The following is a 72,089-nucleotide window of genomic DNA, read 5'->3' as shown; positions in this document are numbered from 1 at the left end:
GGAGAAGCAAAGTTCTACAGGACTGGAGCAGGAGGGAGAGATCAAATGGGGGATGCTACACACTTCTATTTATTTATCATGTTTTTTTTTTTTTTTTTTTAAGACAGAGTCTTGCTCTGTCACCCAGGCTGGAGTGCAGTGGCATGATCTCGGCTCACTGCAACCTCCACCTCCCAGGTTCAAGCAATTCTCCTGCCTCCGCCTCCCAAGTGGCTGGGATTACAGGTGTGTGCTATCACGCCTACCTAATTTTTGTATTTTTAGTAGAGATGGGGTTTCACCATATTGGTGAGGCTGGTCTCGAACTCCTGACCTCAACTAATCTGTCTGCCTTGGCCTCCCAAAGTGCCGGGATTACAGGTGTGAGCCACCATGCCCTACCCTACGCACTTTTAAACAACCAGATCTCTTGAGAACTCACAAGAACAGCAAGGAGGAACTCCATCCTCATGAACCAATCACCTCCCACCAAGTCTCTACTCCAACATTGGGGATTACAATTCGACATGAGATTTGGGTGAGGACACAAATCCAAACTATATCAGTAGCAGAACTGAGACTGCCTTCATGCCCTCTGCCCACTCTACAGTAATAGTGGGAATTATGCCTTTACTGGAAGCATCTTTACCTAGAAGGGAAAATAGGCAGAGTGAGATACCATAGGAAGTGGTAGTCACTGTTTTATTCTATAAAAAATATAAGTATATTAAAGGAGTTATTAAAAATACTGTGACATCTAAATATTTATGACACCTTGGACCAAAGTTTCTAGCACTAGCTGTGAATATTTGAGTATTTTATTAATAATTATATGTTTGTGCTTAAGGATAGGCACTGAATCTTAAGTCATTTTTGTATTCCTAGTTCTTTTTACAGAACCTGACACTTGACACACATTCAATAAATGGTGACTAAATTAAAGCACCATAAAGACTAATATTTGTACATGCACTACTTCCCAGTTGACAATTCAATTGCTTTCATATTTATTATCGTCTTACTTGATCATGAAGATAATCCTCATAGGAGGGCATCTTATTATCCCACTTTAAAGATAAGATGGCTGAGGCTCAGAGAGGATAGGCAGCTGTCCAAAGTATATAATTAAAAGCAACAAAACTGGGACACAAGCACTAAATCACATTATCTCTCGCCATGATTCTAAACCACATTGCCCACAAATGTCTTTCCTATGGTTAGCTCCTGAGCTAACCCTGAACTCTGTCAGTCTGTATCTTAGGATTGATTCCAGCTAGAATCTATCTACCACCACCTCATGCACATGAAATGGCTGAAAGTCAATGCATATAAGAAACATCCTCTGGGTCTAGAAACAACTGTGTGGAATAAAAGCCTGGGTAAATTTTCAGATGTTAGCAATGCATATTTTTCACCTTTAATATGTTAAAACAAGGATCGTTCAGCATTAACTGAGCACAGTAGGCACTGAATACAACAGACTGCTAGCTACCCAGGGTATTTATATATGTATGCAATAACCTAGAATTGTGGAAAGGCTTCTGAATTTAATGGCAAGTAAGAGACTTAATTACTTGTCGGTTTCTTGACTATTCATTCTACTATGGTAAAACTATTTTTTTTTTCCTTTATGGCTTTTGTCACTCTACCAGACACCAATTGTTGACCAACTTTCATTCAAAGAGAACGTGTTAGTTTCTCTCAATGTAAACTTATACCCTGCCTCTTAATAGATTTTGCAAAGTGACAAACTTGCTTTCAGTTCACAGTTGAGACCCTGGGAAGTCAGACTCATTATGGAATGAAGGTTTAAGCAGCTTTTTAACTACTGGAAGTCTCTTGAGGCAGAGCCATCACTCCATCTAATCTCCTCTCCTCATCAGTGACTCATGGGGTCTCATTATCTTATTTAGTATTTCAAATCTGAAGCAATTGCACTCATACCAAGGAAGGACATTGCTCTTTGCCACCAAATAAAAAAGGATAGCAAAAAAATGTGCTAGTGTTAGCAGGCAATGAGGTTGTACAAAGAAAACTGACATACAAATCATTTATCATCATCAATAGGACCTGCCAAAATGGAGTGAAAGGGAAAATCTTCAGAAATTTCCTCCAATGTGCTAATGATACTGCTGTCCAAGATTGAAGGGGAGAATAATGCTCCTAATATTAATTCGATTTTGAAATTTGATGCAATTCGGTTAACCACTCAGCTCAGAGGTTCAGAGAAGGTGAGGTTTTACATATTTACTAAGCACACACAGCGCATTTACTATGTGCCCTACCCTACACTATGGAATTTAGAAAAATTTAAGGTATTTAAATTCAGAAATTCTTGGTCACTTTCTTTTCTGTAATATTTCTTCACCTTCTCTTTCTCCTTTCTCTTCTTTATATTTTTTTACATAACATTTATATAAATTTCCAATATTCAGTTTTTAGTATAAATAGTAGTTGACAACCCTACCTTTACTGTAGGGGATGTTTAGGGAAAAAATTCAAAATATATTTATGTTTTATCAAAACTTTAACAAAATCAATTATAAACATGCTGCTATAAAATATTATTCATTGAAATATATTAATTTCTGCTGAGAGGCAATTATTTCAACTTTCAATCAATTTTAGAGTTCTTCCTTTATGTGTGACAGATCCTTATTGACATGTTTTCTGTACTATCAATGAGAGGGAAAATAGTTGCTGAAACAACCATTATAAAAATAGTTTAACGGACTCTATTTATTTGAAGGAGTCCTGCTTATTAGAAGAAGAATATGGCATTAAATACCCTTTTCCTCCAATAAGTGATTCTTCCAGGCACCTGCGAGGAGATAAAGAAAATGATTTGTGTTTTTCCTTTTCATCTATTGAAATCATCTTTTTTTTCTGACTGGTAAATATAAACAAGTTGGAAAGCAAGGATGAATTATAAGAAGGCTTGTCTAAGCCTGCTCCCCAAACTGTAGAAAAAGAGGTTGATACTGAAATGAAACTATAAATCAAGGAGCGACAGTGTTCGCTTTTTTGGAAGACTTAGCTTCTCAGCTAATATGTCCTATTGTGCTGAAATTTGAATATGACAAAGTGACTGTTATTCCTGCTATTTCTAAGGGAAGATGTCAAAGTGGAGGGGAAAGGGTGAGAGTTTGTAACGCTGTACCACTGTAGCGGATACTCCTGTCTTCTTGTACGTGGATGTATTGAATCGTAGTGACACGGCTGACAAAAAGAGTTATGTCTTTTCATGAGCTTGTATTTTTTATTGCTCACATTGCTCTTGAAGAAGAAAAAAATACAGGTGAATTCAATAAGCTATAAATTTTCCCTAGCATACAGTATGATACTGTCTCCTGGTGGAAGAGAAGGCAAAGGGGGCACAAAGTGCTTCCCTACCATGAATGGAACATGTATCTGGGAGAGAAAGCGAGCGTTACAGTACCTAGACTTCTGTCTGTCCTCCCCAAAATGAGACTCTCCCTTTACAGTTCCAAAACATTCCAGCAATCTAGAGAAATAATGATGGCCACCAATATCACTGAACTAATAACTCCTTGTTCCTAAGATGTCTATTTTGTGTCCAAGTAAGCTGGCCACACTAGGAAAAGTATGCAATGCCATGTTTACATTATTTTTAAAGAAGACAAAAACAGCATCCAAAAGGATTGGAAAAATAAATCTAGTTTAATATAGAAGCACACATATTTCTCAATACACCCTCCTATAAATTGCCTTTAATATACTCACAAAGATATTTTAAAAGGGCAAAAGCTAACAACTGGACTATAAATGAAAAAATAAGACCATAAAGCAAGGTGTAGGGGGAAATTTCAAATAACATAATCAATAAAGATGAATTTAGAAGAATACTTTAAAATTATACATGCAAAAACTATGTGTGTATATGCGTGTGTATATATATGTGTGTGTGTGTGTGTGTGTGTATACATATATATATATGAGTTTTGAGCCAGAATAGCCCAGATGGCCATAAGAAGCTCTAAAAGTAGTTTGATTCACTGTCCTCCTCCACAATTCTGCTCTTCCCTAAAACAAATTTATATATCTACATCTATATCTATAATATATGTACCTACATACCTACCTATCTACACACACACACACTGCACACACGTCTATACACAGATACACATATATGCCTATATATATCCATATATATTTATTTTTCTGTTGTGTGGAAAATAATTTCTGAACAGCCAAGTGTATTTCATTCTGTCACTTGTTCCAGACTACCCTTCCTAATTTTCATAGGATCCTGTCTTACTATGTACATCTACTAAGAGACTATGTATTTATAAACTTTACTTTAGTAACAAATGGCCACAAAATCCCACTGGCCTAGAACAACAAAGATTTATTTCTCACACATGTTACATGTCAGCTGCAAGTTGATGATGGCTCAGCTGCAGCTCTTTTCAACTCAGCTGTATTCCAAAGATTTTCTTTATAATAGGATCTTGCTGAAGAAGCAGCTTCGGTATGGAGGATAATATTCTTTTGGCACAGGAAAAGGGTGAGAGTTGAGTAGGAGTAGATTTAGCACTGACCCTCAATTGACATATTGCAATATGAAGATTGCATATTTTTTCACTTCTAAACCCCTGAGATTTTGAAATCACTTGTCAATATTTTAAAAATTGACTAAATAAAAGTTTATTCTTAGATATGGGAAACTGTTAAAAAAATAATTCCCAAAATATGTAACATTGGCTTCAGGGCTGGATGTTGAACAGGGAGGAAACTGTTAATGAAGATTAGCAAAATTATTTGTGCTGGGCTCTATTCCTTTCTGTCCCCAACTTAGAGTGTTATGCAGTGAAAAAATATTTTACACGATTTCCTAAGATATTTGGGAAGGTAAATAGCATCTCATGGCTTTAGGCAAAGGAATAGCAAAACTGAATTTTTCCAGTTTGCCTTAATTTTTATTAGGTGCACTTGTTATTCAGCACTAGAAGACTAACAGTAACAGAAGGCATTATAAAATATATATAATTTTTAAAATATAGTGAGCTTGGGAAAAAAAAATCTGTGTGAGCAAAGGACAGATTCAGAGTACTTAAGGAATAACGTATGAAAACAGATTCATTCCCTGAACATAATGTCAAAAAGACTAACTATCATTTCTTTGAAACTCCTTTACACACAGGAGGCTGTATTTTGCAGCCTCCCTTGCATTTAGATGTGGCCATGTGACTGACTTTAAGCCAATGGGATTTTGAAGGAAATGATTTATACCACTTTAATGCTTGGCCTCTAAAGCCTCCCCATGGATGACCTGTGTCATCCATGAATGACTGGTCTTGAATGACTACAGAGAGCAGCATCCCTTGTCAATGCCTACTGATCAAATTTCATTTCAAGATAGATAGACTTTTATTAAATGAAATTATGGAGACTAAGAGTCATAACACATAGCAATACCTTATCTAATGTTCATACTGGAAACATAATCGCCTAAGTACTTCACAAGTAACTGGGAAGTTGACTATTTTTAACTAAAAACAAAATTAAAGTGTGGGTGGTTCTTAAAGGAGCAAGGAGTATTAAACTTAGATTTTTGTTCAATGCTAAACAAGAGTAAAAAGGAACAAAGTGTACATTAATTTTATGTGACTCTCTACAAAAAAAGATCCTGAAGCCAAGAAATTTGTAAAAGATGGCCTCTCTGTGAGCTATCTTAAAGATTAAACACTCTGAGAATCCAGGCATTCAAAACAAAACCAGGTATCTGCAAACTACAGCACAGGAACCAAGTCTGGCCCACTGCCTGTTTCTGTAAACACAGCTTTATTAGAACACAATCATACTTAGTTATTTATGTACTTGCCTATGATTGCTTTCACACTACAACAACAGAGGTAAAGAAGTTGCAACAATCTGCATACCTTGGAAAGCCAAAAATATTTACTCTCTGGCCATTTATGGAAAAGTTTGCTGATTCCCAAATAAAACCAAACCAACAATCTGATTAATATCCTACCTTATTTGTCCATGAAATACATTATTTTATGTTAAATGCTTGTTTTGACAAGAAGTGCACTATTTTAAAATCACTATCTTTTGAGGGGGAAAAAGTTTTGGTTTAAGAAATGTAAACCCAAGTAAGTTTCTTTCTACTTCTTTGCAAAGGTAAGAAAAATTCGTCATCTGTTATTTTACGTGTCCGATAATTGCAAAAAGTCCTGAGGAAAAAAAAAATGGATGTATTACAGGAAATAAATAATGCAGTATTTGGGTTATATACATAGGATTTAGAGATAGCCTGACTTTGTAGTACAGATTACTCCATCAACTCTATAGTTCCTCGATGTCTTCATGTCCAAAATAGGTTTAATAATAAAGAAACCATGTGTATTAAAGTAGATAATTCATAAAAGGTACTTAGAACAGTACATATCAAAGAAGAAATGATCAATGTATTTGTTATTTTTTAAGAGAGCAAGAAAAAATAATGCACATCAAAATTTGAAAGCCACAAATCATAACATGAAAATTTTTTAAGAGCAGTGAAACACTCAATATGCAGTTTATCATTAATAACCTAGGTAACTTTGGGTAGAAGACTGAATGCAAAAACAGTTCTAAATCAGAAGTGTTTGATGTATAATATAAATAATAAAATTATCCCATAAGCTTTAAAACAATTAAATTGTAATATAATGTGATAATAGAAAACAGAGAAAGGAAAAATGCCTGAAACTACTTTCTAAAGTCTGTGTCTTTCTCTTTCTCTCTCTCACTATCTATCTGTCCATCTATCTATCTTAAGCAAATACTTTTTTAAAAAAAAATACTCAGTGCTGATAACATGTTGATAAAGACATATTAATATATCTTTATTAATTTATTAACAATTACATTTAAGTCTCTAATCCATCCTGAGTTAAGTTTTGTATAACATGTAAAGAAGGGATTCAGCTTCACTTTTCTGCACATGGCTAGTCAATTTTCCCAGCACTATTTATTAAATAGAGAGTCCTTTCCCCATTGTTTGCTTTTGTCAGGCTTGTGAAAGATCAGATGATTGTTGATGTGTGGTGTTATTTCTGAGGTCTCTGTTCTGTTCCATTGGTCTATATGTCTGTTTTAGTACCAGTACCATGCTGTTTTGGTTACTGTAGCCTTGTAGTATAGTTTGAAATCAGGTAGTGTGATGCCTCCAGCCTTGTTCTTTTTGCTTAGGATTGTCGTGGCTCTATAGGGTCTTCTTTGATTCCATATGAAATTTAAAGTAGTTTTTTTGAATTCTGTGAAGAAAGTCAATGGTAGTTTGATGGGAATAGCATTGAATCTATAAATTACTTTGGGCAGTGTGGCCATTCCATGACAACAGTGATATAAATATTTATATATTTTTAATTCTTACATATATAAGATATATATACATTCAATTGAATACATATATTCAATTTTTACATATATATGTGTATATATATGCACACTATATATATATGTGGGTGTGTGTATATATGTATAGAAAATACATAAATATTTGTATTTTCTGGTGCTGCTCTGAAGAAATTATTTTTCAATTATCATGGCAATGGCCTGCTAACTTTATAACTGGGTATGAGATTATTTTGAGAATGGTTGCACTGATATTTATCTTCAGCTGAATAGCTGAATAATTGGAATATGCAGTTTTGAGTAGTTCAAGCCAGCTAACTGCAACCTCTCTTCTTATTTTTCACTAAAAGTCTTGGGTATTCCATCCTATCATTGTTATTTTACTTTTAAACCAAATAATTTTGCAAAATGTCTGGCACATCTCTTCTCCCATCTGGAACCGAGAGACACTCAAAGGTTAAAAGTTAATCCTACTTGAGCAAAAGATGGGTTTTTTATTCTGGTTTGCTCAATCTTCCTGATGAATATTTTTTTTCTGGACAGCTAGATCATAAGATAAAAATAGCCATGAGATACTATTGACTAGACTTTTTTCTCTCCTTTGAGAAAAAAGTTGATTTTACTTTTAGAAGAAGCCTATTCGGGGACTCTACAACTGGGTTGATTTTCTAATTCAGTACCCTTTTTTGTTACTCTGATGTAAAATTTTTCCACAAGAGGATTATCCGTAATTTAATTATTATTATTTTCTTCTTACATCTAATTACATGCAGCAGGAAGGAATCTGCTGGCAGAAATAAGCATACTAAGCTTCTCATCTGAGCTGAGAATTGGGAGTATTGGGAAACATACTCTAAACATACTTTCTTTCATAGATTCCTCAGCCTCCACAGTATGCAGCTACTACATTTATATTTTATGCATATATAGATATATGTTGTTTAATAATGTATAGAGGTGGATACACTTGCAACAAGGCAATGTGATGTTTTCATTTGATCTACTTTGGTAGAATCACTCTCTGTCAGGAAATTTACTGTGATGATGTGCACAATAAATATTTAATAGCATTGGAGACATCAGAGTCTATTTTTCTTTGAAGAGTGCTTAATTATGTCAATTTCCTGTGATGAGATGCTAAAGTCAGTATTATTTGAATTTGAAGTAACTGGCTGGAGATGACGAAATCCTTGCTTGTGACTCCCCTTCCACAAAAAGTCAATGTGCGTGAGTTTAAGCAGGCAATGTAGCAGAACCTCAATCTCATTAATTTGGGTCACACTAATTAAATGTTTGTGATACTTCAGCTGTGTTTGAGCTAAAGTTTGCCTAGTACTATCAATGAAGAGAGGATTGGTTAAGCTAAACATGAGAATAAACAACACGGAATTTTAAAAGTTACATCTATTTTTACTGTGTCCTCTCTATTCATGTAATTTGATAGCTTTTTATTTGCCTATATGAATTTAGATATATAGATTATTTGCCTTCATATTAGGTTGAATCATAGGTTGACATTTGATAATTTTGGCCTAAATATGGGTAATTTTATATGGATCAATTTATAAGCTTCAGTCCTCTCAGTACAGAAGGTCTGATGATAGACAAAGCAACATTTCTCTCAATTCCTTCCAGAGAAAGACAGACCATGCTATGTTCTTGCTACATTTTTCTTACGTTATCACTAGAACATTCTAAGCCAAGACCTTAGATGATGGAAAAGTTGATAGGATAAGCAACAAAGTTCCACTTGGCTTTCCAAATAATTGCATGCATTTGGCCTCGATCTTGAGAGTTATAACTTGTAACTCTCAGTAAAGTCAGAACATATGGCATCACTATGAAGAAGAAACTACAACGTGGCTCTCTGTACATGATGACAGCTTTGACTCAAATATCTCATCGCAATGTTATTTTTACATTCTCCAAAGAACAAACTTTTTAAAATATGTATTTTCTACTGGACAAAATAAACAATATTAGACTTTCAGGAGCACTTTTCTTTGGAAAAGTCTGTTTACAGAAATGTAGTAATTATTAGAATAAAAAACAAAATATATAAACTATGTATAAAAAGAACTGCTTAAATTATTGAATACCAAAAGTCTTATTTTAATAATAATAATTCGACACATGATTTTCACAGAGTTACGAAGTTTTGCTTGAAGATTTCATGAGGCATACCAAGTAAAAGATTTTTTAAATCCCTAGAGTAAAGAAGTGGATACTATCAAATTTAACCCATGCATATCTGAGTGTTACAGATAATGATTTTTTACCAGGTGGTAGATTCTTTGAAGACAGAGAAGATATCATACACATCTGCAGATCCCCAAAAATATCTTACAGACCATCGCACACAAAATCTGTGTTTTAAAACACATTTATCAAATTGCATCCTTCTCTGTATCATGTCTCAGAGACATACCTGCCATCTGTGTGTTTCATCCTCTATTCACAATGTTGGTGCAATGATAAACAAGTGAGTCATACCAGGTCAACGGTACCTAATAATGGGACTTTTGCTCAGATTATTGGCAAACATGGAAGAAGAAATATTCTTCTGTAGTTTTAAGAATGCAGCTCATCATCCCTCATCCTTTCAAATAATATCTGCAGACACCCATCATGTATCAGACTCTATATACCAGAAGTGAAAAATATCCCCAGAAGAAAACTGAGGGAAAATGAGAGCATGACAACATCATTTGAGTATCAGAATGTAGGTCTAACTGAAAACTATTACTAAAGTTTATAGTTTATTTAATTTAAGGCAGTATTTTAGGTTGCCAATGGCAACAAAGAAGACACCTGAATAGCATAAAACGTTTTCCAAATTGAGGTTTCTTGGGTTCAGATATCATTCAATGTTAGTATACCTTACACCCAACTACTAAATTTCATCTGAGTTTAGAACTGAGTTCTAGGGAGATAAAATTTAGTAGTCATATTACACACTCATCCTTGCATTTAACTAATACAAATCCAATTATTGGAACATAGACACACTCACCCCTACAGACATAAAAACACATGTAAATTTTATACATACATACATGCATCAGTGTATATACGTGCAGGTATGTATACAATCTAAATTGTTCAGATACTTCTGTCTGAACTTCTGCTATTCTCTCAGATGATGTTAGTATGTGCTTTCTTCTCATACTATATTTTATGTTGACATTTATAAGTTTAAATAAGTAGTTTTTATATAGTAGACATAGTTTCCTAGGGAGTTGTAATTTTAAAATACCCCCTGAATCACTGAAATATTGTTTATAACAGTTAAAGAATGGAGATCTATAAATTCCCACTGCATTAGCATTAAATTGTAGTAACTCTATAATATAGAATATTATAAAGTAATTAAAAATGAGAAAGGGTTACAAAAATTAAAAATATTTCATGAATAAAACCTACATGCTAGTACAAGTTTTTAAAATCTCATATTTTTGAAAAATAGAAGATAAATGTATATTCATAGTCATAATATTGACATATGAATTAACATCACATAAATTCACACACACACACACACACACACACACACACACACACACACACACACACAGGTCCAAGAGGTACTGTATACATCTTTTCATAGTGATTAGACATGAGAGCCTAACTGTTCAACATTTTAAAAAGGAAGCAGTTGGAATTTGCTGTAGTATGCACTTAATTTACTTTTTAATAACAAGAAGGAGAAAATCCAAGAGACCTGACCCTACCAGTCAAAATCCACTGACCATCAATTAATAATCATCAGAGCAAATTGGCTGCCTATTTTGTGTTGTATCTTTATCTTCTGCATGTGACACTTACAACTTTTATTATATTGACAGTACTTAAAATCCAGCTATAGCAGGCCATCTGCAAAATGTGGGCAGTAGAGGCAGTGAAATAAGACATTTGGTTATGTTCAAAGTGTGTCCCTTTTCTCATTGTTTAGATGTAACTCTTACATGTCTTGGCCCTAAATTTTTATTATGACCCCAGTTTAATTCAGGCTTTTTATAATGCCATCCTGCCCTTGGCTCTATTCTGCCTTTCTGTGATTGTATTTGGCCCTATTTTAAAATATTACTTTAAATTGATAAATAATAGTTGTAATTTATGTAGTACAATGTGATATTTTGTTATACATATACAATGTGGAGTGATTATATCAAGCTAATCAAGCTAAACACATCAATCACTTCTCTTACATGGACATTTTTTGTAGTGATACATTTGAAATGTACTCTCAGTTATTTTAAAATATACAATATGTTATTTTTGACTAAAGTCACCCTACTGTGCAATCTGTCTCAAAACTTACTCTTCCAGTCTAGCTGAAATGTTGTACACTTTGACCAGTCACTTCCCATTCCATCACTCTCCCACCTCCATCCTCAGTCTCTAGTAACCACTATTCTACTCCTACTTCTATGAATTCAACAGTTTTAGATTCCACATGTAAGTGGGATCATGCAGTATTGGTCTTTCCATTCTTGGACTCTTTTATTTAGCTTAATGTCCCTGTTTTGATCTCTGCAGCCATTGTAATATTAGAACAGTCTTGTTCATTCTATTCATTGTATGTACTCCAAGAATCCCATCTTTGGGGCTGCAAAAAAAGTCCTATGTAACAAATAATTTGTTTCAGGAAGAATTTTCTAGCACTAAGAAATGAGACTATGGAAACAACTATTTATTCTGTCTATGCACAAGGTTTTAAGTGCTTCCAAGAAATCTAAATTTGGCCTCCTCATTTAAAAGATAAACAACTCCACTACCATCTATGTTTAAAAGCACTCATAAATCTGAATCACCATCTGGTCCTTCTTCAGTAAAAGAGCTAATTATTCAACTGCTACCTGAACATCTCTATTTAGACAGATGCCTCCCCCATCTACAACTCAAATGCCAGACTGAACTCAGGCTTCCTCTTACTCCAAATTAGCCCAATCCTTTCTTGTGTTAGATATCCCAATTAATGATGTGCCATTAATGTTGTCACCAAACCTAGAATCTGAGAGGTAGCCTCTTCTAAGTGCCCTTTCCCCTTATAGTCCACACTATGCTGAGTCCTGTTGATTCATCCTCCCTTGACATGTCTCAACCAAGTCCTCTAGTCTTCATTTTCACTTTGCTTACTTTCATTCAGAAATGCATCATCCTTCACTTTTATGTTTGCCAGTGTTCACTGCACTCCATTTACCCTTCACATTGTCACCAACTCATCTTCCTAAAATAGAAAAGTCTATGTTATTACCATGTTAAAACCAATCAGTTGCTTGATGATTCCAAGATAAGTGATCTATGATTTTTTTTTTTTGAGATGGAGTTCCACTCTTGTTGCCCAGACTGGTGTACAATAGCCCTGTCTCAGCTCATTGCAACCTCTGCCTCTTGGGTTCAAGTGATTCTCCTGCCTCAACCTCCCAAGTACCTGGAATTACAGGCACTTGTCACCATGCTCGGCTAATTTTTGTGTTTTTAGTAGAGACAAGGTTTCACCGTGTTGGCCAGGCTGGTCTCTAACTCCTGACCTCAAGTGATATGCTCACCTTGGCCTCCCAAAGTGCTGGGATTACAGGTGTGAGCCACTGCACCCAGCAATAGTCTGTGACTTTTTTGTTGTGCACACCATAAGTTAAAAATAAAGAGTAATCACTCCCAGGAGTCTATTAATTAATTAAAAATTATATATCTCTGTATTATGTATAATGTGTGTGCTATAAATCACACACAGACAAAAATAAATAATACAAGATAAGAATAAATGTGTATAGCTGTTCTCTGTTTTCCTCTAGTATCCCAGTAAATTGTTCTGACCATCTCTGATGCTGGCTTACTTTGGTTTGAAGTTTATTGTTTCAGTGAACAAAATCCATTCGTTTTCTTGGGTCATTTCTTCCTTTGGGCCACTTTGAATCCTGTTTTTCCTTCCACCATAGACCCTATCATGAAGAATTGTGATTTATAGTTTATGTATGATAGGGATAAGATATAGGTAGGGTTAAGATTAGGTTTAAGGTTACAGGCTGAGCTTCTTGACAGAAGAATATAATACGGTCTTTGTTTTCTCAAACTGAGTACTTAGCACTTGGAGTATGTTTGCTAAATAAATTAATGAATTAATGTAAATAAGTTTTAGCATATGAATCAGTTTAGATTGAGCTTTCTAAATGTAAAATGGATTTGATTGGATTGGCCCTGATCTGAAATTTACTTTTGCACTTTAAGTACAATATACACTGTAATAATTGATATTATTTTTTTTCTTTAAATAATAATTATTTATTATCTTTCACTTTTTTCTTTTTTTTTCTTTTTTTAAAATTATTATACTTTAAGTTCTAGGGTACATGTGCATAAAGTGCAGGTTTGTTACATATGTATACTTGTGCCATGTTGGTGTACTGCACCCCTCAACTCATCAGCACCCATCAACTCATAATTTACATCAGGTATAACTCCCAATGCAATCCCTCCCCCTATCCCCTCCCCATAATAGGCCCCGGTGTGTGATGTTCCCCTTCCCGAGTCCAAGTGATCTCATTGTTCAGTTCCCACCTATGAGTGAGAATATGCGGTATTTGGTTTTCTCTTCTTGCGATAGTTTGCTGAGAATGATGGTTTCCAGCTGCTTCCATGTCCCTACAAAGGACACTCTTAAAAAGGAGGGGGGAGGGGGGAGGGATTGCATTGGGAGTTATACCTGATGTAAATGACGAGTTGATGGGTGCTGACGAGTTGATGGGTGCAGCACAGCAACATGGCACAAGTATACATATGTAAGAAACCTGCACGTTATCCACATGTACCCTAGAACTTAAAGTATAATAATAATAAAAAATAAATACATACATACATACATACATACATACATACATAAAATTGGAGACAAGAAATTTCTGCTTGAAAGGATAAACAATTATCTAGCATTTAGGAGACATTTGCTACCCAAAAATGCCCTAATTGTAGCTGACTGTTATCTATTTATTTGCCAGGTCCCTTGGAATCTCGAATCAGAAATATTTTGTATACAAGCAATACATACAACCATGTGTATTTAGAAAAGTAATAAAACGGAATTTTGTTATAATTCTATGTTTTGGATTCTGGTTGTCTTCAAAGTAATATATTTTCATTTGTTTTTGCTCAAGTTTCTGGGAAATAGATGCTGGCAGAAATTATCATATTTTGAGAAAGATTATTGTTGTGTTTTCAACTGCTTAAATTGTTTGAGTTAGAAATATTGAAGGACCTTAAAGCACGTTTTCATGATTTCCTTCAGTCGCATTTCTTTTATCTGGATGCCTACTGATTAACTGCCTTCTCAGAGATAAATAAAAGCTTTCAACCCCTGTTTCAGCACTGATTCCACAGGAAGACACAGGAGGCTATGCAGTTTGCAAATCGACATTAGTTGCACAATTTCAAAAAATGTCCTCCTGAGGCGAGCTACAAAAAGTTCTCAAGATAGAGGTAAGATTTTTATCATCATACATTTATGATCATGAATTTTTTAATTGGCTTTAAAAAGAAAAAAGTGTTCATTAAGCATGAAAAGGTGGTGAGCATGGAAAAAGATAAACCACTAACATAAATCTAAATTAATTGCTCTAATATTTTTGAAAGCAAGCCAAAATTAAGCCGAGATATGAACTTTTTAATATAATTTGTTTCTCTTCGCCAAAGCAGATGTCACTGCCACTTTGGCCAGAGTTCTACAATGAAAAATCATTATCCTTAAGGTTAACCTCAGAACCAAAGTAGACTTTGCCATTTAAAAATTTCCATACCAGTTTCTACTCGCCAAGTTTCTGAGTGTGCCACACAGGATCTCTGGTTGCCGTTAGTTCTCTAAGACATTTCACATGAATGTAAATAATTAATAATAGCAATTAATATGTGCATGGAGATTTTTCCCTTCCAAAGTGCTTTACAAACATTCTTTAATCCCACAAGCTAAAAGCAAACTTTATTCAACTGAAGTCTACAGTAAGGTTTGGAATTTGTTCGAAGATGACATTGCTTACTGACCCCCAATGGGGGCTTGATCATCAGCATAAAAAACAGACAAAAGAGACAGAAAAGGGGATGAGGGTCACAAAAAGAGAGAAGTGAAAATAAATCATATTCAACAAAATGTGATGAGTATTACTGAGAAGCTTTTATGCATCAGACATTGATCCAGACATAGATGACCAATACAGGATGACTATGATTGGGACCAAGCTGGAAGGCTTTGCCAAATTGGAATTTTCTATACCTATGGTTAGATAATGGAAGTGCAGGGTTTTAAGAGACTTTATAGACTGGAGATATTTTATCCATATTTGGTGTGAGAAAAGGCATAATTGAAAAGGTAGTATTTGAAAAGAGTTCTATAGGATGGGCAAAATTTCAGTAAGCACAGTTGGAAGCACAGAAGGCATTCTCCATAGAAAGGCAGATGTGAGCCCAGGTATGGAGCAATATTCAGGAAAGTCTGTCCTGGAAAAGAATACACGGAACTGTTTGGCTGGAGGTATGAAAGTGCTTGGGTTATGAAGTGGAGGCGCTACTGAAAAACATGTGTCTGGCTAGATTGTAGTAGACTCTACCCTAGCAAAAGAAGGCAAGGCACAATTCAGTAGGTGGTGAGAGTCCTTGAATGTGTTTTAGCACAGGAGGAAAGTGATCAGATTTTTGCATTGCTAACAGCATTCTGCTAAAAACAGAATTTTTCAGCAGTGTTGAGAAAGGTTGAGGTTTCATGCAAATGTAACATGTATCCTTCCTAAGGCCTGTAAAAAAAAGTCCAACTGAGGTGTAATACAAATGTATCCAATTCTTCCCAAGAGCCATGGACAAAGCCCAATAAGGGGTTTCATTCAAGACCCTCTGTCTATAATGAGGGAGTGTGACTTGCTCTCTCTGGAAGCTTTTTGAATGACTGATGTTGCTGAGGCATCTAATTTAAACTTACTTGGATTTATCTGGCCTGAGGGAGTTGCTGAAATCTTTTAACTGACAAGTTGGGAATTGACTATTAAAGAGTGATAGAAAGATCAGTCAGGTGTCTTGTCTGAGAGGCACCCAGGGCTTCAAGCTGGTGAAGGGAGAAGCATCAGTCATGGCTCTTAGAATATATTCCTGAGGGCCCCTACTCCTTCCCAGGGCCTAGTCAGAAAGCTGTAGACTTCCCATCTTAGAGGGACTATTAGAATCACTGCAGCCATCAGTGGACTGGTGCTCTGTGCTTTGACAGATCTGATCTCAAGTCACCTTCCCAATGCCCTTTCCTTAAGATGCAGGTACTATGCAATCTGAATAAAACAGTCCAGCCTACAATACCTGTTCCACTTTGAGATCAGACCATATCTCTGAAAGGACTGTTGGGAAATTTTGGAACTGCCACATCCATTAGCTGTCTATGACTCAAATGCTTGGCTGATTCAAATCTTCTCTTTAAGTACCCTCCATGTCTGCTGTTGACTCTCATTGAATTGACTTTTCTGGCCAAGCATTTCAGTAATGATTCTAACTCTGGTGCTTTCTAACTTAGTCTTTTTTCTTCAGTATAAGAACCCAACTTTCCCACTTAGTGTTGCTAGAGAGATTTTGATTCAGGAAGGAAATGTGGGTCCAGATTTCTACATTTTTGACAAGTGCTTTACCTTATTCTGATGCAGCTATTCAAAGAACAACTACCTTAGACTGCAAATCACATATAGGTAAGTATCAGGCCTTTTTGTTTTGTTTTGTTTTGTTTTGTTTTGTTTTTTGCCACCATGATCCTATGCCTAACACAGTGCTTCTTACAAAGAAGAGGCTCAGTATATGTTTACTGAGACCCTGAATGAGTGAGGGAATGAACACACTGGCTGCAGAGCCCTCTGCCTCTTCTCAGATCTTACATATTAGAGATCCTGGCCTGAAACTAATTGAAATTTCAGACCTATCTGTGTATATCTAGTAAAATCAATGGATAGACATTTAGAATTTGGTTACCTTGGGATGCTTTTGTCAATGTGATAAGAGAGCGATGGTCAATTCTTGCCTAAAAGGAAGAAACAGTAAAGGGCAAGGGGCAGTGATGACCAGGCCTGTGGTCAGAGGGGTCTGAGAGAGAAGGGGAAAGTGCTGTTTGTATAATGGGCATAAGCGAAAGGTGAGGAAGAGGAAAGAAACCCTCATTTTTCTGCAGTAGTTAGCGTGACTCCATAAGAGGAAAACTGTAGCGAATGGAGGCTACTTCAGCATCATGCAATTAAAAGTTGGAAACATCAGAGGTTAGTAACTTGGGAATGAACATAAATGAGATAATAGATAACAACAGTAGGAGTGGCAGCAATGAGATACAAAATGGCCAAGCAAAGTTAGGCAATGATATCAGACAAGGGTAACAACGTAGGAGTCCCCCAGGAGACCCTCAAGCCAATTCATTGGGGATTTTTTGGTGGACTTGAGTTGACCAAATAGGGGTCATGTCATTAACTTCAGTTAATCATATAGGGGTCATGTCATGATTTATGTGTTTTATTGTATGGCATCATTAGCATTCGTAGCAGGTGTGGCCTGGTCATATGTGGGTTGCATATATAGTCATTGGAGAACAACTCTCTCTCATTTTCCTTGACTTCTTCAGCTATTGCCATTTCAATCTCCACTCAGTAGCTCATGAGATTGGTTTAAGTAGTAGATGTGCAGCAATCCCTATGTATCTTATATATACATACTCACTTCCCCACATATACCCCTAAGTCTTCAAGATTTAGGGAGAGGTCTACAATTCTATGCCAGGCTCCTTCCAACAGTCTTCAGGACTGTAACAAATCCTTCAGTGAATCTGCTAACTTGTTTCTGTGCTACAAATAGTTTTCTGTAAACCACAGTGTTTTGTTCATCTCCTGGGTGAGAATAAAAATCATAGCATTGTGACGTTTTGAGGCATAAAAACCAAAGAAGTTTTATTAATCAGTCTCAGTGCTGCAGTCTGTGTAGGTACTTATTTTTCTCAATTAAGGTTTTAGAGAAGTCACACGGCTAGGGACAGTATTATTACTTAACATTATTACTACTTTCAGTTGTATTTAGAAACAGCTTGCTTGATTGCCTCCTTTTTGCCCTGTTAGAGAGAGGGCTGTACACCTGACGCCCAACACTGATGAGATTGAGAACAGTTTATTAGTCTTTTAAACTCACAGCCCAGGAGAGCTGGACACCACGTGCCGTACAAGGCCACACACAGGGAGTTACACTCAGGAACAGAGAGAACAATCAGGGGCTGTGGGAGGCAGACTTTATAGTAACAAGGGGATGAGATGAGCCCTGCTTCCCATGAAAGGATGTGACTGACTTATTTGAATCGTTCTGCAGTGAGAAACCCACTACTCAGTGATAAGCAGCCACTGTACATGGTCTATACATGATCTATATTGATAAAGAGACTACACATGGTCTCTGTGATAGAGAAAGTTGTTTGGTAAGGGAACCTTATCTGCAGGAATAGAGTCAAGGAGAAGAGCTTGCAGTTAAGCCATTTGAGAGACTCTCAGTGTCAGATGTCAAGGCAGTATGTAACATTGAAACTTTATTTCAGGCTTTGCGCCATACAGTTGACATTTAATGAATGCTTACTATGTGTTACATGCTGGTATAAGAGCTATAAAGAGATTTCTCATTTTGTCTCTACATTTTTTCCCCACAACAAGACTATACCCATGAGAAAGTACTATGAATTCTCTCCTTTTTTACACATGTGGTGATTGTATTTAAGTTCTCACAGTTAGGCATAGGGCCAAGATTTGAGGCCTTTCTGAATACTATGTGCATCGCCTTCTGCTAATATCAATAATTGTGCCAATTTCATTAGGGCTTTTAAATACAAATTTAAGTTTAGGACCCTTGAATTTCAGAAGTATAATGAATCATGGAGATCTCAGTTTACCTGGGGAAAATTAAATACATACATCTTTTGAAACAGATAATTAGGACAAGATGTAGAATAAAGCAATCATAGACTAAAGCTGAGCTAATGTTAATTAAATGCAGGTATTTTTTAAGGACCTGTGGAGTAGTGATATTGCTAACATGAAAATGACATGAACTGTCAAGAAGATGTCCTACAAGGCAATTAAGATGCTCTTAGATAGTATACTTTTTAAGTTTTACATAACTCAAGCTTTGCGGACCTCAACCATCCATGGTATCAATGCAGTCACAGTAATATGAATAACTCATGTTTAATTATCTCTGGTTCCCACTTACTTAGTCATCTGTAAAAACAATTTCCCCAAATATTCATGATATTACTCAGGGGATGTCTCAAGTGTTTTCATGAACAAATCTTCTTTGTCAGAGTAGTTTATTGAGCACTACCTCCCCTGCCATTTAGTCCCTGGTTTCCTGCATTCACCTACAAGGGACTAACCCTCTGTCAAAACCTAAGCCACTCCTTGCTGAGCACTTCTTCATTTCTGCTGCTTCCCCAAGCAGAACACCAGTGATTCTCTAGTCCAAAGTGTTCCCTAGCTGCTATGCAATGTGTGCCAATAGGGGAAGGAAATGCCCCTAGTTTTTTAGATTGTACTCATTTGGGATGATTCTACATTGGTACCATTTCTTTAACTTTGTCATGAAGTGAATCTAATGGCTGCTTTCTGTTTCTTTTCTTTACTTAAGAGGGTAGATGCTTCTTTTATTTTTCCTTCATAATCAAAAGTGAAAAGAAACGACTCCTTCTAAATTCAGGTTTCCACCAGGGTCTCCTAGCCATACTACTTAAAAAAAAAGAGAGAGAGATAATTTACATACAGTAAAATCCACTTTTTGGTGCAAAGTTCTGGGAGCTCTGACAAATACATACAGTCATGTAGCAGACATCATAATCAAGGTATAGAACAATTTCGTCATCTTCAAAAATTCCCTTGTGCTCCAGTCATTCAGCTTCAGCCTCCTGCAGTTACTAATCTGTGTTCTGTTGGTATGTTTTGCCTTTCTTTGAATGTCATGTAAATATGCATCCTGGTCAAAAATATATACATTTGTTTTTATTTGTGATAAAGTTGAATATGGTCCCCATTTGTCTCAGACTATTTCAGTTTATGCATAATTATCAATAAAAACCACTTTTATTCTCAGGAGTTTTTCATTCTGGATAATAAATTAGAGGATTGTGCTATTTATTGTAGTATGCAGGCACACACACACACACACACACACACACACACACACACACACATCTCCATGGAGGATTGATTTGAGGCCACATGTCTGAAAAAAAAAATAAATCTCCACACTCTTCTCAACTATTTCCCTAATCCCTTCATTTTCACACAAAAAATGAATAAACACAGACAACTCAGCAAATTGGAATCTTTACATTTTGAATACGGTTATTTTTCCCAACTTGATTTTCAAGTGCATGAGGCAGTAACACTAGCTATTCAGATATTTAGCAAATAATCCAGCTAAGATACATACACATAAATGCATCACATTTCATAACTTAAAATTGCCGCTATAATATGCTAACTTTCCTAATGTATGAATATATAAAGAGCTTGTCACTGGAAGTATCCATACATAGGCAGGTCAACCACTTGTCAGGCAGGACTATAAAAGAGATAATTCAGGAAACAAAATGGGCACAAAGAGCATTGGACTTCCTGCTATCTGAGATCCATTCCAGCCTAAGACAGTGGAGCACCATTGTTGAAAAGAATGCAAACTTTTGATTACGATAACCCTACATACCAATTCTAGATTTGCCACTTCTTTCCTCAGCTTATGTTTTCTGATGTGTCAAATGGGAGTAACAGTTAATATGGTTGTTAAAATTAAATAGAATGATGTAATTTGTTAGCATAGTGTCCAGCATGTCCTAAGAGTTCATAAAAGGTATTTATTATTAAATTAAACCAGAGGTTTTAATTAGTTGCTTTTTAGAGTTTATTAGTGCTTAGGGTAATATAAGCCAATGAGGTCCATTGAATCAGGCTTGATGAAACATAGCAATTAAATTTGTATTTTGTCTAATAGAAAGTAGCTATTTTAAGTTTCCCCCTCCTTTTAGAAGCATGCAAGGTGAAGCATAACCTGCCACAGTCCATAGTGGCAGACACTGCTAGAGCTCAACACAAGGAGCTTCCCCAATATTTTGAGGGCCCAGGCGAAGGGTACCCATGGGTGGCCACCTACAACGCATCTCAATGTTTAAGAGTTGTGAATCAAGCTGGCAACCTGCTAAATAAAATATATTCCAGCTTTCCACATTGTCAAATACATTCATAACAACATGGAAAAGCTCATTTAAATTTAGATTGCTTGGGCTCCTTGGAGTTCATGCTAGAAAATGGCAGCAGGGGAAGAGCTGAGCCCAGGGCCCCTACTCCTCTAGCGTGGCCTTTCTCTTGTCACTCCACTTCCAGTTCCATCTTGCACTATGAGTTACATCATACACATCCAGCCTGCTCATGCAAGTTTTGTGCCAATTCTTCACAAACATTCAGTCCTTGGACACCACTGGGACCTAGCAATTTATATACAGGAGGTACCTTGAACCTTTTTGGAAGATGAACCTATGGATGACCACCAAGCTGCACCTGGAAATAATCACAATAGCATTTTTTTTTTTCCAGAAAATGTCAGTATCCAAGGCATCCCTGGATTTTGACCTTATTTTCTCATTTCCTGTTGGGGGTGGTATATCTGAAAGAAATCCTGAAAGTATCTGTCTAAAAGAATAGGTCCAGAGCAGGGGCTACTCTTGCTCAGGGTCTGAGGGCAGCACTCCTCTTTTTTACTTTCTGAGTGAGTGTCTGAGTAGATTTTATACCATTACCTCCGAGCAAGCTTAGGTGCTTCTGTGTTACAGAGTACTGAGCCATGGAATGTGGGAAGAGGTGAAGCATGCCATATTAGACCCTGGCTTTAAAAGTTGTCATGAGATCCTTTCATTCTCTTTCATCATTCATCAGATGGCCAGATGCAGAGGATCCCGCAAAATGCTCTGGGGTGCAAGGAATGGCACTGGGGTCTAAGGAATGGCAGGAATCATTTGATAGAAAAAAACCCAAGTTATTCAGTATCTGTGTGAAATCAAGCTCTTTCCTATGCCCAATCTAAATAGGATTCTAATAGATAAGAATAAAGAGATTTTTATTTTAAACCATTGTAGAGTGTGTGTGTGTGTGTGTGTGTGTGTGTGTGTGTGTGTGTGTGTGTTAGCAATTAGCATACTCTGCCCAACACATTCACTAACCTTGAAATTTACCCTGGATACATTTCTTGCTTCCATGCTCCTATCTGCCTCTAATTCTGTATCAAATAAATAAATAAACAAATAAATAAATAAGACTTTAGAATGAATGAACAGATGAATGGGCGAATGAATGAATAAACAGAGGAAAGATGGAATTGATTAATTAACAGTTAAATAAGTCTCTAGATATTCTTCCAGATAGGCTAATGCCACATTCAGACATACATTGCTTGACATAAGAAATTAACTATTGAGTCTTATGCCTAAGATATTCCTTCCTATGCGCTTCTTGTTTTTCAGACTAATAGTTCACAATCGTGACACAAATTGTAATATGGATACTTATGGCTTTATCTCTGCCTTCCTGCTTTCCACCCCCTACTTTTCAGATAATTGTCCTGATTATTTTTCTTTATATTTCTTCTTTGCCTTAGCCACAGAATTGAAATGGGAGTTGCCATCATATTTCAGCTTAACTTTCACTCCTGGACCTAATTTATAGACAATCGAAAGGCAATAGACACTCCAGAATAGATTAATCAGAAATCTTTCCTGGAAATTTAAAATTGAGAAAATATAAGAGTGTCAGTCCAGCTGAGCGCTAAAGTTATAAGCCTACTTAACTTTTTCTGGGACACTATAACAAAATACTATAAACTGGGTGACTTTAAACAGCCAAAGTTTATTTCTCACAATTCTAGAGTGTAGGAAGTCCAAGATTAATTTGTGTCTAATGAGGGGCCCTTTCTCCTTCCCAGATGGCACCTTCTGTGTCCTTCCATGGTGGTAGGGTCAAGGCAGCTCTCTGGGAACTTTTCTATAGGAAGAATAATCCAAGTCTTCAGAGCTCTGCCCTCATGACCCAATCACTTGTCAAAGGCCCCCGCCTCCTAATAGTATCACCTTGGGAGTTAGAATTTTTCTTTTTCTTTTTCTGAGATGGATTTTTGTTCTTGTCACCTAAGCTGGAGTGCAATGGCACGATCTTGACTCACTGCAGCCTCTGCCCCCCAGGTTCAATTGATTCTCCTGCCTCTACCTCCTGAGTAGCTGGGATTACAGGCACCTGCCATCACGCTTGGCTAATTTTTGTATTCTTAGTTGAGATGGGGTTTCGTCATGTTGGCCGGGCTGGTCTCGAACTTCTGACCTCAGGTGATCTGCCCACCTCAGCCTCCCAAAGTGGTGGGATTACAGGCACGAGCCACCATGCCTGACCTAGAATTTCAACATAAGAATTTTGAAGGGCCATAAACATTCACACCATAACTCTATTTTGGGTGGTAGTCATGCCCCATCACAAGGAAAGGGAAAAAGTAACCTGGTAAGACAAAGAAAAATTAAAGCAACAACAGATGTGCGAAGACAAAGACAGATGAGAGATTAAGAAGTCTTCCTTGGCTTCCTATCATTTCAGAGTCCTTGGCATCAGCCTGTTCTGGATGTTCATTTTTATCCCTCTCCTATCTGAGGTTTATGAAAACAACTTGTACTTTTAGGGAAGAGAACTCTTTTGAATAACCTAAATGCATACATTTTATGTTACCAGCAACTGAAATAGGCCTATAGGCAAGAGTACATGACATCTGAAGGGGCGATACCCCAAATTCCTTATCCTGGACCTTTTCTGTGCCAATTTTGGTCCCAAACCTTCATGTCACCTTGAAACTATTCAAAGCACTCAGTCCCTTTTGTCAGAGACAAGAAAGGCAGAGCACTCTGTCTTTGAAGTTTTACTGCCTTTACCATTACAAAAAAAAATACATCTACTAAAGATTTTTTTTCCAACAGAGCAACACAATAAAAGAGTAAGTGGCTTTGTAGTAAAAAATAATATAAAAAGATAATTAATTCTCAGGGGTATTTTTTTGGTCTAATGCAGTTTTTCTCAGAAAAAAAAAAAAAACACAAGCATCAAGCCTGCCCCTAAAGACACTTTTTGACCCACTGCTGCCACTAACATGAAGTTGAGAAGTGAAAAATCTTTGCTTTATTTGTTCTTTCTTTTCAAGAAAAAAGAGGCTTAATATTCATTGGGGAGGGCGAGTAGAAAAAAAAAAATCTGTGCTGTTATTTTTGAGGGGTTGAAATGCTTGTTCTCACCACCGAAGGTGTTCATCTTTACAAAAAAAAAAAGTTACTAGGGAGCTAGCCAATTTGAGGGAATATTTTTGAATGTTTATAAAACTAAAGAGAGGCATCATTGGCAATACATTTATTAGCAGAACTGAACCAATTAGTCAGTGCTGCTAAAGTGACTGCATACAGCTGATTTCACAGAGAGGGCAAATCTATAATGATGCATGCTACTGGAGTACTTTTTAAAAAACTACAGATTTAAGTCTCAGATAAAGGTAATAACACTCTTTCTATTTCAGGAAATTTTGAGTGTTCAAATTTGTGGTTATAAAAACACATAAGAGAGCATTTTTAGGCCATTCTGACACATTCCAAACTCATTCTTAAATAAAATAAATCACACAATCAGCTCTCCTTGAGGCTGGAGATCGGTTTTTGTAATAAGGAGAGTCCCAGCAATGTGTCCCCATTTCATTCATTCCAACTATGCAATTCAACTACAGTTCACGTTTTAATTTTCTTTCTCTCATATATTTCTATTATAATTTGTAAAGACAACAATGATTTATATTTATAGGGATAATGAGAATAAAAAAGAAGGAGAGCAATACCCTTTTAGACAAAGACAATCCAAGAAACAAGCAAAACAAAACCAACAAAAACTTTTTGTGATGTGCAAATATAAGGTTCACTAATTCCTGCTGGTTGTCACTTTTGATTCTCTCCTCTCCTTTCATCCATATCCTCTGCTCCCCTCATGAGTGGAGAAAAAAAATGTGTGATTAGTGAATGTCACCAGTTGGACTCTCTGAGATTCACTGAGGAGTTTAGAGTGTAGGAGGTTTTGTAGAGCATGGTCTTGGGATTCATATCTGCAGAAGAGAAAGGAAAGAAGCAGGTTTGGACAGAGGGAGAATGTGGACTGCCAGGAAGTCATAATGGAGGTCATAAGTAACTCTACAAAAAACTTGGAAGAGTGCATGACCCTCCAGAGTTCTGAGTGGAGCAAGGGTGCCAGACTTTAATGCTGCCCTATAAACTGATCATGGATGCTGGCAGCTCAGGAAGGGGCACCCAATCTTGAGCAAGGTGGCTGTCTTCAATAGAGGCATTTTCTGAAATGGAACAGTAGGGCATAGCACTTTGTCCACTGCACTCTCAGTAGCTGAGGGAAGAAGTTCATCATTCCTGAATAAGGATCCAGATACCACCTCACAGCATCTTTCACACTAACAATGAATAATTATTTTTTGTTTAAAAACAATGAATTCCATGAGGCCGTATAGGTAGCTATTAGTGTATTATTTACCCATAACCTATTGACTGCCTAATTCTGGAACAGATCTAGTGGGAAAAAACGCCCAACTGGTACAGGACATTTTGTTCGAGAGAAATTGAATCCATTCAACACTACTAACTTAAAGGCAGGCAGAACATTACAAACTGGTAGCTGAGGAAAAGAAAATTGATTCCACAGGCTCATAGAGAAGATGCTAATGAATATTAAGGGAATCAACAGGGATGAAGGGCCTGGATTTGGGTTGTATCTATGAGAGCAGTGTTAAGTAAAACAGACAGGTGGGAATAAGATGGTTGGTGCCAAAGACAGAAGGTTGTGCATGCTATGGATAAAACAGGTAGGGGATAGAGGCAGAAGAGTGTTTCCCCTAAAGCAGAGGGAGGCAAGTTTGAATAAAGTAAGAGGTATAAAATGTCAAAATGACTTGGGTGCCAGATTGAAGAGACTGAACGCCACTGAAAATGAAATACAAAGCTAAATACTTCAGTATGGAAGTCATACAATAAAAGGGGAGCTTTCAAATATTAACCCGGTGTGGGGATAGAAGATATTTTGTAGAAGACTGTAAATCACCATCTTCTTGGTTAGGTTGCCAGAATGGGAAAGGTGAAATTTCTGAAGTTCCCATGACATACACACACACAAAATGAGCACTGAAAGACATACCGTAACATAACCTGTCCAAAGTCACCACACAAAGAAATGATGGAGCTGGCAATCGAAACCATGACTGCCTTCAAAGTACCTTTTTTTGCCACCATTCCACACTGCCAGAATGTTAGAAAACCTGCCTGCAAGGTGCTTTTCCTACCCAGGATTGTTCTGAAAGTAAGAAAATCAAAACACTGGCATTGATTTGAAGTACAATATAGGTTTCACGTCTTGACAGTATTTGGGAAATTAAATTGGATCTGTCACCATTTTATGATTAGTATAAGATAGAGCCCTATTTTGCCTCTAAGCACACTTTCCAAGACAAATTGCTACATCTTTAAATAATGGATTCAATAAACATTTAGCAACTGCCTATTCTGTGCCAGGGAGTAGTCCTGGTGTGGTGAACAAAGCAGAAAATACGACAAAGTCCTTTTGTCAAGAAACTTATATTTTACTAGACAGAGACAAGTAATAAACACAAATATAAGAAGAAATAAAAATCTACATTAATAAATTTCAGGAAAGTATATATTTTAGGAAGAAAAGCACAGGATCATTTTATGGATAATTACTGATAAATGACAGGAAATGTGTTCAGTGGTTTTGTTTTTGTTTTTAATGTTCCACCACTTAACTAGCTTCATACTCTTGGGTAATCAGTCTGTGACTCAGTTTTCTCACCTATCTTAGTGATCTGATGTGGTGATTAAAAGATTAAATATACAAAACGTGCTTTCACCAAGGAGTAGAGTAAGAAAGAGTTCAATAAATGTCAGTGCATGATTAAATGTTATTCATATTCCTGAGAATGAGGGCTTCACTTTTCCCATCTCTTCTTTCCTGTGCAGAAGGAGGAAGTCTCATCTGCCCAGAATGTTTCCTGAAGGTAAAATTTCCTGTTTCAGATTATTTACGCCCCATAACCTTGATGTGATTTGTCCTCCCCTCACTCAATAGTCACTTATTAAATGGCCACAGCCTGCCAGACATTGGCTTTCTTAAGGGGAATTTAATTCAGAAATTACTGAATTCAATTCTTTGGGTTTGTTTTGTTTCTCCATAATCCCCTGCACTGGTTTATCAGCCTGCCAGAGAAGCAGAAAGATAGCCTCCAGGGCTCTGTCAGCTGGGCCCAGCCCAGACATCAAAGAATATTATGAATGTGTAAAGTTGCCTTCGGCAAATACTATTTACAGACCCTCTGGCACAGTTATGCTGGAATGATAAGAAATGTCACTGCAGCCTACTGCATCGAATAATAAAAATTTCCTGCCTTTAATATCAACTACCCACTTATCCAGAACTCAGAATGGCTCGCAATCACAATAAAGGAAAAAAGCAAAGGTTGAGTTTATTTTTGTTTTTGCTTTTGCTTTTTATTAATATGCCACAATGCTTCCTATTAATTAAATCAGAGGTATAGCCAGGAGTGGAACTTAGTGAGATTATCTATATTATTCACTCGAAATATAGTTTATCCATTTTAATTAAATAAGTTCTAAATATAACCACTTGTAATTCTTCTACACCCTACAACTAATTAAAAATAAAATCAGTTAACATTTCTGTGACATCATTAAAAAATATTCATATAAAAATGCAAATATCCCTATGGTATCCTGTGTATTTACTTGCATCCCTCTGTGATGTTGATGACCAGAGTATTAAAACTTTGTGTGAATACAAACCTGTGGGCAAGGCTTTTTTTTTTTTTTTTTTTTTTTTTCCCTAAAAGTTCTCCCTGTGTCTAGTCATCTGCCTTCTACTTGTCTCATCTTGGCATGCTCTGGACACTGGTTATAGCTTTGGGAAGCCTATTAAATTTCACCTCCCTGGATGTTCTTTTTCAGAGAAACTTCGTGTTAGGCTGATATGAACACATCGACATCTACTCTTTATTTCCTTATGTAGCATATTAGGGCCCTCTTAGTGTGCTAAGAGGTCTTCAGTCGTAAGAAAATACCATTGTATTTTCTAAATAAATCACCATGAGAACTAGAGATGAGGTAGAAAAACCTGAACAAATTGCTGGAAGCTCAGTGTGGACAAGTCAGAGAGTTAAAAACTCCACAGGGACTCAGTCTTAGCAGCCCTCCAGACTTTTGTAAATTTTACCCCCTGAAGCTTGACCAGGTTCTCATAGCAAATATTAAAAGAAAATCTCCACGTGCTTCTGGCAGCTGGAGAGGAAATGAAACATTTTGAAATACGCCAGAGCACTCTTTTCTTCTTAACAAGGCTGGCTCTCAGGACAAGCCATTTAACCAAAGCCTAACATGCCAGGATTTTATCAGAGCCTAACTGATCAGAGGAAAAGGAATACCCAACTCTAGCCCACTCTCATCATGTTGTCCCACCTAAGAGGTGGGGAGGACTGAGACACACTTGTGAATTTCACAGTCCAGAGGCATAGGTTCACTAAGACCTAATCATAGGACTTTAGATCTCTTCCCTTCCCCCAACACCTTGCAACCACCTGACTAAATGCCTATTTATAGCAGTTCTTTTTACCCAGTACATCCTGTCAAGATATTAAGGAAAATTACAAGGCATATTAAAAGGTATACCTTGGAACAAACAGAGAAAGCATTAGAAGCAGACATGACAGGAATGTTGGAATATCAGACTAGGAATTAAAGCAACAATGATTAATATGCTAAGGGCCTAATACGTAAAGGAGACAACATGCAAGAACAGAGGGGTATTGTAAGCAGAAAAATGGAAATACTAAGAAAGAACCAAAAACAAATGCCAGACAAAAACACTAACAAAAATGAAAAATGTCTTTGATGAGCTTATTAGTAAACTGGACATGACTGAGAAAATAATATTTGAGTTTGAGATTACATCAATAGAAATTTCCAAAACTGATTTCATTCGATGGTATTTTGCAGTTAGCAGTGTACAGATCTTACAAATATTTTGTTAGATTTATATATGTTTTATGTTTTTTGGTATTGTAAATGGCACTACTTTTTAAAAGTTTAATTTTCAAGTTGTTTATTGCTGATAACTAAAAAAAAAAAAAATTGATCTTAAATTTTGTGACCTTGCTAAAATACCTTATGAGTTGTAGTAGTATTGGTTTTTAGATTTGGGGGGATTTTTTTTTCTTCGTCTTTTATTTTAAGTTCAGGGGTACATGTGCAGGATTCGCAGGTTTGTTACATAGGTAAATATGTGCCATGATGGTTTGCTGCACAGATCATCCCATCACCTAGGTATGAAGCCCAGCATCTGTTAGCTAATCTTCCTGATGCTTTCCCTTCCCCCATCCCACCCCTGACAAGTCCTAGTGTGTGTTGTTCTCCCCACTGTGTCCATGTGTTCTCGTCATTCAGCTCCCACTTATAAGTGAGAACATTCAGTGTTTGGTTTTCTGTTCATGTGTCAGTTTGCTGAGGATAATGGCTTCTAACTCCACCTGTGTCCCTGCAAAGGACATGATCGCATTCATTTTTATGGGTGCATAGTATTCCATGGTGTATATGTACCATATTTTCTTTATCCAGTCTATCATTGAAGGGCATTTAGGTTGACTCCACGTCTTTGTTATTGTGAATAGTGCAGCAGTGAACATACACACGCATGATTCTTTACAATAATGAGACAAGATTGAAAACAAATGAATTAGAATATCCAGGAACTGCAGGACAACTACAGAAGGTGTAACACATTCACAATGAGATACAAGAAAGATAAGAAAAAGAAAGAGAAAAAGTATTTCAAACAATATAATTGAGAATTGCCCAAATTAATGTCAGACACAAAATCATAAGTGTAGGAAACTCAGGCAACATCAAGCAGGAGAAATGCCAAAAAAAACTATACCTAGGTGCAATATTTTCAAACATAGAAAATCAGAGATAAAACAAGTAATTCCATTAATAAATGGTCAAAGGATTTGAATAGACAGTTCTCAAAGGTAGACATCCAAATGGTCAATAGGTATATGAAACAATGCTCAATGTCACAAGTCATCAAGGAAATAGAAATTAAAACTACAATGAGATATTACCATATACTTGTTAGAATGGCTATTAGCAAAAAATAATGAAAGATAAGTGTTGGCAAGGATGTGGAGGAAAGGAAATTTTCTGCACTGTTCATTGGTGAGGATGTAAATTAGTAAAGTCGTTGTAGAAAACTGTATGGATGCTTCTCAAAATATTACAAGTGGAACTACCATATGATACAGCAATCCCACTTCTGGGCATATATCCAAAGGAAAGAAAATCAGTATGTTGAAGAGATTTCTACATTTTCATGTTCATTGTAGCATTATTCACAATATGCAAGATATTGAATCATCCAAAGTGTTAAATGTCCATTGACAGATAAATAAAAAATAATTAGTACACACATACATACACACACACACACACACACACGCACAATGGTACACAATGGGTTGCTATTCAACTTTAAAAAAGAAGGAAATTCTGTCATTACAACAGCATGCATGAACCTAGAGAACATGATGCTTATCGAAATAAGCCAGGCAAGAAAGACAAATACTGCCTTTACTTTTTTTTTTTTTTTTTTTTTTTTTGAGACGGAGTCTCGCTCTGTCTCCCAGGCTGGAATGCAGTGGCCGGATCTCAGCTCACTGCAAGCTCCGCCTCCCGGGTCCACGCCATTCTCCTGCCTCAGCCTCCCGAGTAGCTGGGACTACAGGCGCCCGCCACCTCACCCGGCTAGTTTTTTTTGTATTTTTTAGTAGAGACGGGGTTTCACTGTGTTAGCCAGGATGGTCTCGATCTCCTGACCTCATGATCCACCCGTCTCGGCCTCCCAAAGTGCTGGGATTACAGGCTTGAGCCACCGCGCCCGGCCTACTGCATTTACTTATATACGAAACCTAAAAAAGTTAAATTTACAGAAACAGAGAGTAGTGTGATAGTTGCCAAAGGCTAGGGTTTGCAGAGGTGGTTGGAGAGGTGTCCGTTAAAGGGTACAAAGTTTCAGGAAAACAGGATGAATAATCTCTGGAGATCTAGTGTACAGCAGGGTGACTATAGTTGAGTGTGTGTTTTATATTTACTAAGTATAAAATTGCTAAAATATTAAAATTTAAATGTCCTCACCACACAAAAAAAGACCAGTATGTGTATTAGTCAGTTCTCATGCTGATATATAGAACTGCTTGAGACTGTGCAATTTATAAAGGAAAGAAGTTTAACTGACTCACAATTCTGCATGGATTTGGAGAGCTCAGGAAACTTACAGTCATGGCAGAAGGGGAAGAAAACATTGTCCTTCTTCACATAGCAGCAATAAAGAGAAGTGCCGAGTGAAAGAGAGAAAATACCCTTATAAAACCATCAGATCTCATGAGAACTCACTTACTATTATGAAAGCAGCATGAGGGTAACTGGCCCCATGATTAAATTACTTCCCATCAGGTCCCTCCCATGACACATGGGGATTATGGGAATGACAATTCAGGCTGAGATTTGGGTGGGGACACGGAGCCAAACCGTATCATTCTGCCCCTGGCCCCTCCCAAATCTCATGTCCTTCTCACATTTCAAAACACAGTCATGCCCTTCCAACAATCCCCCAAGTCTTAACTCATTCCACCATTAACCCAAAAGTCCAAGTCCAAGGCCTCATTTGAGACAAGGTAAGTCTCTTCTGCCTATGAGCCTGTAAAATCAAAAGCAAGCTAGTTATCTTCTAGATACAACGGGGGGTACAGGCATTGGGTAAATACACCTATTCCAAATGGGAGAAATTGGCCAAAATAAAGGGGCTACAGGCCCCAGGCAAGTCTGAAATACAATAGGTTAGTCGTTAAACCTTAAAGTTCCAAAATGATCCCTTTTGACTTCATGTCTCACATCTGGGGCATGCTGATGCAAATAATGGGCTCCAGTGACCTTGAGCAGCTCTGTCCCTGCGGATTTGCAGGTATACCCCACTCCCGGTTGCTTTCATGGGCTAGTGTTGACTATCTGCAGCTTTTCCAGAAACATGGTGCAAGCTGTCAGTGGATCCACCATTCTGGGGTCTGGAGGACAGTGGCCCTCTTCTCACAGCCCCACTAGGCAGTGCCCAAATGAGGACTCTGTGTGGGGGCTCCAACCCCACATTTCCCTTCTGCATTGCCCTAGCAGAGGTTCTCCATGAGGGCTTCACTACTGCAGCACACCTCTGCCTGGGAATCTAGGTGTTTCTGTAACATCCTAAGAAATCTAGGCAGAGGTTCCCAAACCTTAATTCTTGACTTCTGTGCACCCACAGGCCCAACACCATGTGTAAGTGGCCAAAGCTTGGGACTTGCACCCTGTGAAGCAATGGCCTGAGCTGTATGTTGGCCTCTTTTAGCCACAACTGGGACACAGGGCACCAAGTCCCAAGACTGCGCAAAGCAGCAAGGCCCTGGGCCTGGCCCACAAAACTATTTTATCTTCTTAGGCCTCTGGGCGTGTGATAGTAGGGGCTGCCTCCGACATGCCCTGGAGATAATTTTCCCATTGTCTTGGACATTAACATTTGGCTCCTCAATACTTATGCAAATTTCTGCAGCTGGCTTGAACTTCTCCTGGGAAAATAGGTTTTTCTTTTCTACAGCCTATAGCCAGGCTGCAAACTTTGTGAAATTTTTATGCTGATTCTCTTTTAAACAGTAAGTTCCAATTCCAAATCATATCTTTGTGAATACATAAAACTGAATGCTTTTAACAGAACCTGAGTCATCTCTTGAATGCTTTACTGCTTAGAAATTTTTTCCAGTAGATACTCTAAATCATCTCTCAATTTCAAAGTTCCACAAATCTCCAGGCCAGGGGCAAAATGCTGCCAGTCTCTTTGATATAACATAGCAAGAGTCACCTTTATTATAGTTCCCAACAAGTTCCTCATCTCTATTGGAGACCACCTCAGCCTGGAATTCATTGTCTATATCCCTATCAGCTTTTTGGTCCAAGCCATTCAAGTCTCTAGGAAGTTCCAAACTTTCTCACATTTTCTTGTCTTCTTCTGAGTCCTCCAAACTGTTTCAGCCTCTGCCTGTTACCCAGTCCCAAAGTCACTTCCACATTTTCAAGTATCTTTACAGCAGCACTCCACTACCTGGTACCAATTTATTGTGTTAGTCTGTTCTTACACTGCTGTAAATAACTGCCAAAGACCGGGTAATTTATAAAGGAAAGAGATTTAATTGACTCACAGTTACACATGGCTGAGGAGGCCTTAGAAAACTTACAATCATGGCAGAAGGGGAAGAAAATACATTCTTCTTCACATAGCAGCAGGAAGGAGATGTGCTGAGCAAAAGGGGGGAAGTTCCTTATAAAACCATGAGATCTTGTGAGAACTCACCCACTATCACCAGAACAGCATGAGGATAACCGACCCCATTATTAAATTACCTCCCACTGGGTCCCTCCCATGACACTTCGGGATTATAGGAACCCAGTTCAAGGTCAGATTTGGGTGGGGACACAGAGACAAACCATATTAGTAAGTGATGTTATGGATATGTTAACTAGGTCGATTTAACAATTTCATCATGTGTTCATGTATCAAAACATCATGTTGTACATTTTCATATATATAGTTTTTATTTGTTTATTATATGTTAATAAAGGTGAGGTGGTTGAGAAAAAGAGAAGAAAGAAGGTTTAAAAATAGAAAATAATATTTTTTTTAAAAGAAAAAATTCTGAAAGAAGGTAGAGGAAAACATATAGAGAGAGGACAAAGATAAAAATTACATTTGATGTCACCTGAGAAGCTGTGCAAACACAAAAAGAGTGGAGTGAAACATTTAAAATCTTGTGAGAAAAAATAACACCAAGTAGAATTCTGTACCCTGAGAAATTATCCGTCAACATGAAGAAGAAATACTTTCTAGAACAAACAACAATTGAGAGAATTTGTTTCCAGTTTATTTATAAAGAAAGAAAATAATATAGGTCAGAAACATGAGTCTTCCTAGAGAAACGAAGACCATCAAAGATGGAATAAGTGAAGGTAAAATAAACATTTTTATTTTCTTATTCTAATAATATATATGCACTGAAAATAAAATTATCAGATTATATGAGGCAAAAACTGGTAGAACTGCAAGGAGAAATAGATGAATTTGCTATAATTGTTTGAGACTTCAATAGCTCTCTATCAGAAGTGGATGTATCCAGCAGGCAGAAAATCAGTAAGAACATAGTAGAGCTCAACAGCACCATACTGAATATAAGTAATATCTACAGAGTATTTCATCAGATGAAATACATAGAATATACATTCTTCTTAAACTTACATGGAACATTCATCAAGATACACCATATTCTGTGATATAAAACACAACTTAACAAATCTAAAGAAATAAAAATCATACCAAGTCTGCTCTCACATCACAAGGAAATTAGGTTGGAAATCATTAACTGAAAAAATAGCTGGAAAATTTCCAAATATTTGAATATTAAACAACATAGTTCTAAATAAAATATGGGTCAAAGAACAAATGTTAAGAGCAATGAAAATATTTGGAACTAAAAGGGAATGAAAATACAACTTACCAAAATATGTGGAATGCAGTAAATGGAGCCCTTAAAGGAAAATATATAGCATTACAAAATGTATTAGAAAAGAAGCATGTTCTAAATCAGTAATGTAAGTTTTAATCTTAAAGAAGTAGAAAAAACAAATTAAATTTAAAGTAAGCACAAGAAAAAATAAAAATTTAAGCATAAATCAATGGAATTGAAAACAGGGAAGCAATAGAGAAAATTAATAAAACCAAAAAGCTGGTTCTTAAAAACATCAATAAAATCTGTAAAGCTCTAGTCAAGCTAACTAAGAAAAATAAAACATAGAGGACACAATTACTAATATCAGAAATGAAAGAGAGAATATGACATCACTACAGATCCAAGGGACATTAAGAGTGTAAATTAAGGATTATTAAGAAGAACCTTTATGCCCACATATATGATCATCTAAATGAAATGGACTGTTTTCTTGAAAGACACAATCTGGTAAAACTCACACAAGAAGAATTAGACAATTTGAATGGGCCTATATCTCTGAAATAAACTGAATCAATAATAACCTCCCCAAATATAAGTCATCAGGCTCAAATCTGTTCACTGTTGAGTTTTACCAAACATTTAAAGAATAAATGATATGAGTTCTTTAAAATCTACAATCTCTTTCATAAGATAGAAGAGGTCATACTTTCTAACTCCTTCCATGAGACCAGAATTATTCTAATACCAAACTAAACAAATATGTTGCAAGAAAAGAAAATGATAGACCAATGTCTCTTATGAACATACATGCAAAAATCCAAAAACAACAAAAATGCATTATCAAATCAAACCCAATTATGTATAAAAATAATTATACACCATGTACAAGTGAGATTTATCCTAGGTATGCAAGACTGGTTCAATATAAAAATAATTTTTTAATAATAATTTTATTATTTAATAATAATTTCAAAAAAATCCTAGGTAAACTAGAAATAGAAGAGAATTTTCCTAACTTGATAAATAATTACCTACCACAAATCTACAGCTAATATAATACTTAATGCTGAGAAACAAGAAGCTTTCCCACTGAGATCAAGAACAAGATAAGGATATTCTCTCTCATTGATCCTTTAGAACACAGCACTAGAGGTTCTAGGTAATGCAATAAGACAAGAAAATAACACGTATACATATATGGAAGGAAGAAGCAAAATGATCCTTGCTTGCAGATGACAGGATTGTTTATTTAGACAGTCCTAAAAAATTAATGGATATGTTCCCAGAAATAAGTGACCATAGGAAGGTTACAGGAAACAAGGATAATATATATATTTAAAAAAAAAAACAATTCTTTCCTACATACTGCAATAAACAAGAGGAACTTGAAGTTACAAACACAATACATTTACAACAGTACTCCCAAAATGAAATATTTAGGCATACATTTAATAAAATGTGGTAAATATCTATCTGAAGAAAACTACAAAGTTTGATGAACAAAATTTACAAATAACTAAATAAATAGAAATATGTCCCATGTTGATGGATAAGAAAACTTAATCTTATCAAGATATTAGTCCTTCACAAATTAATCTATAGATTTGGCATGATCTTAAAGCTCAGCAAGTTATTTTGTGGACATTAACAGTCTAATTCTAAAGTTTTTATGGAGAGGCAAAAGTCCTATAAGATAATGCAATAGTAAAGGAGAAGAACAAAGTTTGAGGACTCACACTATCCAACTTCCAGATTTGTTACAAAGCTACAGTAATCATGACAGTGTGATGTTAAGAACTAAAAAATAGAGCAATGCAACAGAATAGAGAGCCCAAAGATAGGCTCATATAAATTCAGCCAAGTAATCTTTGATGAAGAAACAACAGCAGTACAATGAAGCAAAGATAAGTTTTTCAACACATAGACTGTCAAAACTGAACCTACATTTCCAAAAAGTGAATCTAGACACAGACTTTACATGTTTCATAAAAATTAACTCAAAATGAATCATAGCCATAGATATTAAAACACAAACTCATAAGCTCCCAGAAGATAATGCAGAAGAAAACCTAGATAACCTCAAGTGTGGCAACAACTTTTTAGCTATAGTAACAATGCCAAAATTCATAAAGGAAAAAAATGACTTTATTAAAATTGAATACAAACAAACTTCTGCTTTGCTAAAGACACTGTCAAGAGAATGAAAGGACAAGTCACAGACTGGAAGAAAACATTTGCAAAAGATATATCTAATAAAGGAGTCTCATCCAAAATATACAAAAATATTTTAAAATTCAACAATAAGAAAATGAACAACCTGATTAAAAAAATGGGCAAAAGACTTGATTCGACATTTCATCAAAGAAGATATACAGATGGGAAATGAACATATGAAAAGATGTCCAACATCACATGTCATTAGTAAATTGCAAATTAAGACAATAAATTTCCACTACATACTTATTAAAATGACCAAAATATAAAGCACTGACAACAGCAAAAGCTGGTAGGATGTAGAGGAACAGGAAAACTCATTCACTGCCAGCGGGAATGCAAAAATGTGCAGCCACTTTGGAAGTTTCTTACAAAACTAAACACACTCTTAGCATAATATCTAGCAATCATGCTTTTTTATATGTATCAAAAAAAGTAGAAAACCTATGACCACAAAAAAATTGCATGGAATTCTTTACAGAAGCTTTGTTCATAACTGCCACAACTTGGAAACAACCAAGATGCTTTGAAGCACTATGTGAATGGATAAACTGTGGTATATATAGACAATGAAATATTAATTGCTAAAAATAAAACAGCTACCAAGCCATTAAAAACATAAAGGAATGTTAAATGCATATTACAAAAGGAAAGAAGTAAATCCAGAAAGAATATATGTAATAATATATAATTCCAATTATATGCCTTTTTAGAAAAGGCAAAACTATAAAGGTAATAAAAAGATCAGTGGTTTCCAGACTGGGGACAGAGGATGGACAAAGCATAGCCCAGAGGATTTTCGCAGCAGTTGAATTACTCTGCAAGATGCTATAACGGTGTATACATGGCATCACACGTTTGTCCAAACCTTAGAATGACTACACTGAGTGAACCCTAACATAAACTATAGACTTCGGGTGATGATGATATGTTAATGTAGGTTCATTCATTGTAAGAAATGTACTACTCGGCCAGGCGCAGTGGCTCAAGCCTGTAATCCCAGCACTTTGGGAGGCCGAGATGGGCGGATCACAAGGTCAGGAGATAGAGACCATCCTGGCTAACACGGTGAAACCCCATCTCTACTAAAAAAATACGAAAAACTAGCCGGGCGTGGTGGCGGGCACCTGTAATCCCAGCTACTCGGGAGGCTGAGGCAGGAGAATGGCGTGAATCCGGGAGGTGGAGCTTGCAGTGAGCTGAGATCCGGCCACTGCACTCTAGCCTGGGACACAGAGTGAGAGCAAGACTCCTGTTTCAAAAAAAAGAAAAAAAAAAAAAAAGAAAAAAAAAAAGAAATGTACTACTCTTAGGAGGATGTGGGGGAAGGACGTATATGATAAATCTTTGCACATTTCTCTTAATTTTGCCATGGACCTAAAGCAGTTCCAGAAAATGAAGTCTTCAAAAAGAATGGCTTTATAAAAATGTGGAGCTAATGGACAATCAAACATACTGTATCTGAATAACATTTCTCTAATTATACTGATACTTCAGTCTTACATCTGATCCCACGAAGGGTTTAGTTCAACACATTCCATAATGATATTTCTTAATTTTATTTATTGAAAATAGTCATTCAAAATTATTCATTAATTTAATAAATATTTATTGAGCATCTATTACATACCAGTTATTGTCCGAGATACAGGAAATAAACCAGTGAACAAACGTTCCTATTCTCATAGTTTATATTCCAGTGGGTGAGGAAGACATACAATAAATAAAACAATTAAATCACAATAAATCATTAAGAAGAATCAAGCTCAGGAGGCATTCAGAGAGTAAGGGGTGCATATGTACAATTCTTAATTAGATGGTCAGAAATGCCCTCATTGTCCTTATTGAGAAGGTGACATTTGACCAAAGACTTTAAGATGATGAGGGAGAAAGTCAAGCAGATGTCTAAGGAACATAACACCAGGCAAAGGGAATAGCCAGTGTAAAGGCCCCTAAAACTGGAATGTTTCTAGTGCACTAAAAGAACAACAAGGTGGGCAGTGAAGCTAAAAGTTGACTAAGTCCGGAAATGGGGTCAGTAAAGTTATTGGCAGCCATCTCTAAGGGCATCTAGTGGTCCTTAATGATGGTTGCAAGAGAAAAAATAAAGAGAATCATTTGTTTATTATTCTGTAGATAATAATAGAACTAGAAACTAGAGGAGACTAATATTGATTTGAAAAATATATGACAGAGATTGTGTCCAGGCATCCTGTATGCATTTCCTAATTTAGTACTTAACATTTCTTATGTATGTATTATTTCCATCTATAGATGTAGGAACTGAGATTCAGAGGGTTTAAGAAATTGCCTAATTTCACTGAGAATACACAGTTATCTCAGCATTTAGAATCAGAATCAGTAATCTTGATTCCAAAGTTACATTCTTTTGACAATATGTTATGTCAGCCAAATTTTAGCAACAGTGATAGGATTTATCTTCAACCTCAACCATTTCTTCTTAAACTAATTAACAACTAACTACTTTAAAAAAAAAAAACCTTGATGCTTGTAGCTTGTAAGCAAGGAAAAGTGTGTGTGCACGTGTGTGTGTGTGTGTGTGTGTGTTCTTTCTAATTTTAGGATGGGATGAGAAGTTGTTTTCAGTTGAAAGAAAGCATAGCAGAGTGGTTAAAAGTATGGGCTGTAGCATCAGATGAGTGCTTGTTTCTTGCCATCGCTTGCTTATGGATGACTTTGGACATGGTACTGAAATTCTCTGAGCTTCTGTTTTCATGTGTGTCAACTGGACATGCAAATAACATATGCATATGCACATAATATATGCATATAACTTATTACAATGATAATTAAATGACAGAATGAATGTAGATTACTTATTCTGGTCTGTATGTAACACAGGTTCAATAGGTTTTAGTCACCATAATTTATATTTCCTAACTCACTACAAGTGGCCGTCAGCTCCTACAGTCAAGGAATGTGATTGTTCTAGTATTGATAGGGCCTTATGTACCCACCCACCCCTGCCAAAGTGCAAAGGAAAAATTATTGCTCTAATGGGACATTAAAAATTGTTTTCACCTGTAATGTACTGCAGTGAAAACTTCAACCCACTCCTGGAAGCACTGCTTAGAGTGTGGCATAATTAAAATAAGGGAACAATCAACAGCAGGAATGTTAGCATAAAACCAAGGAAATTATTAAGAAACCAGACTGAACAACATCATTAAGAATCACCAGAGGTTTCTATAAATATGTAAGCAGTGTAGGAGTTGAAATAATACAGAAGGGAAACACACTATAAAAATATGTTTGTGTCTATAGGCACTGCCTGCCTAAGTCTTCAGGTTGTGTAATTTGAAGTAACTTCTTCGGTGAGGGTGACTTATGATGGAGAAACTATTATACATTAGATAGCATCAAGGCCTGGATTTTAACAGGTGTTATAGCACAATTTATATTTGTTCTATGCTTAAAAGTCAAAGCTAAGCCATTAAAACAGCACTCTGCCCTACTTTTGAAAAAATAAGAACCCTATAAAAATAACCCATACTTTGTATCTAAAGTCTACACTTTTATTGAGCTACCAGATTTGATATATGGTATAATACAAGTCTTCAATTATTACTAACATGTAAGGAGTCATATTTAAACTACTCTGTTAGGGTAATGAATTCAAGAACTTAGCAGAGCCATACCTCTGGTACTGAAGTGGTAGAAACTAGGTTAATTATTGCAGGAATGCAAGAGAGGCTTCAAGCCTAAGTTTTAGTGCCTGATTTTGGTATGCGGGACCTTCTCTCCAGTTACACACCAAGTTAGACCTCCAATCTCAACTTGGAGAAGTATTTACTATTTCACTCAGGGCTATGGCAAAAAAAAAAAAAAAAAAAAAAAAAAAGAAAGAAAAAGAAGAAAAAAGAAACATGTTGACCTTGATTTAAAGAACAGGCAAATGTTTTCCCACTGAATGGCATATACTTGCCTAGAAGAGAGCCTTAATGCTGGAGAAAACATTGCTGTGTTTGAGGAAATGAAAGAAGCACAGGGTGACTGGAGTGTGGCATATAGAGGGGAAATTGGCCAGAAGGTAATTTAAAGAAGCAGCAAAAGTGAAATCACCATCAGTGATATGTTAAAGAATCTGGGTGTTAGTCTACATGAAATGAAAAGACATTGATAGGCTGTTGCCAAAAAAGAGGTGAATCTGTGCTATGATTTATAAGAAGCAATTTGGCTGTTGTAAGGGGAATGATGACAGTTGGGGGAAAAGTGTGATAGCTAGAGAGGCTGCAATGGTGGCAAGAACTAAGAGGCTGAAAGTGAAAATGGAGAGAATGGATAGCTCCTAGATCTATCCTTGAGGTAGAATCAAAAAGACTTGCAGATAACTGGGATGTTAGGTGCTTACTAAAGACTTGTCAAAAACTTCATAGTTTCCTGCTTAAGTGATAATGAGAATATCTGCTTTTATAGAGTGAATACAATGCTAGAAATGTAGATCAAGAATTCAACATTTAGCCTTCTGCTAATTTGAATTGTATATGAGACATTCAAGTGGAGATTGCTAGCAGACCATTAGATATAAAAGTTTGCAGGTTAGAAGGGACCTCGGGATTGTCCTAGTACATATACAGGTTTGTACCTATAAGTATTTCTTTGTAAAGCTTTACATGCCTAATTATTTCCCTAGGTCCAAGGAATGATGAGAAAATTACTACTAAAAGCAACATTTCTCAAAATTCAAATGCCCAGGAGACTGTTGCAATGAAAGAATTTTGATAAACGGTGTAGGCTGCTCTAAGAATCCAACCAACCAAACAAACAAATAAACAAACAGAAAACAATGCAAATAAAGTTTTGCAAAAGTAAAACATGAGGTGTGAGCTGCCTGTGGATCTTGAACATTAGAGGTGTGCTATTCTCAACTCTTACAGGGATTTTGTTATCTTGGCCCAGTCCCTGCCCATTGAGTTTTCTTAGTCAAAAATGACCTCTCATTTGTACCATGTATACCACAAGGCTAATAAAGCTAGAAAAATGCCAATAGTACAGAAAAACACACTTTCGTTTCCTATAGACCCAATGAGAAGTGAGCTGAGCTCAGTTTTTTTAAGAGCCATGCTAATTAAACAGTATGGTCTTAAGAGACTGCTAAATCATGACCCCACCTAAACTGTTTATCTTCAAGCACAGGATAATAGCATAATAATTGTTGAAATGAAGCCATTTCTGATCAAATTGCTCTTTTCTTAGCCTCTCTGCCCAATATAAGTGACTTTTTCCCCAGCTCCAACCCCAGAAGTTGAGACTCTGCTGATATTACAGCATGAAAATCTTCAGTAACTGATTCCAACTGTTGCAGCTGCAAAGAATTGCTTTGCTAAGTAAACGCATTTATGGATTTGGCCACATTTTGTTGTTTGCTGCCTTCAATTATTACAAATTCATTCTGCTCTCTGTTTTCCAAGGTAAGAGTGGATAGAACTGATATGGAAATGGTTTTAGCAATGTGTTAGATTTTTAAAAAATTATCTGTAGGTCCTTTTAAAAATAAAACATTTCTTTTTCTCTCAGCAGTAAAATATTTTCATTGATGAAAAATTTGGAAACATAAACATTTTTAAAAAGTAAAAACTGTTTATAATCATTCAACAATGGTGACCACTACTGTTTTTACTTTTTATCAAAGTTCTCTTTCAACATATATATGGTTATGTTTATTTTTAATCAAATTATAACCAAATAATTTCTGCATCTTTCTTTTTTCCCATGTTCTTTAAATTTTTTGAAAAACATGATTTTTAATCTCTGAAAAATATTTAGTTAAATACATTTTTAATAGCTTATGAGATACATTCTGTTATCTAACTAATATTAAATTTGTTCCTGAAGAACTTTCAGAAGTAAGTTTATGTACCTGGCTTAAAATAGTGCTTATACACTCACATTTCAATAATTCGTAATTTATTGTAGAGTCTTCCAGTGACACATTTTTCTACTAAGAATAAGAAGAAAAGAAAGAGAAGTCTTGACTGCTAGAATTATTTCAGTATAATATACATGTACACACCAGAATCTTACATGTCAAAAAAATGAGCAGATGTATATTCTTTTCCCTGGACTATCACTTTGCTGGATAAGCCAAACACACCATAGCACATTTCCTATAAAATATTAAAATGGCCATGTGAAATGCTTACCTACTGGGAGGACCATAGGCTTCATAAACATTTTAAGATACTTACTTCGCAGGTTTTTGTATTGCGACCGATGACAGCAAAGAACACATATCTATTTTCTAAAACTAAAGTTTTCTTTCTTCCCTCAACTGTCCATTTGCATCAACTCATAAAGCTCCCTTATTTATCTACCTTCATATGACTTGAGAATACAGGACCAAGGAATTTATTATTTCTAAAGATGATAATTTTTGATGCTAACCTCAGTGAGGCTGGGAGTGGAGCTGAATCAGTTAGGGGCTGCTTTAGGAGGAGTTCTTACAGTTCACAGCTGTCAGCATCTCATCTTTATATTTAGTGTAAAATCCTGCCTCGTCTCACTTGCTTTCTTTTTACATTTTAGTTTCTGCAAAATACACAAGAAAAACTCCTTTCTCCTATATACTGAAAAATTCTGGAATTAGTTTGTAATTTTAATGCCATGCTCAGGAGTTGGAATATGAAATTGGGGAGATTCCTTATTTTAGTCTTTTCTTCTTCTTTTTATTTATTTATTTATTTTTAGACAGGGTTTCTGTCACCCAGGCTAGGGCCCAGTGGTGAAGCCATGGCTCACTGCAGCCTCATAAACTCCCCAGGCTCAAGCAGTCCTCCTACCTCAGCCTCCCAAGTAGCTGTGAATACAGGTATGTGCCACCACAACCAGCTAATTTTCAAATGTTTTTGTAGAGATGAGGTCTCACTATGTTGCCCAGTGGTCTCGAGCTCCTGGTCTCAAGCAGTCCTCCTACCTTGGCCTCTCAAAGCACTGAGATTACAGGTGTGAGTCACCATACCAGGAAGATTTTTGAAAAACACTTAAGAATAGGATTTCTCAAATTTGGCGCTTTTGAAATTTTGGACTGGAAAATTCTTTGTTGTAGTTCTGCCCTGTACACTGTATGTGTTTAGTAGCATCTCTGTCCCTGGTCTCTTCCCACTTCTGGAGTAGCCCTCCAGTAGTAATAACAACAACAACAAAAAACCTACAGTCATTGCCAAGTGTTCTCACAGGATTCAAAACTTTTCTGGTTGAGAACCACTGCTCTTAATTCTGCCCATTACTCTCCTTCAGTCTATACTTTTTAGCATTTTTCTCCAGAGACCAAGTAAACACTAGAATTATTTCTGCTATAATATTTTACAGGATTGTTATTCCTTTAGAGTGACTTTACTCAGAGACTGGATTTTATTGGGTGCCAGTTATATTTAGTATACTGCCTTGTAGACCTTGATTTTCAAATTAATGAGTTGATACATAACATCTCTCTCTCTTTTGGTTGTTAGCAACAGCTGGGCAAAGAGGATGAAAAAAGAGGGTGAGAGAACTGAAGGTTAGTAAATACTGGTTTAACTCCTGAATCTCTCAATTATTAGAAGAAGCTAGCTGTATTTACAGGTTTTGACAGATCTAAAATTGGGGAATAGTTCAGGTGATTGTAGTATATTTGATTATCGTATAGTTTTATTACAAACACTGTAACACAAAGAAATAATTTTCTCAATATTGCGTATGTGAGGTAAGGATATTTCTAGATAGTAAAGAAAAGTAATGTCTATGGTAGGAAAGTCAAGAGTTGGGAGGAACTTTGTGTTTGGGTGAAGGAGAAAGGACAAGATGGAGGAAGGTGAACAAGAAGGCATAATCCATGTTGCTTCCGGGTTCTTCCTCACCAACTTTCCCACGTGCGGGCAAATGCAGCCCACACCCGGGAAGATGCAGATCAACCGAGCATGCGCCAGGTGACATCAATCGGAAGAGATCCAAACTTACCCGGCCATGCCTACGGAGACGCCCCTATCACGCCCTTATCCCGCCCATTGCCCTCCCCCTTCCAGTACCAATGCATAAAAGTCTGCCACTGGCAGGAGCCAGTGTGACTTCTTCAGCCCCCCACATTCGTGGACCGGAGAACATCACCCGAGAGCGCCGGCACGACTTCCCTGGCCCCCCATACCTGAGGACCAGAGAACCTCGTCCAAGAGTATATGCATATTTGCAAATAAAAGGCTGCCACTTTCTTCGCTCATTTTGGCCTTTATTGATTGAGAAACAAAACAGCTGGTGCCGAAACCCGATCTGGGAGGAGACCCTTCCTCAACATCCCCTAGGGGTCTGAGGAACCTCCTCCCCAGCGAACCGGCTCCCAACCCAACCAGCCACCAACACGGAACAAGTGTTCCAGCTTTCCACTGGTGCCTCTCTGAGAATTTCTTCTTTGGTGAGTACTCCCCTTTGTTAACCATCTCCGTCCGTTTCCGTGTCCTTGGCCTGGAGTCGTACGTACGCCCAAGGACGTAGCCACCCTGTGGCGCAGTGAGGCCTTCAACCCGGAGACGTCTGTCTTGAAGTTCCTCAATTCTCCGTTAGTGGCTCCAGGAGCCCCCGGTCTCTAGCAGCTGCAAAGGACGCTTTGCCACTGCGTGAGGTCGGTTTCCATTTCTGGTGGTTAAAAATGGGAACCTCACAATCCAAAATCCCTAGGAACACCCCCTTAGGGTGTCTCCTCCAAAACTTGGAAGCCTTACATTTAGCTCAAGATTTAAAACGAAAGCGGCTAATTTTCCTCTCCACTGTGGCATGGCCACAATATAAATTAGACAACCAGTCTCAATGGCCACCAGACGGCACACTTGACTATAACATTCTATTAGATCTCTCTAATTTCTGCCAAAGGCTTGGAAAGTGGTCAGAGATTATCTATGTCCAAGGCTTTTGGGACTTGCGCTCTCGCCCAGACCTGTGTGCCCAGTGTTCAATGGCCCAGGTCTTGTTAGTTAAAACCCAGCCCTCGGCCCCCACAGCACAAGCAGAGGAAGATTCTACTTCCATCTCAGACGAGGCCGACGGTGGGGCACCTCCCTCCCGACCTACCAACCCCCCTCCCTATGCTCCTCCTACCGCCCCTCCCTCAGCCACTCCTCTTACCTCTCCCATTTCCGCCCACACTCGCTCCAAGACCGTGGTAGCAGCCCCCACTAGTCAGCCCTCTACCAGTCAGCCTGCCCCAACCCCCTCTACTGGTCAGCCGGTCTCAACCTACCCGACTGGTCAGTCTGTTTCAACCTCCCCTGTTAGTTTGTTGGCCCCCCTCCGAGAGGTTGCCGGAGCCGAAGGACTAGTTAGAGTCCATGTCCCTTTTTCCTTGGCAGATCTTTCCAAGATTGAAAAACGGCTCGGCGATTTCTCTGCTAACCCCACCCTATATTCCAAGGAGTTTCGATACCTATGTCAGGCATATGATCTAACCTGGCATGACTTACAGGTCATTTTGTCCTCCTCCCTTAACCCAGAGGAAAAAGAGCGTATTCTTGCAGCCGCCAGGCAACATGCAGATCAATGGCATTTAACTGACGCCACTGTCCCGTTAGGAGAGATGGCTGTCCCGTTCATAGAACCAGATTGGGACTACCAACCACAGCAGCCCGGCCGCCATAGGAGGACATTATGATTCAATGTCTCTTAGCCGGTATGCAGGCAGCCTCTAACAAAGTGGTCAATTTTGATAAATTAAAGGAAATTATCCAACACCCAGATGAGAACCCGGCTTCCTTCCTAAATCGCCTTACAGAGGCACTGGCCCAATTTACCCAGCTAGCCCACTTCCCCAGCCGGGGCAGCTGTCCTAGCCTCCTATTTTATTTCCCAGTCAGCCTCAGATATTCGAAAAAAGCTAAAAAAGGTTGAAGATGGGCCTCAGACTCCCATACAGGAAAATTGGCCTTTAAAGTTTTTAACTCCAGAGAAGCAGCAGCTGAGGCCGCAGAGATAGACAAGGAGAAAAGAAGGGCTGTGCTTCAGGCGCAAGCTCTAGTGGCTGCCCTCCAACCAGCGTTGCCGACTCTGCCAGCAGGGAAGACACAGGGCAAGTCTCCCAAGGGCTCCTGCTATAAATGCGGAGACCCAGGACACTAGGCAAACCAGTGTCCCCAGGCCAAGCCGGCCACTCCGTCTCGTCCATGCCTTAAGTGTGGCACAACTGGGCATTAGGCAAAACAGTGTCCAAATCCTCGCCTGCCTACCACGTCGTGCCCAACCTGCCAACAGGAAGGACACTGGAAGTCTGATTGCCCTGCCAGCAGGGCAGGCATTGCGCCTCAACGTGATGCCTCTCCTCAAAGCTCCTTCCAGCTCCTACACCTGGACGACGACTGACGGTGCCCACACTCAGAGACCCCTGTCACCCTCGCCGAGCCTAGGGTAACTCTACAGGTAGCGGATAAGCCAATTTCTTTTCTCATCAATATGGAGGCTACCTATTCTGTTTTGTCAACCTATGGAGGTCCTAGCCAGCCATCCACTATCTCAGTAGTTAGGGTAGACGGCAAACCGTCTAACCCTCGCCAGACCCCAATGTTAAATTACTGCCTGGACTATGCATGCTTTGCCCACTCTTTCCTCATGATACCCTCTTGTCCCACCCCCTCTTGGGACGAGACATGTTAACCTAACTCAAAACATCTATTCCCCTTCCCTTTCTCCAGGTGACCAGTTCTACTCAAGGATCAACACCCTCCTCAAATTTTCCCGCTTCCTCACCATTCTTCATCTTAACTGACTTTTCCCTCATAAACCCCATAGACACCCTCCTTCCCGACCCATCCCCCAACCAGTGGGTTTCCCAACTTTTTACTCTCATAGAAGACCTAGCTTGGCAGGGTGCCCTTTGTGATTTCCTAATTCCCATACTAATCCTCTGCCTTGCCTTATATTTTGCTCCCATTTTAATAAAATTTCTCCGAGCCAGGGTCCAAGAGATCACCCGAGTCACCTTCAACCAAATGCTCCTGCATCCCTACACCCAACTGCCAACCTCAGACCCTAACTACGTCCCCTAACAGCAGGAAGCAGCCAGACAGACAACGGTGCCCCAAATTCTTATAATCAATAAGAGGTTGGACTGTTTGGGTGAAGGAGAAAGGACAAGATGGAGGAAGGTGAACAAGAAGGCATAATCCATGTTGCTTCCGGGTTCTTCCTCACCAACTTTCCCACGCGCGGACAAATGCAGCCCACGCCCGGGAAGATGCAGATCAACCGAGCATGCGCCAGGTGACATCAATCGGAAGAGATCCAAACTTACCCGGCCATGCCTACAGAGACGCCCCTATCACGCCCTTATCCCGCCCATTGCCCTCCCCCTTCCAGTACCAATGCATAAAAGTCTGCCACTGGCAGGAGCCAGCGTGACTTCTTCAGCCCCCCACATTCGTGGACCGGAGAACATCACCCGAGAGCGCCGGCACGACTTCCCTGGCCCCCCCATACCTGAGGACCAGAGAACCTCCTCCGAGAGTGTGTGCATATTTGCAAATAAAAGGCTGCCACTTTCTTCGCTCATTTTGGCCTTTATTGATAGAGAAACAAAACACTTTGGTGGACAGGAAATCACTTATTAGTAAGAGTGCTTAGAAACCTTTCAGGTATTGAAGCTTTGATACATTGACCTAAACTCTGTTCTTATCTCCATCTTTTCGAAACTTATTAACTCAGTCTTTTGTGTATTCCTTTTCCTACATCAATATATCTCAAATTTGACCATTAAGTTCAAAGTAGAATAAGATTCATTCTGTTGGTTTCTTTGTCAAAACACTTCTATTTCTGTAGAATAAAATATATGCCTATCAATATTCAGGAATTGCATGGCTGTTAGCACAAAGAGAAAGGGAAGTTTTCTGTCTTTAATATGTATAGTCAGGACCCAAGCTTGAAGAGTTATGAATGCCTTATTCTCCTCTTCACTTGTCACCAATTGATGGCAGCAGATTTAACAAGTAGGCCAAACACCTAAGGAACATTTTAAAAGCTATTTTGTTATTCTAGGATTTGGGGCAAGAATCCCTGTGGGCTTGCAAGATCAGGAAGGAGAAAAGTGGTTTGAAGTCATAGAGGATGGATGTTGTAAAATGTCACTGTTAAATCTAAGATCCATATTTCACTTAGACATTGGGTTTGAAAGCTCTTTTACATCATGACAAAAACATGTTTCCTATACATTAAGTGTCTGTCAATGAAGAGTGTTGAATGTACATGCGATTCTGACCCTGGTTTGGGCTTTCTAATGACTACAGCACAATTGGAAGAAGGAGGTGAAAATGACTCAGAACTTGCTATTTGTACTTTTACAGACAAGAGGAACGTAAAACCCCTTTAACATTGCCTTATAATTTAGTCAATGATTTAATTAAAGGAATTTCTTTTCTTTTAAAATAATTTTCACTTTATAGTTTTCCTGCATCTTTAAAATGCAGGAAGATATTCTGCAGGTTCTGAAAAGTACTCTTGGTCAAGGGAAGAATAATTCTTATTTTGTATATTGGAGCGTTAGTGACTCAGAGTTTTGCAATCATTCAGGGAACAACACAGGATTAGCACGATATGAATTCGGCAGGGGATTAAGCAGAAAGCCTAATCACTTGCCAGAGTTGAATGAATCTTGAATCTTTCTGGAGGTTGAAAAATATTTGATTAACTCATTAAAAAAATATTTTCAGCCCTTGCAGATGTTTCCCAAGAGGAAGCATTATGATTCAGTTATAATCTAGAGCCTCTATGTTAGAAATTCTATTTTGTTATCCTGTTAGCCAGGTGCCTACTATCTTAGGTATCAAATATTTCTTATTGGGAAGGTTTGGATACAACAAGCAAACAATCTAAATTCCAATAACTACAGTATCTGACAAGAAGAATTATCAAGTTAGACGGAAGGAGATCACAAATGATAGACAAAATATTTCATTATTTTCTTTTTTCCAAAGTGGAAATTGTTAATTGACTCTAATAATTAGAAAAGTATTTTATCCTCATTGTAAACAATTAATTCATTACAGAAAAATATAATGAGTTGCATAAAAATGGGCTGTTTTATTACATAAAGATAGACATGCTTAACAAGTTGGTTTCTAAAAATACAGACAAGTAAATATTAATTAAAAAACTGAGAGTCCCAGTATACATTCTTAGTTGCTACCTCTTTTTTGAACTGAATAATTTTTCTAAATACCTCTTCAGGCTTATAGATTTATACAATTTTTGTAAATCATGGGATATTCTGTCATTGTTCGAATACATAACAATATACCATAGTGTTTAAATGCATGCATTTTGGAGTCAGATAAACCCAAATTCGAGTCTGGGCTCTGCTAATTAAAAACTAGATATTCTTGCATTTAGCTTTATCGCTTTAAGTCACAGTCTGTCATTTGTTTATTTGTTTTGTTTTACTATTTTTCACTGCAGAAGAAGACAAGGGAGAAAATGGTAATAACACCTACTTTGTAATTTTCTTATTGTGAGGATGGAATGAGATAAATAAGTGCCATGAATAGTGTGCACAATATTTGACTCATTGCATGGGCTCAATAAATGTTAGGTATTATCATTGTCATAATTCATTTAACCAATCCTCTATTGCTTAATGTTTGCATTGTTTTCTATTTTATCTGTTCTAATACTTTGAAGAATTCCTGTGAAATCAAATTTATAAACTTGTCATTATTTCTCTAGAATAAATTATTGAAAGTGAATTCCAAGGTGTCAGGATTTTTTTTTTTTTTTTAGAATTTTTATTCTTTGGCCAAATTTTCTGCATCCTATAAGGTGAAACAATTAAAAATCCTATTAGCATTATAGGAGCATTATAGGAGAGAAGGTTTTACTCCATTTGAACAGTTAAGATGGTAATGTTTTGATGATGAGCTGGATTGGTGAGAAAAATCTTCAGACCATGTAAAAGGACATTTCAAGCCACTAAAATACTCCATTAATGGCCTTAAAAGATTTCGAAATCCCTTTGAAAACATTTAAAAACACAACAAAAGTCATGCTCCTTGCTAAACAATTTCCAGAGAAATTGTTTATATTTTATATCCCCCAATAAAATAATCATTTTTACAATTCAGTAGTGCTATTTTGAGTTCTATTACTGAATTGAATATAGTAATTCTAATGTTTGTAAAGAAAAGCAAGGTTCTATGAATATCGCAGTGTTGCAAGGCTTACAGCAGAAAGAGAACAAATTGGAACCAGATGAAATTGGGCTCATATTCTGGGCCATTATGTATTTATTAGTTGTATAAACATTAAAAGCACTATCAAATATTTCTGATATCTCATATACTCATCCCTACATAAAGATAATTACACCCTAATGAATATTTCTTTACATTTGCTGATTCAATAGCTCTCCTCTGTTTTTTTAACAGAACTCTTTCTTTGGGAAAGTGCTCCTTCCCACTTAACATGGTCTCCAGGGCTCTGTCTATTCCCATACTCTTCCAGTCCAGGGATATAGAATTTTTCGTGTCACTTAGATTTCATTAATCTTAATGTCTATCTTCTTAGCCACAAAGTTTGTCACAGTGATGGTGCATGGCCCAAGCCAGGCTAACTCGCATTCTCCTAGTTTTTCAGATGATTTAAGCCTATAATTCCAAGTTGTCCATTCTATTCTGCAGTGTAAGAAATAAATAATGCTACATCATGAAGAGAAGGAGAGTTTGAGGAAGACGGAAACAAAAGTTTCTGAGACTCACATTCTTTAAGGGATATTAACGTTCCTAGAATTCTCAACTATATGAGACCCTCAGCGCTCATTTGTGTTTAAAACTGGCTTCATCTATTTCCTCTTGATTATTTCGGACTACCCGTAACTAGGTAATTAATAGGTTAAAGGGATTTATTTCTTACAGTTACAGAGGCAGAAATGTGGTCAAGGGACCACATCTGATGAGGGCCTTCTTGCTGGTGGTATCTCCACACAGAGTCCTGAGGTGACACAGGGCATCACATGGTAAGGGGACTGAATGTGCTAACATGCTATGCTCAGTTGTCTCTTTTTCTTCTTGTAAATCCACCACGATACCCCATTAATCCACTAATGCTTTAATTCATTAATCCATAAGCAGATTAATCCATTCATGAATGCAGAGTCCTTGTGATCTAATCATCTCTTAAAGATCTTACCTCTCAATACTGCCACATTAGGGATTAAGTTTCAACATGAGTTTGGAGGGAACATTCAAACCATAGCACATGGCTTGTGTTATGACTTTGTCACTTGTAACATAAAGGGTCTTAATAAAAAAAATCTATCCCATGGGGTGCTGTATGTGTTGATTGAAAGTATGTAAAGTAGCCAACATAGGACCTTCCATATAAAAGCCCCTTTCTTTTCTTACTAAAATACTTATTTATTTTAACTGCTGACAATGTTCAATGAGAACGTGGATGTAGGATGAAGAATAGATAGTTCAGCACTCTTAAGTTCTTTCTAAAACTCTCAGATGGCTTAGAGGACAATTAAATGTTGACTTGACGTGGTAAGAAAATCTAGTCTTTATTTTCCTCTCCTCAGTTCTTAATTATTCAGCAATTAAAGCTTTACTACTTTCACACTATATCCTGGCAATACTAAGTATAGTTAGAATTTAAACAAAAGGCTGGACTTGAGTAGAAATATTCATTTAAGAAGCCAAAGGAACAATAACTACAAGTGACAGCAAAGGGAAGTCATATGATATAACGAAATTCCCCTGGAGTTCCAGAGCTGTTGCTGCTCTTAGTGGGATGATCTCAACAAACCTCATTTAACCTCCCTGTACTTCAGTTGTAGAAGGAGAGAATTGATAAATGATCCCTTCTGGTTCCAACACTTAATGTTATGATTTTGTGTAGCAGCAAACCATGTGGACTTTCCAACTTGCTGTGTCATTAGAAGGTTGGTATTTGTTTCACTCTTCAGACATCTGACAAGATACTCTAACAATAGAACTACATTTCCATGTATTCCTGTGGTGATTATAGGTGAATGAAGAAAGGCAACTAAGTCTAGTCAGGAGCTTAGGTGGTGGCTTGCTCAGTGACTTTGGACAAATCCCTTCCCTCTTTGGGCCTTTATTTATGATATAATAGTTTTGATTGAAAACAGCGGTCTCGGCCGGGCGCGGTGGCTCAAGCCTGTAATCCCAGCACTTTGGGGGGAGGCAGAGACGGGCGGATCACGAGACCATCCTGGCTAACACGGTGAAACCCCGTCTCTACTAAAAACACAAAAAACTAGCCGGGCGAGGTGGCGGGCGCCTGTAGTCCCAGCTACTCGGGAGGCTGAGGCAGGAGAATGGCGTAAACCTGGGAGGCGGAGCTTGCAGTGAGCTGAGGTCCGGCCAATGCACTCCAGCCTGGGTGACAGAGTGTGACTCCGTCTCAAAAAAAAAAAGAAAACAGCGGTCTTTATTATGTTTTGACCAAAGAGCCCTTTGCAAATGAAATGACTGTAGATTCTGCTGGTTCTAACAGGAATGGAGGGTGAAGGCCTCACCCACTCAGACTCTCCCTGTTCCTGTCTCAGGTCTCTTAATCATCCCACAGAGAGGAGGATCTCTCAGAAATATGTTTTGACAAATAGAGAGTCACTTCCATTATACAGTTCCATAACATCATGAGTAAAAAACTGATTTGGCTTATCTTATTCTTGTGTTCCTTATTAGAATAAGGCAGCCTACACAAATTTAAATGTAGTACTTTCTCAAAATTGAGCTTAAGCAGATTATTTTTTAGTGGGGATGTCTAAGAGTATCTCGTTATATATTTTAATGTCCTAGCCCAAAGTTTTAAAGCTATAATACTCAAAGATTAGTTGTATTTGTATTTTCTTTTTTATTTTTTTGAGATTTAAAAAATTTTATTTCCAATGAAATTGTTCTATTAGTTTTATTTTATTTTTTTATTTTATTATTATTTTCTTTTCTTTTTATTGCTATTTATACTAAACATTCTCACTTAAGAATTGCTTTTTGAATAAATAACATATGATGCCTTGTTTAGGGTAACCAAACATTCCAATTTCCCTGGGATTGCCCTGGTTTTTGTACTGAAAGTGCCTCAACCCAGGACATTTTTTAGTTCTGGGATAACCGGAAGGGTAGGTCACCATTATTGTCAATCATATTGTTGGACTAGAAAGCAATTTTCGAAAATTGATTGACCATATTGTAATTGAAAAATAATGAAGGTGATGACCCAAAGAAAAAAGAAAAGGGATGTGTACCCTCTGCTGGGTGAACCTGGCACATGAGCCCAACCCACTCATTCTGTCCTGCTGCTGGGCTGCACCTCCATCTCGCACTCTGCTCTAGGCTCACCCTCAGGGCATTGGCTACCATCAGATGTCCTAGGATTCTTTTGCCGAGGACTCATCCACTTTACTTGCCTGTATTATGGTCGAGGCAAAACTGTAACTCTGGATTAATTTTGCATTGTTGCTGCCACAAATTACCCCAAAAGTAGTGCTTAAAATAGTGCAAATGTATTATCTTACCGTTCCGGAGATCAGAGGTTTATCATGCACATCACAGGGTTAAAATCAAGGTGTTGGCAGGGCTGTATTCCTTCTAGAGGCTCTAGGAAAGGCTGTGTCCTCTTACATTCACCAGCTTCTTGATATCACCTGTATTTCTGACTTGTGGTGTCCTACTCCATCTTCAAAGCCAGCACTATTGCATCTCTCTGTGTCTTTCTTCCATGGTCACCTTTCCCTTCTACTTCCCTCCTTCCCCTTTAAAAACCCGTGTGACTATTGCATTGGACCTACATGGATAATCCAAGGTAAACTTCCTATTTTAAGGTCAACTGATTAGGAACCTTAATTTCATCTGCAACCTTAATGCCTCTATGCTGTATAGTATATATTCAGAGGCTCTACTGGATTAGGATGTGGGTATGTTTGAGGGGGCCATTAATCTGCTTACCACACTATGTCTCAAATTATTTAATGCTCACTTGTTAAGATTAGGAAGCTAGGTTTACAGTTATCACCAAGACCAACCCACAATACTTGGTATATATTTAGGAAAATTAAATAATTTATCTTTCAAACCAGAATAGTTTTTTTTTTTTTTTTTTTTTTTTTTTTTTTTTATTTAAGAGATGAAGTCTCACTCTGTCACCCAGGCTGAAGTGCAATGGTGTGATCTCGGCTCACTGCAACCTCCACCTCCCGGGTTCAAGCAATTCTCCTGCCTCAGCTTCCAGAGTATCTGGGACTACAGGCACCCCACCGCACCCGGCTAGTTCTTGTATCTTAGTAGAAACAAGGTTTCACCATGCTGGCAAGGCTGGTCTCAAATTCCTGACCTCAGGTGATCCACCCTCCTCGGCCTCCCAAAGTGCTGGGATTACAGGCGTGAGCCCCCACACCTGGCCCAGAATACTCTTTGGAGTGAAATGGGTACTCTTAGTAATTCCTACAAGAAGGTAGGCATAAATTGTTCTAGTCCAGGAAAAGTAGGACACCTGGTGACACTGCATACAATATTCCACAAATATATGTTGAACTTAATATAGTTTATAGATCTTTTATCAAACATTCAGTTACATGCTAGGTGGCTTGAGAATCCAGGAGATACACTCTGTTGGGTAGAAATGATTCCTGCATGTAAAACTGTGAGATAAATTTTGTGATATACTTTATAAAGCATAGTTTGGAGAAGACAGAGTATCAGTGAAGGCTGATGTTTACTAGAAAGTCACATGGAAGAGTTGGGAAACTGACAATAACATAATAGTACAGCAAAATTTAAATAAGAATGCTCATAATTTCCCACAAATTAAATCACATTCTATTTTCTTCTAGCCATATTCAAATACATGGATATTACAAGGCTGATAGTATTTTGCGTCTTGCTTTCTTTACTGAAAATATAAGTGTCTTCACGTTCTGTCATGATTTTCATAATTATTTCAACTACCATTACATAGTCTCTAGTTGAACAATATCGATGTGGCTTCCAAAATTCACCAAGCATAAATGATACTGTAAAATATCTGAACTATGGTTCTTTATTTTTTAATGCTGGCTATATTATTAATCCAGTTTCAGAAGTGAGTAGATGGATGTCCTTTAGGTAAATTGAAGTATGGTTGCCTGGGGAAGTCAAAGGAACAAAATGAGACCATATGCAGGTCTGTAGTGGCTGAAGGATGGCTCCCCAAGGATGTCAATGTCCTAATTCCCAAACTCTGTGAATGTGACCGTATATGGCCAAAAAGACTTTGCAGAAGTAATTAAATTAAGGATCTTGAGATAGGGAGATTATCCTAAATTATCTGGGTGGGCGCAGTGTAGTCACAAGGCTCTTTAGAAACTGGAGGCAGGGGAGTCAGGCCAAGGAAATGATGTGATTTCAGGGGCAGAGTCTGTGAACAGAATGTGACAACACTGTGCAGCTGCCTTTGAAGATGGACAAAGGGAGCACTAGTCAAGGAATGCACATGACACCTAGAAACTGGCAAAGGCAAGGAAATGAATTCTCCTCTAGAGTCTTCAGGAGGAACAAGCCTGTTAGTATCTTTTTGGCCCAGCGAGACTGATTTTAGACTTCTCACACCTAGAACTATGAAACAATAAATTTTTGTTGCTTTAAGTCACTAAGTGTGTGGTAACGTGTCACAGTGGCAACTAGAAACTAACAAAAAACCATACATCAGGCCGTAGAGTTAGGAATGAGAATGACATCATTTGTATATTGAAGAACAGTCTCTCTGAGCAGGATATTCACATTGAAGAAGTGGGTACACAGAAGGTAAAGGTGAGGGGGAAACAGTGGGTGGATATTTGGCAACAGACTGATGGTCTCAAGTCCAAACGCTGCTATAAACTCAAGTAACTTAATAGGTTGTTTTGCAAAAGAGGAAAAATGCAATTAACCTTCTGGACATTTTTGAAAATTAGAATATTACAATAGCTAAAAGCATGGATCTTGTAGCTTTAGCAAGCTTAGCTCAAGTCCTTTGGTTCAACCGTCAATTACTAATTATGTGGATTTGACTGTTACTTATCTTTCAAAGTTATTTCCACATTTCTAAAATAGTGTTACTAATTGAGCCTCCTTCATGTGGTTGTTAGGAAGATTGTATGTAGATAATGCAGCATCATGTATGCAATGCAATATATAAATGTGTATATTGAATCGATGGTCAATACATGCCAAGTCTGAACATCTGGGAGTGTGCACACATGTTCATTCATTTATTCAGCAATTATTTATTAAATTTCCACCCTGTGTTAGGCACTTTAAAAGGTCTCAGGCTGCAATGAAACATAACAGACAGGTTCCCTGCCCTTGTGGAACATATGTAATAGTTTCCTTTCTTTCTTTTTAGAAAATGAGTGAGATTTTCAGCATTTTCCAATGATCTCACCTTACTGAAGTCACTACTTCAGTCTGAAGTGAGAAGCTCTTCTAAGATAAATTCTGTTTGTGGTTTTGGGGAGCTGTCATGGTAACAAGCCACCCTTTTAGGCTGCATGGTGTCACTGCTCCCTGATAATATAACTACCACCTCCGGTCGGCACTAGGTTAATGACACATTAGAGAAAATGACTTTCAAGACTTTCTCGTTTATGATGTAAGCCAGAAAAAATATTTCCTTTGCTGAAGTTCCTGAAACTTCCTTAAAAAACTTAACAATTAACCTTTCTTACAAAAAATAATGTGGCAGTTAGAAAAGCACAGAGATATTTATTTTCACCCCCCTTAGGACTGAGAACGGCAGTGATCGGGCTGGGCTGAAGAGATCATTCTGTGATAATGAAAGAAGGCTCAACTAGTAGGGGGTATAATAAATGTAAATCCGAAGTAAATGAATCATTATAAAATATACACTCCATCTCCACAATGAGTCTATTTCATTAAAATAATCTGTGGAATAATGTCGTCCTCTCTTGGTTTTCCCCTACTGTGAATCTATCCATGATTTCACCATTACAAATCTTGTGCCCTGAGGACATATTTGTAATAAGAATGAAGGGTTTGGTTATTTGCTTTTAATAACTATGCCTCTCAAATCCTCCTTAATGCAGCAGAGATTCTGTTTGGAAGAACATGCCAGAATTATTGAAGGATCAATCAATATTGGCAATTAATCATAATCACAGCTGGTAATCATAGCTGCAATTACCAATTGATTAATTAGGACAACTCTTGAAAAGCCAGTAGAAATTTAGTATCATATTAGATTCAGCCCAATAACCATAAACTTCTACAATTACTTTTCAGCTTACCATTATTTATGTCATATTTCTTTCTATTATTAGCTGCTATATTTATTTATTCATCATTTTATTTGAGCAGGCCAAACTCTTTTACTGTCTTTTTATGGTGGAAATCTATTAAAATATGTTTAAGTCATAGCATTAAATAAATCTAGTGATGGTGCCAAGCAAATATTTGCAAATTTAGGACATCTATTTGCATTTCTTTCCAGGCCAAAAATTATTTTTTTGCCAAAAAATAGAATTCAAATATATTCTCCGTATTGTAAATTTGATAACATCAGTACATTAAATTTATGTGGGCAAAGAGTTATGTGGTTTGTTAACCCATCCTGCAAAAGCAGGCTTGGTAGAAGAAATTTTATACAGCTTTTTTTTTTTTTTTTTAAATGATATGCCTATGACCCAGATGAGCCAGAACCCCCTAATGTGATCATCAGTTATGACATGCATCAGAATATACCTTAAGGAAATTAGGAAAGGTTTAATGTAAATAGAGCAGGGGATCTGCTTAAGAAATTTGGCATATGTTCACTTACTTGTTTTAGAATGGTGAATTATATACAGCCGGCGTAAATCACCACCACTTAACTCATACTTTGATTCAACAAACAACTTTTAAATATTCACTAAGTGTAAAGCAACATGCTAGGCACTGAAGGAGATATAGAGAGAAATGAAGCTTGTTTTCTTATCTTGAGTCCATGGTCCAATAAAGGAGATGAGATATGGACCCCTGGATAAGAACAAGAGTCACTCATGCAGATGAATAGAAAGAATAGAATTTTAAAAAGGAAAATATGGAAAAAAAAGACATTTACCAAGATTTCCTATTTTTATAGGCCTTCTTTTTCTTTATATCTATTTTCAGATTCAAAGATACGGTTTTACTCATCTGCATTTCAAAATTATCTTTATTCAAAGATTTACACTCTTTTCCAAGTCTCTGTGTTCAAATCCTTCTGATTTGTCAGAATTAATTTGTTATTAACTTGATCTTGTACTTCATTCACAATTTCTTAATTCCTAATTGCAAAAACTGGTAGAATAAAATAATCCTACTTTCATCAGAGGCATAAAACCCAGGAACATCTAACCATATATGCTCAACAGATTAAGTTGATAATCATTAAACTGAAGTAAATAATAAACAAGTTTTTAGTTGCATATGTTCTATTTTGTTGTTGAGTTTCCAATAGTTAATGAAGAGACATATTTTGTGTGGCTCACACTGTCTGGACTTGTACCATATGTTCGTCCACGTGATGAAGCCATGCTCTACGTAAGTAACTAATTCTCCCTCAACCCCACTCCATTTGCAGCTAGCTACACACTGCTGTGCTGTGCAGAAAATGTTCACTCATCTTCAAAGAGGTTAATTCAAACTATGAAACAGGAGCTGTTGCTGACTAATAGACATTTATGAAAGCTGCATTACAGTGGAAATTTTGATAGTGTGTTGTATTACATCCATATTAATAGCAAATTACCTTACCATGGATAATAGCATTTCACAATGAACACCCAAGGAATTAGGTACTATTAGCTTTGTCCTCAAAAGCACTGTCTGCTTCTAAAGAAGTGAATTCTGAAAAATGGACACCATGGGCCTTATATATCCTTAGACATTCCACTGCTCCCAACCCACTCTGAGTTCTATCATTACAGCCTCCAGTCTGCTAAGCCATGCAAATCCCCATGCTCCTGGGAGAAGAGTCATAGGAGTCATACATTGTGTAAGTGCTGCTGATTCAACTCCCATTTCCCTCAATACAACTCAAGGAAATGTGCATTCAGTGAAACAATCTTTCAAAAAGAAAAGGAGAAGTAGCTGTTTTTAAACATCATCTTTTTAACAGATGAGATGTCACAGTCTCCTGGCAAGTGAATACTTCAGTGGCATAGTACTTTGATTTGTAACAGTTATAAAACAGCTATTCCTAGAGCAGATTTAATTATGAGAGTAAGCAGTTTGGAGGGACTAATTCATATTGCAATGCTTTGGTTGGCACAAAAAATAAGACTGTCATAACTAGCCCTACCTGCTCCCTCCAAATACGTTGTTGCATATTCCACAGCAAGAGTTTCATTAAGATATTAACTTCAGATAAAGCCAAAAAAAAATAAAATAAAATGATCTGGGTAGACCTTGGCTGATCTGATCAGGTCTGAATTGTGAGTATGATGCACACATCAAAGATAGCTAAAGATGGTAGCTGAACATGTTGAGAAGGTTTGAGTGGCCATGTCAATATTTTATATATTCCAAGGGTCATGGGTAAACACTGAGACTATTATCTACACATTAAAGCTTTTGATTTTAAAAAATTCATGTTGCAATAAACCAGAACAATTCATAACATCCTTTTAATAGCACGTTTATCAATGACATTAAAGGTGATAATGATGGTAATAGCACAGCAAGGATGTTGGAGAAAAAATTTACCCCAAGGAGCTGGGAATACAAATTTTATCATTTGAGCCATCATACAATACTTGTGTGGGCATCTTCCTTTCCTAGTAGAGAACACATAGTTCTTAAAGAGCAAAGGCAGAAAAATCCTTGTTATCTCTTTATCCCAATATTTTTTTCCCTGTTTTGCTGAAGGATGGAGTGGATTATAATTCCTCTTTTACAGGTAGTCCCTTTGATGTACAAACAGGAGCTCTGCTCGCCTCTTATGAGGCCCTTAGACTTTAGAGAAAAAAATTTACCCTTATTAAAATTCAAACTTCACTTTCTGACCATATTGATCTCTCTCTCCTTCTGTCCTCCTAGCTACTGTCTTTCCTTGGCCTAATCCAACTGTAAGTCTTGCTTGACAGGGCTGATACAGACACCTGGAAAGGGCATCCAGGATTCATTACATATTATTTATTTATTTGGAGGCAGGGTCTCACCTAGTTGACCAGGCTAGAGTTCAGTGGCAACATCATACCTCACTATGGCCTCAAACTCCTGGGCTCAAGTGATTCTCCTACCTCCCAAGTAGCTGGGACTACAGTTGTGTACCACAGTGCCCAGCTTCCAGATTCATTGTTTCTATACCTTCACAATAACTATTTCACTCACAACACTTCCCACTTCTCCAGTTTCTTCATTTAGCTTCATTCATTCACAAATACGCTGCTATTTAGTTGGCCTGGTACCATTCCTAGTTTCCAAATGGGTCCCCAGAGAGTAAAGGAGCAAAGCTGTGTAATTGGCAGATGGATTCCATCAGATACTGAACTGAGAGCCTATTTTTTAATAAAAGTTGGATCCAGAGTCTTAAATTTGACATTCTTTAGGAACCCAATGGATCAACACGGTACATTGGTCTTTCTTAAAAACCAGATCTTCCTCCTTCATTTCTCCCATTCTAGCTTTTCTTTCTGTGATATTTTGTCTCTGTTCACTTCTTCCTTTCCTCTTACAATTCATCAAATGTTGAAATTTCATAGCAGATTGGGGTTTGCTTTAAAATCAAGCCTGTTTTTGGCTTTCCCTTGCTTTCTTATCCCAAAAAGGGAAGTTATATCTAGATAAATGCAGTGAATCAGTGCTGATGAAGAAAACAATCTAGCAAAGCATATATATATAATCCACTTGGATGATGGATTGAGTTTATGTCTCCAGCTAGGTCCACATATCTATATGTCATTAAAAGAAAAAACTCTTTAGTAATTCTTTAAATGTTTTGCATGCCTAAAATAGACTGTTAGGATAAGCTAAACTACTGGAACAAATGATACAAAATGTAAGAAGCCAAGAACGATGAGATTACTTGTCCTTTGCATAAAAATCTAGCAAATTCTCAAGTCAGTGTGGTTCAAGGCAGGTGGTCAGCGATCTGGAAGAGATTGCTTCATGCTGTTAGGAACAGATTTTGGTGGTTCTGCTCTCATCAACCTTGGATGTCTAAAGTCGCTATGACTGCAATCATTACCTCTGTAGCTCATGAGAAAGAGGGAAGGCCATGTAGAAAGATTGTTATGAAAAAGGCTGAAAGTGATATACATACTTCAGGTCAAATACTATTGGTAAGAATTCAGTCACATAGTCACCCTTCACACAAAGGGTGCTTGGAAATGTGCAACAGGTGGTATACGGCTTCCCAGCTCTCTAGGGAAAAAGAGTCTTTGTGTTTTATACACAAAACTGTTGATTGATTTAATGTTTTAAATTTATTCATTACAGTAATATCTTGAGACAAATAAGTGTGGAAAAAGTTACAGAAGTTCTTCCTGTTTCTGTTGTTTCTATTTTGCTTTCCGTCTCTCTTTTCCTTCTCTCCCCTGCTTCCTTCCTCCTTCTTTGTGTTTAATATACACATACACATACACGCACATGTACACACACACACACACACACTTCTATTCACTCAAGGATAAATTTCTAAGATTGTGAGATCAGATTATACTTTGCTTTAATCAATGGTGTGCTGCTTAATGTTTAATATCTAGATCACACACACACACACACACACACACACACACACACAAAAACACCCCAAGGTTCACCTTGACTTGTAAGATTTGCTAGTTTCTGTGGTGTACTATTCCCATAATGTCCTATTTTAGGCTACCAACATGACACAAGTACATGTGGAATTGGAAAGCATGCATGGTAGCACACCATTGTATATGTGATCTATAATATGGATTCAGTAGATATAAACTTTAAAAGCAGTAAAATAATTGGAACCTGAGAAGCTTTGAGTATTTATTACTCTTATTTTTAATAAAAGCTTATATAATTTAAATTTTAATAGTGGCTGTGTTTAACAACCAGTTCACACAATCTTGAAAATTAAGAATCAGCTCTCAGGCACAATTAAGTCCAGCACAACACTGCCTTTGCTATATACTCTTGGTGTTCAATCATGTTTTCTCATTCCCACATCTCTTCCTAACTTATGTATTTCCCCAGTGTAGCATTCCCTAATCTCTCTGGCCAAGTTGAACAACTCTGATCCCTCAGGCTTTTTTTTCTCTAGATTCTGTATTCTCACTATTTTTATTGTTAATTAAATTACTCCGTGAAAACTATACTAACAAGTTAATTCTCGTATTTGTTGGTATACAGAGGATGGGTAGCAGTAGTGATCTTTCCATCACTGTTAAGAAAGCCACAGTCCAGATTACACATCCTAGAGCTATGATGGAGGTAGGAGCTGGAAAATGTTTACAGCTCAGAGTAGGCTCTTGCCAACAACAACAAAAAAAAGAAAAAAAGAAATATAAATCTGCAAACAGAATCTTAATTGAAATATTTCATGGCATTGCTATACCAGCAGATCATTCTTTTCAGATCAACACACACACACATACATACACACCTACCCCTGGTGGAACATAATTACCAAACTGCTTGACCATAGTGAACACACTCCCTAGAAATAAACAAGATTTCCAATGTGGATTTTGCTACTTCAAAACAAAGACCTCCTCATTCTGATATTTGGAAATTTTGCATCATGATAACTATCCTTTCACCGACTTACCCTAAAGCAAGGACTAGCAATTAACGTTTTCTATTCCTAGGAAGGTGGTGTATCAGGAAATAGACCAACCTATATATATTATTATGGTAGATGATATAATTGTTCTTGACTATTCATATTTCTTAGGAGAAACATAAATCCCCTATTGTCATGAGATTTATTGGACCTCCACTGGGAGGAATATACATACATCCCATCCCATTGATATTGGACTTGATCTGTGTGACTAACTTAGACAAATGGGATGCGATTGGATGTGACTTAAGTATGACTAAGTGTAAGCTTTAGGAGCCAGTGAAGATTTAAGAGCCAGTCATCTTGCTGTGCCACAAAAAAAGTCATTTCCCAAATACAGGCTGCTTCTTCAGCCTGACTCTTGGAATAAAGACAAGAAACAGAGAAGAGCTGTAGCTGGTCTGCAGCCACCAACATGTGACAAGCGTGAGAAATAAATTGTGTTTTGGTATGCCTATAAGATTTTTAAATTGATACTGCTGCATAAGTTAGCAAAACTTAGAATAAATCACACTTAAAATATTTATAGTTTTTAGATACTTTGTCTAAAATTCCTTTTGTACCCATTTCATTTGAAGTATCACCAGATTCTTGAATCACTACTTTTCCTCCTGTTTCTCTATGAGTTTTACTCTACTTCTTGCAATATTGGTCCTCTTCCTCCCCCATGGCTTTATCTTTAGAACCAAGAAAAATTTAGCCTCTGAGCCTTTTATCAATCTTATCTATATCTATTAATCATATCCTTTGTCTTATATTTCTCCTGTTAGAGGGCTGTAGGGTTCTATTGGAGCAAGACACAAAACTTTAGGGTGGGAGGATGGGAGAGGGGTGAAAGATGAGAAAGTACATAATTAGTACACTGTACATTATTCAGGTGATGGTTACAAGAAAAGCCCAGACTTCACCACTGTGCATTACATCCATGTCACAAACCTGTACTTGTAACCTTTATATTTATATAAACAAAAAAACTTTAACAATTATATATATACACATATATGTGTGTGTGTATATATGTGTGTGTGTAAATATATACATACATATATATGTGTGTTTGTGTGTGTGTGTGTGTGTGTGTGTATACTTTTTAGATGGAGTATGGCTCTGTTGCCCAGGCTGTAGTGCAGTGGTGAGATCTCAGCTCACTGAAAACTGTGCCTCCCAGGTTCAAGCGATTCTCCTGCCTCAGCCTCCTGAGTAGCTGGGATTACAGGTGCATACCACAATGCGTGACTAATTTTGGTATTTTTTAGTAGACACAGAGTTTCACCATATTGACCAGGCATGATGGCTCATGCCTGTAGTCCCAGCACTTTGGGAAGCCGAAGTGGGTGGATCACCTGGGATCAGGAGTTCAAGACCAGCGTGGCGAACAATTATAAATTCTTTGTGTTCAGATAAACAATAGTGCTGGATGTATTTTACATTATCTTACTATATTTATATTCTAAAAAAAATAGTTCTTTCCAAAATTTACTCTCAACAAGTAACTCTGGGACAAACTTCAAACTATTTACTCGATGTTTTCCCACACATTTGCTTTTCCACCTCTATAATTCAGTTCATTACTTTTTTAGCTAAACTTCAAATTTTCTATTCATCTCAGAAACAAATTAATTCCTCTAAAATTAAATTTCATCCTAGTATTTTATTTTATCTTACCAAATCCTTTATTTTGTCTTACATAAAATAAAATAAACCTTAGACTTGAGGTTTCAAGAGGTGCATTAATACATCAGTTTATAAAAACTCTTGTTATTGTTCTTTGGGGGATTCCCTTCCTTGTATTGTTCTATTTCATCTTGTTTCTTTATATGCTATTCCTTACCCTCTCCACAAGTATTTAGCATAATGTGTTTAATATGTGTCTTTTAAAAGTTAAAATCACTATTTTTTATTTACGTATGTTTTTGATTTACAGATAAGGTGTTAGGTATCTTACATTTTAAAGATATATTCATGTTGGCTGATACATCTGATTTGCTGTTCATAACTATTATATGTATCCATCTCATTTTACTAATCTATTTTCTTTATGAATATACATAGGGTGCCTACAGTGTCCTACTATCAAAAATAACAGCAAGAATAACTAACTATTTCATTCCTTTTGAAATCTGTGTGAAAGGAGTAGATATATATTCAGCAATGAAAATTTCTGTCATTTGGTGTACTAAGTTCTGCTCAGTTAATCTAAGTAATTTTTGTCTGAATTTATACTCTTCAATCTACCTATAACCTTGCTAGTACTTAAAATTATATGACTTTCTATTTTGAATTGTTATGTGAATAAAAAATGATGTAAAGTGTTGTTTTATTATATTTTTCTCAACTAATTAGGTCAGACATTGTTGATTACTATTTTAAATTCCTTTTATGATTTCTTGCTTAATCTAAAAGTTATTTAGCCTTAGGTTTTTATCATTTCCAGATACACAGTTGTTGTTTTTAATTATTGCTCTCCCCCCAGTTTACATTTTGTTTAATACTTCTACTCTTCTCCATATATTTTAATGCTTTCGTACATTTTCTATCTCTTTACCTCTGTCTTATCCCTTTTATTATTATTTGCTTAAAAGTAGTGTTATGGGCTAAATGTTTTTCTCTCAAAATTCGTATGTTGAAGGCTTGGCTTTCAGAGTGTGTGTATTTGGAGACAGAGCATCTACATTAAGTAATTAAGATTAAATAAGGTGATAAGGGTGGGACCCTGATCCATAGGATTAGTGTCCTTATGAGAAAAGATCAGAGGGCTTGAACTCTTTCTTTCTTTCTGCATGTATAAAGACACCATGTGAGCATAGGAAGCATAAGGCAAGACGACGGTGTCTATAACCCAAATCGAGAGGCCGCATCAGACACTGACTCTGCTGGCATCTTGATCTTGGACTTCTGTCCTCCAGAACTGTGAAAAAAATACATTTATCTTTTTAAATTAAGCCACCTAATCTGTGATTTATTTTTATGTCAGCACAAATAGATTAATACAAGTAAATTATTGTTTTTAATCAAGATCTTATTTCAACTGGAAATACTTATGTGAACAAATCATATAAAATGAAGACTATTTTATAATCTAAGGTACATTAGTTAGGGTGCAAACTTGGCAGCAAGAGCCAGGTGTACATGGTAGATATAAATGATTAACACAATTAATGTATATCCTTATTTGTTTCAGCAAAAGTTGCTATCCGCCAAAATGCTTACTCCCTGACTCTATCTATCCAAATGTCCTCTATAACAAAATATTTTATTTGTAATACCCTTTTTCAAAAAGATTTTTCTAAGTACTCCACAACTTGGTATGTATAATAATTCTCTAGTTGGTTTATGTGTTGTCTTAATTGCAATATTAATAAATTCTTAGATTCATGTCAAATATGTATTTACTTTTCTCAGTAACTGGATCAATTCTTGATATAAAATAGGCATTTGATGTATAATAATATATAATTGACTACCATTAGTCTATACCATAGGCATATCAATATATAAATATCAACTTACCAGCACATAATAATTTAATTGGAAATTATATACTTTTATTCTGAGGTGCCTAACAGCAATATTCAGGTTTTTATGTGATTATTTTTACAATAAATATTCTTGACTTAATTAGACTTAATGATCTGAGTATAGGGCTTTTATTGTAATGATTTCAAAGCAAAATTTTTTGTTCTTGACTTAAAATGGAGATTAGACAGTGTGTTCATTATTACGGGTATGTGTTACTACTTTTAAACAAAATCTAAGCAGAAACACCAATCTTCTTGAGATTACATTTAAAAAGCCGAAGAAATGATTCCAGAAAATTCTTAGGGCCAAATAATTAGGAAGGATTACATTTTTTTTTTAACTTGAGATTGGCAAAAGAGTATCAAAGGATCCATTACACTGAACTTGCATGTGAAAGCATACATGTAAGTACCTACATGCGTTTTGCTGAAGAGGAGTTTCATGGTTCTGTAAGACTCTTCCAAATGGTTTCTCACTGGATTAAAAGTGAAGAATTCCTATTTCAGTGTTTTGACAGAATTACTTGGTATCACAGTTTGAGAAGCTAATAAAGAACACAATCTTGAAACTAAGCGTGAAAGAACATTTGATCAAAACGAGGCCCAAATATTAATAGTTTATAATTCAAACTGCACTCAAACTTGGTGTTGTTAGACTACCTCTGACGAAGTGAAAGCTTAAACAAATAATCTTCCTTCGACTTCACTATAATCCATTAATAAAACTCTAAAAGCTCCATAAAAGCTAGCACTGTTATATACATAGAGGAATCCAGCTGGCATCTAACGATGGTCAACAGCTGTCATAAAAGGCTATCACAAATAGATAAAGAAAGATACATTAGCAACCACAACCAAAGAAGAAGAAATCTATGCATATGGTAGAAATAAATACTGTCTTTCTATGCTATGATTGCTGATAGCTAACTTAATTATTCTAGAGAATTCAGAAAGCAAATTTTAACTATAGGTCTACTCATTTACAGGAATTGTTTACTCCATTTACAGGAATTAGAAAACCTGTTTAAACATTTCAGAAGTAAGCAAATATTTTTATTTTTGTTTGTTAAAATCCAAATCTCCAATAATTGAACCTCTGTCACTGAGATAGCCATAACTTGTTAGCCAATATTCCCACACACTGAAGACTCCATAAAATAAGGAGAGTGTCTACACAAATACAATGTTTCTCTCTAAAAATAAATTTTTCTAGATCCATTATTAATTCTGATTAGTTCTTTGCATATGCTTTGAACAAATTTCTGTGTGAGCAGAGTTCTAAATGCAAAGATGAAGCAGCTCCATATATTATAAAGTTCAGCCTATAATCAAATTTAGCTTTCAAACTCATAAAACTCAAGCTCCCCCTATATGTATTGCATCAAAGGAAACTGAGCACAGATAAGTGGCTACTCTTTCATTTTTCTGGCCTTCATTGATTAATCATGGTGACTCTCTGTGGTGATTCAGGGGTTGTGTGAAATGCAATTCCAAAGAAGAGACATAAAGATCTGTCAGCTGGAAATACAGTGCATACTCAAGGCAAAGAAAAAAAAAGGAAGAAAGAAAAAGAAAAAAAAAGGCAAAGGATGAAAGGTACCTCAACTTCAAATATCACTTGAGATTTGCTCCTCAGGGAGAAGCAAAATTTCTTGACATAAAATTTCAAGTGTAAAATGGATACTCTCCTGAGTTTTTAAACATCTCCAATCGAATACTAATTTTATAGTAGCTTCACTACAAACCCCTTCCTAAGGGATGTAGGCAGCTTGTCAGAAATCTGAGGAATTGTACTAGTGACTCGATGAAAAACACAGCAGTCTTGTATGTTTTCCTCGCTTTTCCATTTAGCATATCATGTATCCTGAGGTGTTTGTTTTGGATGTACCTAACACAGAAAGATACAACATCAAGTTACACATCCATATTTTGACAGCTAATCAACAGGTTTATTCAAGACAAAGAGAAAAAGCGCAGTGTTATGCATTGAACTGTGTTCCCCAATATTCATATGCTGAAGTTTTGACCCCTCATGCTGCAGAATCTAACCACGTTTAGAGGTAAGATCTTTGAAGAGGTGATTAAGAAGTTAAAAATGAGGCTGTTAGGGTGAGCTCTAATCCAATCTGACTAGTGTCCTATCTGACTAGTGTCCTTATAAGAGAAGGAAATCTGAACATTCAGAGAGACACCAGGAATAGGCACACACACACAGGAAAAACCAGGTGAACACATACTGAGAAGTCAGTTACCTGCAAACCACGAAGAGAAGCTTCGGGAGAAAGCAGACCTGCCAACACCTTGAGCTTGTAGCCTCCAGAGATGTGAGAAAATTAATCTCTGTTTGTTTAAGCCACCCAGTCCATGACATTTTGTTATGGCAGCCTGAGCAAACTAATATAGTCAGAAATAAAAATTAATAAAAAAACTGAGCTTTTGTATCCAACTTTCAAATTATTCTCTAAGGTACTATGCTGTGCCTAGGTGATATGTAATTACCCGTGAATGTGACACTACTGTGTTGTTCAGCAAAACTTAGTATATTGTTATAAATTTAGGGTGCTAATTAGTTTATCTGCTTATTCAATCACAGTAATTGTGCCTAAAGTCTGCACATTTTTTTTTCTAAGTCATATTACCTGCTCTGAAGGAGCTTACAGGGTAATTCTGTGAATAAAACGTAACTGTTTAATAATTTTATTTATTTAAGCTGACGGTATATGAGCAATATAATATGGGTAAGGTAAAAGGGCTATGTGACACCAAGGTAATATACACACACATCGTTGATTTAATAATCAATACTATGTATTAATTGGTTATACCATGACACTTGATGAGCTAAACTCTTTATATTCATACTCAATAATCACAAAAATTCTGGGAGCTAGGCATTAATATCCCCTCTTCTCCAATAGTTTAAACTGAAACTCAGAAGTTAAGGAAATTGCTGAAGTCCATATAACTAGTAAGTGGCAAACAGGATGTGAATTTAGGTTAATCTGTCAACAAAGCCCGTGTGTTTAAATGCCATGTCATGTAAAGATCTGGTCTCCTAATGTTTATGTCCTTATATATATATATATATATATGTGTGTGTAATTTTTTCAGACACTTTTCAGTACTATAATGTGAAAAATGAAAGACATGTATTAACTTTCTTAGTTTGCCACTGTATGTCATATATGTTAATTCCCACATAACTTATTACCATTAAATGATGCTAAGAGCTGAAAAAGATGTTCAAGGAATTTTTGTTCAAATCCCTTATTTTCAGTTGAAGAACCTGTTATTTAGGAAAGTTGTAGGAGTCACTGAGTTTTATGAAGTCAGAGAGTATAGGACAGTACACTCCAAGTGTAACCAATCCATGAAATGTTACTGGTTTATGATGATGTCAGTAGCTTGCCACAGCATAATTAAGAAATAATACTATTAATAGTTCACTGATTCCTTCATTGAGAAAGTTTTGCTCTGCAAATTGTCATTAGGACTATAACGATCCTCTTAGAGGCTTAGTTAATTTACATTTAAAGCAAGATTCTCATTCCATTGTGGAAAATTAAGTCTCAAATCAGAAGCCTTTACAGATCACACTTGGGGTATCAATGGAACACAAGACTGGGATCTTTAGTGCCTGGCCTAGATTCTCTTTTTTATGCTATACTAGAAAAAGAGACAGAAAGTCTTGAGTTCAGACTATAGCTCATCTTATTAGTTATGTAACCTGTGTAAATTAATTTAATGGTTTAAATAAAACATTTTCCAGCTCTGCAGTGAAATCATAATACCTCCTTTAATATACAAGCTATCAGGTAAATTAGAGATCATTGATATAAAAGTGACTCACAACAGGTACCCAGGTACCCAATAAATAGTAACTAATATTAATTTGTAAAACCTGCAGAGGAAAGTTTGTTTAAAGCACACATATCTCTAAAATAATTTATAATGAATATAATTTACTCAGCAACACAAATTTTGTCTAGAAATTGTCATGGAATTTCCTAAAATACTTAATCTTCTAAGAGTAGCACCAGCAGCAGGGCAATGTCAGAAACAATACCAATATGGACAGCTGTTAAAGCTACCAAAACAAAATGCATTCCACTTTTGTAACTCGTAAAAGAAGCAACAGTAAATATACAATCATGTCATCTGCATCTTGACTTCTTCTTTTCCTAACTGAATACCCTTGATTTCTTTCTCTTGCCTGATTGCCCTAGCCAGAACTTCCAACACTATGTTGAATAGGAGTGGTGAGAGAGGGCATCCCTGTCTTGTGCCAGTTTTCAAAGGGAATTTTTCCAGTTTTTGCCCATTCAGTATGATATTGGCTGTGGGTTTGTCATAAATAGCTCTTATTATTTTGAGGTACGTTCCATCAATACCGAATTTATTGAGCGTTTTTAGCATGAAGGGCTGTTGAATTTTGTCAAAAGCCTTTTCTGCATCAATTGAGATAATCATGTGGTTCTTGTCTTTGGTTCTGTTTATATGCTGGATGATGTTTATTGATTT

The 72,089-nt window shown here is 36.8% G+C and overlaps 1 long non-coding RNA gene across 1 annotated transcript; it reads left to right on the top strand.

Moving 5' to 3' along the window:
- Positions 1 to 44,686: 44,686 nt before the first annotated feature.
- LOC126936598 (uncharacterized) lies at positions 44,687 to 48,486 on the top strand. Its single transcript, XR_007719453.1, has 3 exons — positions 44,687 to 44,830; positions 45,609 to 45,718; positions 47,982 to 48,486. It is a non-coding gene; the product is annotated as an uncharacterized LOC126936598 (long non-coding RNA).
- Positions 48,487 to 72,089: the final 23,603 nt, after the last annotated feature.

Source organism: Macaca thibetana, chromosome 14, assembly GCF_024542745.1.
Source record: "Macaca thibetana thibetana isolate TM-01 chromosome 14, ASM2454274v1, whole genome shotgun sequence".
Classification (NCBI taxonomy): domain Eukaryota; kingdom Metazoa; phylum Chordata; class Mammalia; order Primates; family Cercopithecidae; genus Macaca; species Macaca thibetana.
The sequence above is the reverse complement of the archived record's forward strand: the minus strand, read 5'-3'. Positions and strand labels throughout refer to the sequence as shown.